At 35.1% G+C, this 59706-nt stretch overlaps 9 protein-coding genes across 15 annotated transcripts in view; 4 read left to right on the top strand and 5 right to left on the bottom strand.

Moving 5' to 3' along the window:
• Positions 1-4622: 4622 nt before the first annotated feature.
• LOC120252962 (probable receptor-like serine/threonine-protein kinase At5g57670) lies at positions 4623-7999 on the top strand. Its single transcript, XM_039261181.1, has 11 exons — positions 4623-5088; positions 5172-5272; positions 5359-5480; positions 5568-5692; positions 5776-6201; positions 6275-6523; positions 6612-6778; positions 6851-6930; positions 7016-7163; positions 7260-7409; positions 7508-7999. Exons 1-11 carry the CDS (start codon positions 4881-4883, stop codon positions 7769-7771), a joined length of 2040 nt encoding a protein of 679 aa, XP_039117115.1. The 5' UTR covers positions 4623-4880; the 3' UTR covers positions 7772-7999.
• Positions 8000-8086: 87 nt separating this feature from the next.
• LOC120252964 (psbP domain-containing protein 2, chloroplastic) lies at positions 8087-9136 on the bottom strand. Its single transcript, XM_039261182.1, has 2 exons — positions 8691-9136; positions 8087-8603 (listed from the first exon to the last, which is right to left on the bottom strand). The coding sequence occupies exons 1-2, from the start codon at positions 9099-9101 to the stop codon at positions 8349-8351; spliced, it is 666 nt and encodes a 221-aa protein (XP_039117116.1). The 5' UTR covers positions 9102-9136; the 3' UTR covers positions 8087-8348.
• Positions 9137-16125: 6989 nt separating this feature from the next.
• LOC120253010 (ERAD-associated E3 ubiquitin-protein ligase HRD1B-like) lies at positions 16126-18133 on the top strand. Its single transcript, XM_039261244.1, has 6 exons — positions 16126-16215; positions 16449-16529; positions 16987-17081; positions 17220-17369; positions 17450-17655; positions 17919-18133. Exons 1-6 carry the CDS (start codon positions 16126-16128, stop codon positions 18092-18094), a joined length of 798 nt encoding a protein of 265 aa, XP_039117178.1. The 3' UTR covers positions 18095-18133.
• A 59-nt stretch (positions 18134-18192) lies between these two features.
• LOC120252938 (NAD-dependent protein deacylase SRT2) lies at positions 18193-21194 on the bottom strand. Of its 3 annotated transcripts, XM_039261142.1 has the most exons (11): positions 21059-21189; positions 20556-20598; positions 20237-20468; positions 20065-20130; positions 19894-19939; positions 19345-19505; positions 19144-19273; positions 18895-19059; positions 18679-18806; positions 18506-18605; positions 18193-18423 (listed from the first exon to the last, which is right to left on the bottom strand). In XM_039261142.1, exons 1-11 carry the CDS (start codon positions 21092-21094, stop codon positions 18370-18372), a joined length of 1161 nt encoding a protein of 386 aa, XP_039117076.1. In that variant the 5' UTR covers positions 21095-21189; the 3' UTR covers positions 18193-18369. The 3 variants fall into 3 exon arrangements, with proteins under 3 accessions (XP_039117076.1, XP_039117077.1, XP_039117078.1); XM_039261143.1 differs by lacking the exon at positions 20556-20598 and having other exon boundaries at positions 21059-21184; XM_039261144.1 differs by lacking the exon at positions 18193-18423 and having other exon boundaries at positions 18679-18802; positions 21059-21194.
• Positions 21195-21978: 784 nt separating this feature from the next.
• LOC120252937 (probable anion transporter 6) lies at positions 21979-24032 on the top strand. The gene has a single exon (XM_039261141.1). It carries the CDS (start codon positions 22266-22268, stop codon positions 23616-23618), a length of 1353 nt encoding a protein of 450 aa, XP_039117075.1. The 5' UTR covers positions 21979-22265; the 3' UTR covers positions 23619-24032.
• Positions 24033-24109: 77 nt separating this feature from the next.
• Positions 24110-26011, bottom strand: LOC120252939 (1-aminocyclopropane-1-carboxylate oxidase-like). Its single transcript, XM_039261145.1, has 3 exons — positions 25876-26011; positions 25557-25786; positions 24110-25408 (listed from the first exon to the last, which is right to left on the bottom strand). Exons 1-3 carry the CDS (start codon positions 25975-25977, stop codon positions 24781-24783), a joined length of 960 nt encoding a protein of 319 aa, XP_039117079.1. The 5' UTR covers positions 25978-26011; the 3' UTR covers positions 24110-24780.
• A 3990-nt stretch (positions 26012-30001) lies between these two features.
• On the bottom strand, positions 30002-34759 carry LOC120252959 (probable NAD kinase 2, chloroplastic). 2 transcript variants are annotated; one of them, XM_039261176.1, is made up of 8 exons: positions 34434-34759; positions 32132-34087; positions 31891-32012; positions 31654-31795; positions 31346-31570; positions 30992-31066; positions 30668-30769; positions 30002-30479 (listed from the first exon to the last, which is right to left on the bottom strand). In XM_039261176.1, the coding sequence occupies exons 1-8, from the start codon at positions 34641-34643 to the stop codon at positions 30276-30278; spliced, it is 3036 nt and encodes a 1011-aa protein (XP_039117110.1). In that variant the 5' UTR covers positions 34644-34759; the 3' UTR covers positions 30002-30275. The 2 variants fall into 2 exon arrangements, with proteins under 2 accessions (XP_039117110.1, XP_039117111.1); XM_039261177.1 differs by having other exon boundaries at positions 32132-34004; positions 34434-34554.
• Positions 34760-35119: 360 nt separating this feature from the next.
• Positions 35120-42986, bottom strand: LOC120252995 (DNA topoisomerase 2-binding protein 1). 4 transcript variants are annotated; one of them, XR_005534193.1, is made up of 19 exons: positions 42688-42986; positions 42558-42600; positions 42116-42237; positions 41447-41554; positions 41185-41329; positions 40725-40816; positions 40521-40614; positions 39965-40400; positions 39697-39839; positions 39186-39547; positions 38690-38857; positions 37429-37719; positions 37166-37346; positions 36762-36940; positions 36643-36687; positions 36472-36557; positions 35996-36089; positions 35544-35917; positions 35120-35399 (listed from the first exon to the last, which is right to left on the bottom strand). XR_005534193.1 is itself a non-coding variant. In XM_039261222.1 (18 exons), exons 1-18 carry the CDS (start codon positions 42862-42864, stop codon positions 35816-35818), a joined length of 2868 nt encoding a protein of 955 aa, XP_039117156.1. In that variant the 5' UTR covers positions 42865-42986; the 3' UTR covers positions 35120-35815. The 4 variants fall into 4 exon arrangements, 3 of the variants coding, with proteins under 3 accessions (XP_039117156.1, XP_039117157.1, XP_039117158.1); XM_039261222.1 differs by having other exon boundaries at positions 35120-35917; XM_039261223.1 differs by having other exon boundaries at positions 35120-35917; positions 36762-36937.
• A 15615-nt stretch (positions 42987-58601) lies between these two features.
• LOC120252914 (DNA-directed RNA polymerase subunit 10-like protein) overlaps positions 58602-59706 on the top strand; it is a 2294-nt gene continuing 1189 nt past the window's right edge. Inside the window, exons 1-2 of the mRNA XM_039261109.1 lie at positions 58602-58738; positions 58847-58905. Coding sequence (XP_039117043.1) covers positions 58703-58738; positions 58847-58905 — 95 coding nt within the window. The 5' untranslated portion in view covers positions 58602-58702. The remainder of the gene's footprint in view (positions 58739-58846; positions 58906-59706) is intronic.

Here is a 59706-nt window from a genome sequence, read left to right as displayed (position 1 = left end):
GTCATTTATGGCAATAAATATTATAATGCAAAAAACCAAAGGAAAAAAATTATTTATCTAATAATTATAAATGAATGAAATTAATATTTAACAGTCAAAATAAAAAAATATTAAAAATAATGAAGAATTTAAAGGCAGAGATATTTCCATTTAAAAATTAAAAAAAGAAAGTTTGTCCTGTACCCCTTATAAAATTGCTAATATTCACAAGTGAAATACTATATTCGCTTGTGTGTGTATATATATATATATATATATATATTATACACTTTTATTTTTCGTCCAACTGATTTATATTACTATATATATAACAATAATTTATAAGGTACATAAGTAATTATAATATTTACAAAGATCTAATGGTAATTATTTATTTTATGAACTAACAATTAAAAAATTGTCATCAAAATCAAAGTACAGAATAATAATCAACCAATTTAGTTCCGATTAATATATATATATATATATATATATATAAGAAAGTTAATAAATGAGATGGAGGTATCATGTGAAAGTGCACAAAGAGACAAAAAGAAGAGCGTGAATGAATGAGTCCAAGTGTGACCGACCATATGAACCCTTCCAACATGATCTCATGACAAGACCCTCTTTGAACGATTCTCACACATGCCTTGACACCCAACCTCCCTCCTCTCATTTCAATCACATTTTAATCTCATATATTATCCACCATATATATATATATATATATAATTGCATATTAATATTTTTTTTATAAGTTAATATTCATTTATTACTGGTGTAATTACCTAAGCTTCAAAAACAAGTAATAATGTTATTTCATTCCGTATTGGGTATACACATTGCTAAAAATTGATTGTTTAGTTTATGTACACTCACTCAGTGAATTCTAAATAATGAAAGTATCCATAATACATTTTTTGCAATGGAACCAATATTATTATATTAAAAGCTCTTTAATTTTAGCATTAATCATTTATTATCTTGTTTTTTATATTTTTTTAAAAAAAAAGACTTTATCTACAAACTTATAAAAATTAACTTCGAGATGAACTAAAATTATATCATGATGTTAAAGCGTTATTTCATTGATTAAGTTGATATTAATATTATTCACACAACAACAAAAAAAATATTTTGTATTTTTGCAATAGAATGTATTTTTAATGATCCACAGCTAATTTGAGTCCTTTTTTAAGATTTAAAAAGAAAACAAATTTGAGTTCTTTTTTAAGATTTAAAAAGAAAACATTTATCTACACCCTTTTTATCATGTGATTCTCGTAATAAACATTTCCATTGAATAAATGGCATCATCATTCTTCATCTTGACAAGAATAATTTATAATGCATGATCTGAATCTATTTGTTGTAAATCATATGGCCTGAATTATGGTATGGGTGATTAAATAGTATGTGCTTTTTTTCTTTTTCTTTTTTTTTTGTTAATTGTTTTAATTAATTAGAATAAGAACAATTCGGAAGGCATGCAACAAAGTGAAGATAACAAAGAACATGCAGTCATGTTACTTCTCTAGACATAACACATGGTTGTGAGACTAACTTGATTTTGATAGGGTGGCCCCATGCTTTCATTAATACCATCTTTTTTTATTTTCCTAGAGTTAGTTTTTTTTTTTTTTAATTACTTTTCTATTATATATTTCATTATTTATACCATCATCTTGCATGACATGATATTTTAACTTATCTCCTCACTAAAAACATAAACACCAAGGCCTGATAGTGGCCGACTCAAGGGTAAGGCAAATGAAGCAATTGCTTTAGGCCCCCAATTTTTTTAAAGTCTCATCTTTAATTTAGATTTTTTTTAACAATAATTTTAACAACTCAAAATTTTGAAGGACTCCAAGTAATTATTGTAATATAAAAATATTTTAATTTATTATTTAATTAATGTTTTATAATCCTAGTTAACTTTTAAAATTTTCAATAATATCATAAAATATTAAATATTTTAATTTTAATGATTAATCAGTATCATATCTTCTTTAACTAATTATTAAAAATATTATTCTGATCCTCTAGATATTTTTTATGCATTTTTCCTCCAAAATTAATATAATATTTATTAATTTTAATTATAAATAAGAGCTTTTATAGTTTTTATATTGTTGCAATTTTCTTTTTTTGTTATATTTCCACTTTGTTGAGTTTTGCTTATAAATTTTAAATATATTCCTTCATCACAAGTTACATGTAAAAAATTAAATAAACATCTCAAATAGGTATGTATTAAAATTAAATTTTATTTAAATTTAATTATTATTAAAAAAAAAAAATTTATTCTTAAATTTTATTTTAGGCCTCTGGTTACCTTGAGCCGCCACTGGCAGATACTAAAAAATCAAAAAGTTGTTGATAATCATTATTTTTAAATTCATCAAATCGCATTTCTAATTTTACAAATTTTAACTATTAAATTTAAATTAAAATAAAATCATAAAATCAGCCGGCCCTACCACTACTGGTGCCCCGGGCCTATTCTTGTTATTCTATTAAAATCATGATAGCGCATGATGTATAAAAAATTTAAAATAATAATTAAAAATAATAATTAAAAAAAGGGAATATATTATCGGAACGAAACTATATTAGAAGCTTTTAGTAATTTTCTCTTATTATTATTATTATTATTATTATTATTATTATTATTATACATCACTTATTTTCTACTACTCAATCATCCTTGAGAGATACAGAAAATGACACATAGATTTTCCTTTTTTATGAATGACGAGATTAAAGACGGAATTTTCACTTGGTTAAATTTTATAAGGGGTTTTACCTGATACTCCCTGTTAAACCTCAAAATTACTCAAAATTTGTCAATTATACATACACACGTAATAAAAAACGTATAATATAAATAAATAAATAATATACTTTACTATTTACTATTACAGAGGGATCTAAGGGAAGTTGAAAGATTCTATCTCAACCATTAGGCGTAATCTGGAGTTTTTAGATCCTCAAGTGTTGGCATCTAGGGAGACTCCACCAACTGAGGATGTTCAAGGTCAGACCACGGATTAGATTTCTTTTGGATGGCCTTGAGGATGGTCTTTGTTCCTCATAATGTTTTTAGACTGTTATATCACAGTTAGTGGTATGGTGTTGTCTTCCTTTTTGTCTCTTTCACCTTTAGTTCGTGAAAATTGTTGTACTGGTTCTTGTTTTAATTGGAGTGGTTTATCTACATTTTAATAAATAAATAAATAAATAAAAACACTTATTCTCAACTATTCAATGGTCCTTATAGAAAATGACACCTATATTTTTATTTATATTTACATAAAAGATGCCGTTAAAGTTTAACTTCTTACCTTCAAACTTTATAAAAATACTAAATTATTTATTAAAATTAAAAAATATTAAAATATTAATGACTTTTTAATCTATTTGCATTAAATTTTTTGCTTTTATTATTTATATTCTTGTTAAAAAAAACTGGTATATTACTTGTGAATATGCCTTAGAATATAAAAAAAAATTAACAAAGTTGTGGTGGGAAAAATGTAAGTAATTTAAAAACTTTTATAGGGTATAGCCAATAAAAATATCAATCATAAACATGTCGATTGAGTGGGACCCAAAGTTTGTGTTTTACTGTTTTTCATGGCTATCATTATTTTAATTAAATATTTTTTTAATAAATTATATATTTTGCATATCCACCAATCATATCTCCATAATTAATTTTCAAATAAAAATAAAATAAAATAAAATAAAATAAACATTAAAAGTTTTGCAAGACAAATATGTTTGAATTTGCAAGTATTTTAAGATCAAATCTTCTCATAAATATCACAAGATTGTCTGATTTTTTTTTTTTCCAATTAATAAAGAATAAATTATTATTTTCCAAAATCATGTGATATGTATATATATAATCAAATCAAACACAAGAATCAAAGTGAAAGACACCAAACTCAAGGAATAGATTCTGAAAACCTAATTCAATCAACCAAATCAAAGATTGAAAGCAAATTAAATTTCTATATCAAAACCTAATTAAAGTGTATAATTATAAATATACCCCTATAAAACTCGCAAATTTGTGTTTACAACAAAACCATAATTTTAAATATTAGTCAAACATAAATTTTTTAATAAAAATTAATGGTATACAATTAAAACAAGAAACACTTATTAACTACTAACCACTAAATTATTTTTAACCTATAAATATGTATTTTATTGCATAAATGTACATATTTTCTGTGAGAGTAAAACAAAGCCTACATTGTTAAAACAAAAAATCTATCATAATTAAACACCACTAAGATTTTCCTGAACCAATAACAATCTTTTCATGAGACAGATTTGAATTTTAGTACACTCAAAATAAAGGTATAAGTGTGTTGTTGTAGTAATTCAACACATATGCACTCTTCGATAATTGGTTTTTCTATATTTTTGGAAAAAAAAATCTTATTAAACTAAGAATATGCATTTTTACAGGGTTATATATGCAAAATTCCCCACATAATTAAGCACTGTTAAAGCAAGAAATCTGTCCTAATTAAATACACACTAATTAGCATTTAATAACTAAAAATGGGAGGCAATTAAAGAGAAAAAGAGAGAGAGAGAGAGAGAGAGAGAGAGAGAGAGAGAGAGAGAGGAGGAGGAGGGGGAGATGAAATTCAAAAGCCAATAAATTTGGGAGGAATGAATCATTGAATCCATGAATCCAGTCATGGCCATTGACAAGGCACAAGAACAACCATAAGAGCAAAGCATGGAGACAAAGCACCCACCTTTAGCTTCGTTGCTTCTCCGAAGCATGGTATCCATCCATGTGATTTTGTTCCAATAAAGCCACAGAGAAGCAAAGAAGAAGAAGAAGAAGTAGGAGGAGGAGGAGGAGGAGGATGAAGATGGGGAAAGAGGACGAGGAGAAGCAGGGAATGGTAGCAGAGTTTGGGAAGAGAGCAGCTAAAGAAGAAGAAGGGAGAACAGTAATGGTGGGTGTTAGGATGGACTCACAGAGTAGAGAGCTTCTCACTTGGGCTCTTGTCAAGGTTGCTGCTCCTGGAGATCGAGTGATTGCTCTCCATGTTCTTCCTTCAAGCTCTATAGGTTCTGATTTTGTTTTCAAAATCTCATCTTTTGGTTCAAAAATAAAAAAAGTCTCATCTTTTTTCTTGTTGTTTTGATTTCAGAGGTTTCAGAAAAAAATGGCAAGTGTTCTTCTTTGATTTCGTTGGTGAAATCGTTTGATTCTGTTCTTGCAGTTTATGAAGGTTTCTGCAATTTAAAGCAGGTATTTTTTTGATATTTTTACAGATGAAGTTTGAAACTTTTTGGGGGAATTTCAGAAATTCCGATGGTTTACCAATTTTTCTGCAGATTGATTTGAAGCTGAAGATTTGTAGGGGATCATCAATCAGAAAAGCTTTGATTCGAGAAGCCAAAGCTTATTCTGCAACTAAACTGATTCTTGGAGTTGCCAAGAATCCCAGCATCCTTGGGTAGTTCATCTTTGAGTTCCTTTTTCCTCTTCTCTTATGATAAATCATCTTGAGTTCTAATGGCATCATGTTCAATAAATCAACCAGATCATCATGGATTTCGATTGCAAAACATTGTGCAAAAAAACTCCCTCTTGAATGCTCAGTGCTTGCAGTGAACAATGGGAAGGTTGTTTACCAAAGAGAAGCATTGCCGGCCTCTCAATGCCAAGGTTTTTGTTATCTTCTCAGTGTCGTTGTTCTATATCTCCTTTTAATCCATTATCTTGAAGTTCCCTGTTGTTTATATATCCAGAGAAAAACAAAGCTGACAATAAGAACAAATCTGGGAGAAACAGTAGTGCTCCAGAGAGAAAAGAGGAGCGCTCTTTGGCTTTAGTTCCGATGAAAAAGTCATTGGAGATGAGACCTGGATGGTCTCTGCTGAGAAGAGCCATCATGAATGATCGGAAAACTTCAACGGAGAAATCTAAGATATCAGTGTTTCAGTGGGCAATGTGGTTGCCTAGCCGGTGGTCATTCTCGTCGTCAATTCACCCTGATCGCAAGCCGACAAATCCAGAGTTAGATCCTTCAGTGAATTGCAATGAAGAGAACAATGTCGACGAAGACGAGGTGAAAATTCTCGAGGAATTACAATCTCTTCAAGTGAAGTATTCATCCATTTGTAGATTGTTCAGCTACCAGGATCTTATGGACGCAACATCAAACTTCTCAACAGGTTCGGCTTTGTATCTACTTGTTCTTTGAATCATGAAATGAATTTGAATCTAATTTTAGTCAGATATTTGCAGAGAACTTGGTAGGGAAGGGAGGCAGCAGCATGGTTTACAAGGGCTGTCTCTCAGATGGCAGAGAATTAGCAGTAAAAATCTTGAAGCCTTCTGAAGATGCATTGAAAGAATTCACTTCGGAGATTGAAATCATCACCTCACTGAATCATAAGAACATCATATCGCTTCTCGGTTTTTGCTTCGAGAACAACAATCTCGTATTGGTCTATGATTTCCTGTCCAGGGGTAGCTTAGAAGAATGCCTTCATGGTAAGCCATTTTATTATTTGGTTACTTCTCTTTCTTTCTATATATATGTATATCGTTCTTGTAGATCATTTAATGTAGCAAACTTCAGGTGAGCAAGAGAGCAAGATTGGCCTCAAATGGATCGATAGATATAAGGTGGCGGTTGGGATAGCCGAAGCACTAGATTATCTACATGGCAGTGGTAATGCTCAACCAGCAATCCATAGGGATGTTAAATCCTCAAACATCCTTCTTACTTCTGATTTTGAGCCACAGGTATGAAGTCCTAATGTCCTATACAATCTATTTGCCATGCTTACCGACAATTATCTTCTTTCCATCCTTCAGTTGTCGGATTTCGGTCTTGCAAAGTGGGCAACAGCATCAACATCTTCCATAGCATGTCGTGATGTTGCCGGAACATTCGGGTTTGTATCCTCATTGTGCTATCAAAGACCGGTTTTTAAAGTTTAGACTGTTTTCAAGAGGAAGTAAAAGAATTATGAATGGCAGGTACCTTGCTCCGGAATACTTCATGTATGGGAAAGTCACTGAAAAAATTGATGTCTATGCCTTTGGAGTTGTTCTTCTTGAGCTTCTTTCAGGAAAGAAGCCAATCAACACAGGATGTTCCAAGGACCAGGAGAGCCTTGTTATGTGGGTAAGTTCTCTCGCCTTTCTCAATTATCGATTGCCAATTTCTGATCATGAAATGAACACATTCACAGTAAATAATTTCATGTTATCTTGATTTCAGGCCAAGAAAATCCTACAAGAAGGAAAAGCAAAACAACTTGTGGATGGATCTTTGGGTGATGATTACGACAGTGATCAAATGGACAGGATGATTCTGGCTGCCACCCTTTGCATTCAACGAGCTCCTCATTCTCGGCCTCGAATATCAATTGTATGACGAAGTTTCCAATTCCTGAACCTATTCAAACTTTTTCTGTATTTATTGGTTTCTTATTTCTGGTGCATTGTGACACGGTATCGCGAAAACAGGTCTTGAAACTTCTTCAAGGAGATGATGATGTTCTCAAATGGGCGAGATCACAAGTCAGTGCCTCCGAATGTTCTGATGATTTAGATGAAGTAACAAATCCGACTCCAGATATTCAATCATATATAAACCTCGCATTACAAGATATAGATGAAGACTCGCATTCAGTTAGTAGCACAGAACCTTCTGTTGATTTTATAACGGGAAATACTTCACTAGAAGATTACTTGCAAGGGAGATGGAGCCGCTCATCAAGTTTCGATTGAAATCATTCGGGATTATTTATGAGGTGTTATGGAATGAGATGTGGTGTGCAAGAGCCCTCCTCCATGGCCTTCTTCTCATGAACATGGTGGTCTTTTGTGATGGTGTTTGCTTCTATTGAAGCGCCATTTTGATGACAAGTCTCATCTTGTTGTTTTTATTACAAGAGGGTGAATGTAAATAAAATGCATTCCAAGAATGAATATGACAACACATATTCATTGTTTCTATATAACAGCATCATCAAACTTCCAAATCTTTTGATATCATTGTGTCAAAAACCGAAAAAACTGCTTCATCAAACATCACAATGAATGTGCAGAGAATCAAATTTTGATACCATTGTTGCAAGAAAGGTAGATATAATGAACACCAATTCGTATTCACTGTCTCAGTCTAACAGAGAGAATCAAACTCTGATACCATTCTGTTCTTCAAACATTGTATCCATAAAAATATGATATTTACGGTCACATTCTGCAAGCCACATTCTTCGAAGATTGTATCCATAAAAACACTATTTTTATGGTCACACTCTGCAAACAAGCGAGAAAGAATCAAACTCTGATACCGTTGTTTTCAGTGAGCCGTGTCAAAAGAACGAAGAACTGATTCAAGTAAGAACCGAGTATGATCATCCAAAGGAGACTCCGGAGGATCAGAATGGGAAATGTTGAGAAGATAAAGCTTCTTAGAAGCCACAAATGCAGCTGAAAAAATCCTCTTAATTCCTCCCCTTGTGCTATCCAATACATACTCAAACTCATAAACTGGTATTCCATCTTCATTTGATCTCTCTCCCACTTTCACAATCTCTGCAGCTCTTGTGCTTTCCTGCAAAATCAACACCAATTTGTTTTCAATTTCAAATCTTTGAAATAATTCCGAATTCCAAACTTCAAATTCACTTGAAAATTTCACCTTTTTTCTCTCGGCCTGAATGAGCTTCTCGGCGACGAACTCCGGAGAGCCGAAGTCTCGCAGAGAAGAGAGCCGCACTGGGTTCACTACCACGCCGATGTTATTGCTCCCCTTCCCTTTCTCTTCGAACAATGCTGTCGCCCCGGCCTTCTCCACCTTCGTCCATGCCTCCGGCACCAGAAGCTCGAACCCTTCCGCACGATCGGCGTAGGGTTTCAGATCTTCAGGCGAGGGTTGAGCAGCGACGGGAATCAAGGTTGGGATGGGAGAGAGGGAGAGGAGGATTAGGGTTCTTCTTCTCCAGATATTGGGAATGATGGGAGGGTTCAAGCTGCGGCGGCGATCGGGACGGCGAACGCCGGCGATGGCCGGCGGAGCGCAGCAACGGCGGAGGAGAAGATGAGTGGTCATTGTTTCAAGCTTTTGGGTTATTTTGGATTTGATTTGAACTTGTGCTGGAGTTTTTATGATTAACACCCTTTGTTTTCTGATAATTATTATTAACTCTTTTGTTTTTGTTTTTTTAGCTAATAAGAACCAATGGAATTGTGACACGTGTAAGGTTGAGGTTAAGGAACTCGATCTTTTGGTTTAAAAACTCGCGGGTTTTCTCACACATTGACTCCAAATCCACACGTGAAGCTTTCGAAACCCTAATTCTCTGCAGCGTCTTCCGAAGTATAATTCTTGTGATCTTTGAGGTCATTGATCCCAAAATTTCTTGTGTTTTCATTTAATTTAATGGTTTATAGCTCTTAATCTGACTATTTCGGATGTTTTTTTTTTTTTCACTCTTGGATGTTTAGGGCAAAGAGTAAAGAGATTTTTCATTGTTCTTACTTCTTAAGCTGAAAAGCAGCAATTTTTTATATAGTATTTATTTCTTTGATTGTTGTTATTCGGTGGTTTGCTCATGTTCTAATAGTTGAAATAATCATCGTAAGTCGGTTGAGTGTTATGCTTGCTATTAAAAGTCTTACATATATATATATATATATATATATATATATATATATATATAAAATTCCATAGTTTCCAATGATGTTTTTTAAAATTGAGCTTTTTTAGTGAAAAAGAAGCGATTTTTCCATTGATTTTTCTTATTTATTTCTGCAACATTGTTGTTGCTTTTCAGTCGTTTGTTCATGGTTTAATATTGTCTTGAATTGTGCCTTTGTAATGGTTGTCTTTAGAATGAAACTTTAGTTTATTCTAACTTGAATGTCAATTCATGATTGGAATTGTGTTCTCATATGAATTAATTATTTCCTCTTTGTTTGACAACAGATTTTGTTGAAATGATTAGTCTCAGCAGATACTTCACCTGCAGTTTCTTGGCTTTTTTCGGTGCCATACTTCATGCATTTATCAGCAGAGAACAGTTATACCCTGCCACAGTGTATCTTTACAACTCCCGGATCTTCTTCTTCATAAGCCGAAACATGATATTTGCTCTTGTCTGCCTCCATCTATTTATATATATATATATATATATATATATATATATATATATAATAGTATAATATTAAAATATTTATAATATTAATATATTTAGGAAAATCATATTATAAAATTTATTAATATAAGTTTATTTTATATTAAAATAATATATATATATATATATATATATATATATATATATATATATATGATTTTTTATTTATGCTAATTTTATGTTAATTCATAAATGATATATTTTTAAAATTAATGTTTTAAATAACATTTATGATAGTTAAGGGACTTCCAAGACGACAATGTCTCATGGGAACTCATATTACTATTAAGGTTACTAAGGCTCGCACTCCAGGTGATTTTGCCTTCTCTTATTCAATACTGACACAATTTAAATTCATGAGATTATTTTTTTTTAACCTACGAATCGATTAACTTATTTGATGATATTCATTAAAATTAATTTATACATATATTTCAATTATTAATTCAATTTTGGATATTTATATATTTTTAAAGTAATTTTGTAAAACGTAGAGATGGGTTAATTTATTTACAAGTTACGGTATATTAAAATTAGGTTTTACCAATTATTTATCATTAGATTAAATCTAAAATTAATTTTTAAAAATAACTTTTTAAAATATGGGAAATATATTATCTTATTTCGTACTATATTATAATTAACTCTATTATTATTATTATTATTATTATTATTATTATTATTATTATTTCAAATTTAGTAAAATAAGTTTCCAAGCTATGAGGTAAGTTCTTTTATCTTATATTATATTAAAATATATTATTGTTCGTAAGCTATTTATATAAGAGGTTTAAATCCATAAAAGTTTTTTTTTAATATATTCAAAATTTGAGATTATTATTTAAAAAATAATAAAGTACAAAGGAAAAAAGTTGATTTTGTTAATTAAATGATCGTTAACAAGATATCGAGAATATTGAAAGTTAAATTGTGAGATTTTGTGAAAATAATATTTGGTAAATTTGATCACAAATTAATAAATCTGTATTATCTATATTCTATATTCTACACACACACAGATATATATATATATATATATATATATATATATATATATTAAAATTAGGAAAGTTTCATGCTATGCTATGTGGTCTCATTAAAATAATTTTCCACGAAATCATATAATATTATAACAATATTAAAATATTTATAATTATTTTTAATTTTCCACCAAAACTTTAAAAGCAAATTATAATTTTTAAAATATTTATAATTTTAAAAAGTATATTTTGATAATTTCAAATTTTAATAAAACTTTGATATAAAAATATCATTGAAATATAAATTTTAATTAATTGTAAATTATTATAGGGGTTGTATTACAACAACATGAAAATATTTATAATTTAGTTCTAAATTAATTACAAATTATCAAAGTGGCTGCCGTGCTAAACCATGAAAACATTTGTAATTTAGTCCTAAACTAATTATGATTTATTAAAGATACTAAATTATAAATAATATTTAGCATGAATCCATTCTTTATATATGATTTTATTATAACATTTTTTTATTAATTTACAAATGATAAATATTTTTTTATTATTTTAACTCCATTTGACTAAAAATGAAGCTAGAGGATTATTCATAATAATGAGAGAATTTATAAATAATTTTTAAAATTTTAGATTAAGTGTTTTGTTTCTAATATTATTATCAAAATTATAACAATTTTAGAGAATTCTTGGTTAATTCCCTTTTAATTTATAATATTTTAAAATTACAAATTAAAAATTATTGACTTTTTATAAAATTTATATTCAAATATACTTGTGTTACAACTAGTTATAAATTATAAAAACTCCATCTAAATTAATAAAATTTATTTATCGATATAAATAAATTATTCATTTATTGATAAATAAATAACATTTATAAATAATAATTTTTATCTGTTCCAACAGTATTATTTTATAGAGGTTAATTTTATTGTACACCCTAGCTAAAATAGTTAAACTAGTCTTATCCTATTATGTTAAATATTTATAGGTTTAAAATTTAAAATAATTCGATTTCATTAAAAAAAAAACACAGACTTAAAATAATTCTATAAGGGGACTATTGGATAGCCCAATGGTATGACACCAAAAATATAAGGGGGAGGTCATGGGTTCAAATCCTTCCCCCGACAGTACTGTTCATCGTATTGTTTATATACTGTTCACCCGAGATTCTTATACTATTCTCATACTGTACACATACTGTACACCCGGGTTCCAGTACTGTTTGGTACTGTTTGTATTCATATAAAAAGGCGCTTGTCGTCTATTATTCAAAATTCTATAAATTTAGAAAATACTATTTAGTGATAAGATTATGAATATTATCATTGCTATACATAGATTTCTATCTATCTATATATAGACATACAGATATCTATATATATATATATATATATGGATAGATAGATAGGTATCTATAAATATACATATATCTATATGTTTACACTTATCTATATATAACATAAAATACTATTTAGTGATAAGATTATGAATATTTTGAATATTATTATTACTATAATTATATCCCTCTCTCTCTCTCTATATATATATATATAGCAATATTCCTCCTCAATACTACAGTCACATCTAAAGTTGATAATTACCAAGAATCAAAACTCGTCAACATGTTACGTTTCCTCCATAAGATTTCGAAACTTGAAGAACCAGTCTCAGCTAACATTAAAAAAGCGTGTGAGAAATATGAGAAAAGCGCAGCAGCTGTAATAGTAAGAAGAGGGGAAATACAAATAATAGGCAGTGTAAAATTAGAAGAAAATCCAGAGAAAACAAGGACACATTTATCAATTGGACACGGGCCAAAGATATTGAAAGGCAATTTGATATTTGAAGGCTTTGCTCAAGATATTCAAGGTAAAATGATAGATGATTTTGAAAAAATTTTATTTGACACGAATGTTCAACAAGAACAGGTTGGATCAAAATAACATGGATGGATGGTTATTGCATCAAGAATATGGATGGAGGCAATATATTATATTATTTAGGTGTTTTGATTTATGGAATTTTGTTATTGCATTTTAGAAATTGATGTTTTGCTAAGTAGTTTCTTTTTATGAATTCTTGTTATTTAAAATAAGCAAAGATCAGAGCTTGATCAATTGGATCCATATATTTATTTAAATTTTGTTTCTTTTTTTTTATTATTTTTTTAGTTTATGCAATTTGTAAATAATTATTTCTTGAATTATCTTGAAGATGATTTATTTTTATATTAGCGAAGATCTTCATTATATTAGGTAACACGATCTAACATGCATATATTCTCTACTATATAGATACTCTTCTACCCTACATAGATCATTAAATCACATTATTACCTGTTAAATGACTAAACCAAAACCTTAGCATATACCTTTAAAAAGTTTTAGTGAACATTAAATTAATAATGTTTTTATATCTATATATATATCCCAAAAAAATATAACTACTTTTTATTCATTATTATATTGAAATAAAAATGAACCTTATATGGACAGTTTAGAAATTTAAATAATATTCTGTTTTATTATTGCATAATTTTTTAACATGATTTATAATATTTATTTTAATATTACTAAAAGAAAATCATATTTTTTGTTTGTGTCTTCTAAGAGAGAAATGTCTTATCCATATAATATAAAAAAATATAATATCATTATTAATTTTAGAATTTAATATTAATATCATAATTTAATAAGAAAAGACCTTAATTTATCATGAATTAAATTAATTTATTTTTATATTTTTTAAAATAAGAAGATTGTATCTATATTTTTAAAAGTTATAAATAAAAAATTTAATTCAATATATTATATTATCATTATTTTAAGAAGACCCATCATCTAGGGACGTCCCTAGATTTCAAATCTAGAGATGTCTAGCCATCGGATGGTAATCTGACGGCTCTTATCCTTATGAACAGTAAAAACCGCGTTCTACAGTGTTGTACAATGATCATAAACAGTAAAAAAAGTGTACAATGTCTATATAGACAATCAGCCATTGGATGATGATCCAATGGTTAAGATTTAAAACGTCCCTAGAATTCAAATCTAGGGACTTACCTAGATGATCTTTTTCCTTATTTTAATAGTATTATTATAATATGTTGTATATACAGTACATCTTAATTCTATCCCCTAAAATCACTAGGCCTTTAATTATGTTGATCCGCTGAGGTGTTTTGGCCACTGGTCCACGTTAACTCTCTTAACCCGCGAGTGAGCATACCATTGATCACCCTTTTCTATTTCTTCTCCAAGCTTGGGATTTCCAGGTGAGGAATTCCCACTCTGTAAGAGGTCGTTTGGTATGAAGGAAAGTAACAACTTTCCCTGAAAAGTTAAAGTTATGAAACGTTTTCATGTGTTTGGTTGAAAAATAAACTATGTAAAGTAACGGTCAATTTGCAATTGCTTCATGGAAAAGGATTCACAGGGAATAATGGTGTGAAACGGATTACATGAAAATATGAGACATGTAAAATTCCAATGTTACCCCTTTATAAAATAAAAATTCTTCTCTTCATCATGTCTTCTTTTTAAAAACCCTAACTATAGTGAAGAACTCCTCTACCGTTTTTTTCCTTTTCAAAACCCTAGGGCAAGGCAATCTCCATCGGTAAGTCCTATAATTTTTTATATATTTTTTTTAAGAATTCATTTGGGAAGCGTATTTCGTGAATTATCAAGTTCGGGTAATCAAATTTATCATAATAGAAAAGTATAAGTTAAATACCTACTTTTGCCTGGTATATAAGCAATTTTCTTAATTTATTTATATATAAACCATTGATTAATGTGAAAATTAAACAAAGTATGGTTTTCTTTTATTTTATTATTATTAAAAGGTAAAATTGAGAATAATCATAACTTTGCATGAAAAGCTTATTTATACCAAACAAATATTGAATTTGTTTTCCATGTATTTTAATTACAATATTCAAAATGCATACAAAACATTATATTGTTACTTTATAAGGAAAGTAAATGTAGAGAAAATTTTTACAAGAAAATACTTTACAAGGAAAGTGTTTCCTGTAAAAATACCAAATATGCCCTAAGAAGTGGGGATTGGGATAAAATCTCATTACCCACCCCACTTACATTTATAGATCTAATCCTACCCATCTATTTCTTTATATAACCAATGTAAATGTATCATTATTAGAAATTTCTAATGAATTGAATTCGTTCTTGGACCCTGTTTCATCATCGTCCTTTTTGAAAAAAAGGTGGATAAACTACTTCAATTAAAAGCAAAGAACGAAAAAACAACACGAGAACAGTGGAACATAACCCTACAAAAGTAGCCCCACACAAAACAACACGAGACCAGAAGTAATACAACACGAGGCAAGAACAACAGCCTCTACCCACCCCCCTAAGCTGAAAAAACAATCAACTAGCCAGTATGTGTATCAGGTCCAGCATCCTGATCAGACGCCCCACCATGCTCCTCCCCAATGGATGTAAGGAACTCCAGACTACACCTAATAGTAGAAGAGTGCTCCTCCATCTTGGCTCTCGATCTCTCAGGAGCTGTAGAAAACCAGGATAATAACATACGGTCAATCTTCAAACAAAGCTTGTGGACAATTTTTTTGTGTAATATGGCAACTAGTCAAGCATCTCTTTTTTGGTTCTCTCAGAGATTCCGAAATCGAAGCTGTGAAAGAGCAAGTACAGACAGAGTTCATGGAAGTCCTTTATATAGTGCTTATTTTTTATGCGGAAATTTTGGAGAGTGGTTTTTGGATGCTAACTACTTTTCTGTTTATCAAAACACTGCATTTGTTGGTTAAAGAGAGAGTTAATCACACAGGAACAATCTCATCAGTGCCGATGTCTTCTCATGTCCGCATTGTTTCACTTACAAGCTTACTAGTTATCTTAGATTTCATGTTTATATATAGCTTTATCATTTCGGTGGCACAGACATGGCCAGAGCCTGCTCCACTCATTTTTCTATTTCAGTAAGCCAACCGTACTCTGTTATCACACCAAATTTCTTCGATTTCTATTTGCATGTATGTATATCTTGAGGTTAATATGTTATTTTGCTACTGGAAAGGAGGCACATGAAACATTTTAATTTGATTCTTCATATGCAAAAGGATCTTTGTTAGACATGTATTGCATTAGGCTAGCTAAAACTTTAAGTTCATTTCTTTTATCCATAATGTAAATTTCAGCTTTTGCTTGATTCCTTTAATTTAATTGGTTTGATATCTAAATTAAGTTTCATGAACATGCATTGCAGGTACCTGTTTTTGGCAATATCAGTGGTGTCTGCATATGCTACATATGCATCCTATGCCATCAACATGTTTTTTGGAGGACAGTCTGTTATGCACACAAGTGAAGGATGCCCACCACACAAGGAGTCCATCTCATAGCCGATGTGGGACTAAAGGGGTTAGTTCATTTGCAATCATTACATTACCCCACCGATCAAGACACTGACGCCCTCGTCAGTCCGGTTAATCTGGGCGCCTGACCAACAGTACTTCACTCAGGGCACTTCACTCAGACCCCAGCGCGCAGCCAGCCAGCCTGGTCAGAACCCTTCCTGGTCAGAACCCTCTGTGGCCAGCGCACCCGACCAAACCTGACGAGTCGTGCCCCACATCGACTCTCAATGAAAGCACCAATGTTATGCACACAAGTGGTGAGGAGAGCGTGTCACCAAAAAACCGGCCTAGTGGTGAAGGATGCCCACCACTTATATGCACACAAGGAGTCCATCTCATAGCCGATGTGGGACTAAAGAGGCTAGTTCATTTGCAATCATTACACAGTCCAAGGGAAAGTCCATTTATGCATTCATCTTGGACATTGCTCGTGATCTGATTCACTTTTATATGAATGCCACCTTTCTGTATACTGCATTTGTGTAAGTAACTTTTCCTTATCATGTTTATTTCTGTTTATATATATATATATTCTGTTTTCCCTCCTCAGAAACTAATTTTATATTTTTTTGTCTAATATTGTTGTTTGATGGTTATAATTAACTAGAATTCACTTGCAGGACTCATCGCATGAGTCTTTCTGCGCTTTATCAGCTCAGAATTTCATACATCAAAGTTTTGAATCGTGTTACTGCTTGCATTCGGTATTGGAAAATCACAACCAATATGAACAGATATCTAAAAGAAGCCACACCTCAGGACTTTTATGAGTATTTACTTTGCCTGAATTTATATTGTGTTTCTGATTTTTATTGTTTCCTTCCATGATCTCATTCGCAATATTTTATAGGAATGACACAACATGCGTTATCTGTCGAGATGAGATGTTCAGAGCTAAAAAATTGCCTTGTGGGCATATTTTTCATGTGGAATGTCTGCTTTCATGGATGCAAGAAAATGATAGTTGTCCTACATGCAGAAGTTCAGTAGTTCGTCATGAGAAAAACTCAATAATTGTGCAGCAATGTCGAATTCCATCACAATCCTACCGAACTGGTTAGTTTTATACTCGACTGTATATGCCTGGATGTATATGTGAAACTCAGCAATTTTTATCTTCTTTTGTTGCCTTTAATCTGTAAAAGTCTTCAGTGTTATGTGTGATTACATCCTTGTTTTGTCTCTATTTATATCTGATCTTTGTCTGCAGAAAGCAATGGGTCTATCAGTGTCTTGCAATTTAACAATATATTATGCAATTTATCTTTAAATTTCAATGTCTAAAATATAAGTTTTCGATGTTTTCTCAATTGAAGCAGGACCTGCAGAGACTGCCACATCGAGGCATGAATCTGATGAATCTGAAAATGGTGTGATGGAGAGAGTAACTACAAATCAGCATCAGGCAAGGCTTCAAGCTGCAGTGAGAGCTGCTTCGATATATGGAAAATCATGTGTATCGATTCACATACAATCCTCGTCGCATGGTATTTAAGCTAGTAATTCAACTGAGTGAGAGATTTAATGCGAAGACCGATTTCTGACAGTTAGCTTTGTTGATGTACAGAAGCATGAAACAAAAAAAAGCAGTTCATATAAATTATCTGTTGATTTTAATCTTAAAATATGAATAGTCATCCTGTTCTACATATAGTGCTGAACTAACCCAACCACGGTTGGAGAACACTTGTTAAAAAATACAATCTTTTACATTGTGAAAAACACAAAATAATTTCTGATAAACATCTGTAATTTGTTATTCTTGTCTGTTCAGTGGAGATTTGGTACAGCAATGGATCCCATCTCCAGCAATCTTGGTAGTATCTGAAAGATGACAAGAAGAACAAGAAGGAACACATAAATCACTAACGGTGATGATTTTATTCTCTAGCATGAGTTTTCTTACCTCCCCGCATCGAGCATTTATTTTCAGAGATACAAAATCATCGGCTCTTGTTTCACCGATGTTTACAATTGCAACCGCAGCATTCGCTTCATACGCAGCTCTGGAGATATCAAAGAATATCAAAGGGCAGATTTTCAAACATTAGCACAAAACATATTTCATTTATAGCGTACCGGACAAGTCGAAAAGCAGACATGGTCATCAGAGATGAGCCTAGCACAAGAAATGCATCACAGTTTTTGGCAGCTTCCATTGCCTTAACAGCTCTCTCTTTAGGAACATTATCGCCAAAGAAGACTACCTTCATGGATTATAAACTGAAATGAAATCTTCAAGATATAGTTGGGCAATTATGTAGTACATAATAGCATGAGCTTTGAGATACTTACATCAGGTTTCAGCGTTCCTCCACACTGCTCACAATCAGGAATAATAAAATTTTCCTCCCAAAACTTTTCATCAATTTCAATGTCACCATCGGGCCGTTGCTGCATGCCGAAACTCTTGTCTGAGCCAGGATTTCCACTCTCCAAATTTTCAATTGCCACAGCCCACTGCACAAATAATATTCACTTTGTTTTTGACATATAATGTTAAACTAATCTTAGAAAATACCCACAACCAGTTGTCCAAGTTACCTTCGGATTGAAGGCCTTCACCTGTTCTTGAAATAAGTCGCGGCAAATTGAAGCTCCACAATCCAAACAAACCACAGAATAGACAGATCCATGTAATTCAAGAGGATCACTACCAGCACGATGATGCAACCTGAAATTTTTAACAATAATTTGACAGTAAAGTGCGGGCTTTCATCGCATTGAAGGGACAAAATTGCTCACCGATCCACATTCTGGGTAACCATGAAACTAATCTGGCCAACTTTTTCTAAAGAAGCTAGAGCATAATGAGCGGCACTTGGTTGTGCCGCGGAGAATCTTCGCCACCCAGCATAGCTTCTGGCCCAGTACCGCCTGCGTGCCTTACTAGAACGTACAAACACCTGTTTAATCAATGGCCTGTTAAGATAAAACAATTACTGGAATGCAGTATTACAACAAATCATTGACAAGAATATCCAGAATATGAACACTGAAGGCATTCCAACATTATCAGATTGGCTGGAGAAGACGAATCAAACACATATGATGCAATTATATATAATGTACCTAAGCATCCTTAGAGTTATTCAAATGCTTCTAAATTTCAGTGAGTGGTCAACAGCAAATTTAAGGCCAAACAAAGGATCAACTGCCAAATTAATCCAAATTGCCCATTGATCGTGCAGACAACTTCAGAGGGTTTAGACATACCACAAATGTCATTCTAGAACAAGTAAAAAGGGGGAAAAAGAAAAAGTTGAATGGATTCCAGCATATGATTCAGTTCACCTGATGAGTAATAGGCTTGAAACCTGAACTATAAGCTCCATTTGGGCTGCCATTAGACAGGATAACCGTTAGCACTCTCTAAATGGCCAAATAAGAGCAAAGTTTGCATCAGAAAATAAAAGTTCATGAAGGCGACACAAAAATCGAGGAAAAACATATGCATACATACACCTTCTATAATCAGGAATTCCTGATTCTGTGCTTATGCCTGCTCCTGTAAGCACCATGAGCTTGTGACTGCGAACAATAAATGAGAGGTAAATACCTCAGAGTGCTAATAAAATATTTTTCATCTGTTTGAACACTAAACTCATAAAAGAAGTAGCAAAAATCTGATAATTACCTCTGATCAAAAAATTGGAACAAAAGGTTCATATCTTTACTGCTTGGAGGATCTGCAACAGGAACTATCCTCTTATTCCTTAAATAGTCATCAGAAGCTTTATTTTGACGGCTCAATGCAATGGTCATGGCTTGCATTGCAACGCATTGAGATGATAAACCTATATATTTTCTTCTAATACAAAGTCTGTGTTTGTAAATAGACTGAAATGCTGCCATGTGAAAAAGCCTTCCTGGCAAATTAATTAGCCTTTATTAACAAGGCGCAAAACAAAGAATTTCTGAATGTACATTGTGACTTGCAACAAATTAAAATATACTTTTAGTAATTGTCTCAATAGCTTCTTTAACCCTTCCAAAGCGCTGCATTTTTTTCATAAGAACAACAGTCAATGGTTCAAATCTTGACATTTATATCACAAACCAACCAAGAGAAATGATTCAAATTGCAAAAATTTAACTCAATTCAACTCCATGAAAGTGCCAAATGATCTTCATTACGCATAAGATATTCCAACTAATTGTTAGGGTTTGTGAAATTCATGATGCTACTAACCATTAGCCTCATCTTCAATAATCCAATAAAATAATAAGGAAAAAAGGCATCTTTTTTTGTAAAATTAAGACCTAGAAAACCAAGCATCCTCCACGCCAACATCAAAATCTAACCTTTTAACCATATCATTCATAAGAAAGAAACCTAAACTCATATGCCAATCCAAAACAGGAGAGGAAACTTCAAGAAAAAGTGAAATCTTTCTTCAATTGCGAATACTTAAAAGGAAAATTTAAAGATCAAAGATTGGAAATTGATCAAGCTTACAGCGATTGAAGAAAGGGAGCCAGCCAACATCGCCATTGGAGGGGCGAGAGAGAGGGAGAGAGAGCTTAAAAAGAGAAGGATTTGAGGGCAAAGCCATGAGCTTTCTCTCGCCGGCGTGGACTCCGGAGAGCCTTAGTCTTGGCGGCTTGTGTTCTGCCTGACACGTGGCACTTCATCTGACCGCTTGATCTTTGATTCCAACTGCCTCCTTACCTTCACTCCCTGCATTAAAAAATTATTATTTTTAAATTTGAAGTTTAAATGTATTATGTTTTAAAAAAAAAGTAAAAATAAAATCCTCCCCTACCGTTTTTCCTTGTGCAAAATAAAGATCGATTTTTATTTTAAATTCTGGGTTTTCTAAATTTACAAAAAATAAAAAATTTATTGTTAAATTTTTTATTTTTAACGGTGGTAAAATGGTTCACTCATGTGACATAAAAAAATATTATTTTGTTTGATTTTTTAAATTAAAATTTTTATTTAGTCGAATTTTGGAATAGATTTACAAACTTAATATATATATATATATACCATATAAATTAATTTTTAAATAAAATAATTATTTTGTCCATATTACTTAACATATTTTTGTAATGTTTTATTTTTTTGGGTAAACCTATGAAATCACATATTATAAAAATTAATAAAAAAAACTAATATCTTTATTTTACAAAAAAAAATCATAATTTTTTTTTACTTTACTAAAGAAGTCATGGCTCAGTGACATTCACTTTATTAAAAAATCATAATTTTTAAGATACATTCACAAAGTTGATTTTTATTATTCTTTAAAAAAAATTAAATTAATAAAATGACAAAAACTGTCACATCAACAGGGATGTAATTATATTTTATTTTTCAAAAAAGTAATGCCAAAAATGCTGATGTGGAAAAGTTGTGTATCAATTCGGGTCGGATTCGGGTTTCGGACATCAAGATCCGACCCGTTAAGCACGCAGAGAGAGCAACGCTCGTCTCGCACGGGCGACGAGCCAACGCCATCGAGATCTCACTTCCCTCATAAACCCCCCCTTCACCAACCCCCATTGACCTCCATTTCTAGGGTTTCTTCTCCGATCTCTTCGCCTCCTGCTCGCCATTGCTGAGCTCCATCATCACCTGAAGGTCAGTCTCTTCTCAATCCACCATCCATCTTTCTAGGGTTTATGAATTGCATTTCTAGATGATGTAAATTAGTCCAAAAATGGCGAGAATTAGGTTTCCAAAACGCTATTTGATTGTGCTGTTGACCTTCATCTGCACCAATGTCTGCTATGTTGAGCGAATGGGGTTCTCCATTGCTTACACTTTCGTTGCGGACGCCATTGGCGTGGATCAATCGAGCAAGGGGGTTATACTCTCTGCGTTCTATTATGGCTATGTGATGTCGCAAGTGCCTGGTGGATGGGCGGCGCAGCGGTTGGGTGGGAGGCGCGTCTTGCTCTTGTCCTTTGTCTTGTGGTCCTTGACCTGTGCTTTGGTCCCTGTTGACCCTTCTAGGGTTGTGTTGCTTGTGATTGCTCGTTTGCTTGTTGGAGTGGCGCAAGGCTTCATCTTTCCTTCAATTCATACTGTTTTGGCACAATGGGTGCCTCCTCATGAGCGTTCTCGCTCCGTGTCATTGACGATGTCTGGGATGTACCTCGGCGCGGCTGCAGGCATGCTTTTGTTGCCAAGTTTGGTTAAGTTTAATGGTCCCCGGTCTGTGTTCCTCGTCGAAGCGGCATTAGGTGCTTTCTGGTCTGTTCTCTGGTATAAGTATGCTAGTGATCCACCTCGTTCTGATCATCCCAAGGCCGCTGCTGCTGGTTTTGGAGACACCTATTTACCGGTATCATCGGTGTTCAAAGATAGCAAAGGGGTTGTTCAAAAGATCAAAGCACAAAATGGAGTTAGTTCTGTACATGCTCCTAAAATTCCATGGAAGAAGATAGTATTCAGTTTGCCAATTTGGGCAATTGTGGTGAATAACTTCACATTTCATTATGCGTTGTATGTATTGATGAATTGGTTGCCGACCTATTTTGAGCTCGGCTTGAAGCTCAGTCTGCAGGATATGGGGTCTTCGAAGATGTTACCTTACTTGAACATGGTCATATTTTCGAATGTAGGTGGGGTGGCTGCTGATCATCTCATAACAAAAAGGATCTTATCAGTGACTAAGACTCGCAAGCTTTTGAACACTGTTGGATTCCTTATTGCTGCAATGGCTCTAATGGCAGTCCCATTGTTCCAAACTTCTGGTGGAACTGTTCTCTGTTCTTCAATATCTCTCGGGTTCTTGGCTCTAGGGAGAGCTGGATTTGCCGTGAATCACATGGATGTTGCTCCAAGATATGCAGGCATTGTGATGGGAGTTTCAAACACTGCAGGAACTTTAGCTGGTATTGTCGGTGTTGGGCTCACCGGAAGGATTCTGGACCATGCTAAAGCAGCAAACATGGATCTCGCCGGCACCGAGAGTTGGAAACCTGTATTCTTTATCCCTGGATACCTTTGCATATTTAGTTCTGTCATTTTCTTATTGTTTTCCACAGGAGAAAGGATTCTTGATTGATGATTGATCAAAGATTTCAATTGGAATTATTTAATGAACAACTTTACTCATTCAAAGTTGATCTTCCACCAAATTGGGTGCATTCGTGAGACAATCTGCATCTTTCTTTCATTCAAAAGTTTTACTTGACACTCGCAGGTATGTTATTCTTATGTGATATTGAGATGCCATTTTATAGCTTGGCAGAAGTACAATTTACTTGAACTTGAGTATTCTTTGATGCATTTGTTTGCATAGAGACATGATGCTGCTTTTCAAGTCTGTATTTTTATCAGTTCGGAAACAACACTGTTATGCATGCCCCTTACTTTTTTTTTAATTTTTTTTTATTTATGTATCAAAATAAAAGTGATATGTATGATGTGTACAATTTGTAATGACTTGATAGTTATTGTATCATTTGGAATTGTATTATGCCATGGAATTATTCTCTTAATTGGAAATCTAAACCTTTTAATGGCTTTTAGAATGCATACTTCTTTTTATTTTATCTTGCCTTCTTTCTTACTTATTGAATAAATCTCATTTGGTATCAAGTTCATAGGGTTGGTTCAAGTGGTAGAGGTTTAGGCTGTTCATGTGCAGGTTTCGAATTTGAATCCTTTCGTATATAAATCACACCTGTTGGAAGATGTCGACTTTACTATAGTGCTTTCAATATGTTGTTCCAAAAAATGGATCCGTCAAAAACAAATAAGTAAAAAATAAAATTCAAAATTTTGAAAATTTTATTGAGTTAAATAAAAAATAGTCCATTTTAGAGATTGAATTAAATTTTTGTAAAGTTTTATCTAGTTCAATGACTGTTTATAAGATCAAAGTGAGCCATTATTTTTATTCTACTGTCATCTAAATTATATTAATAGCAGAACTCTCAAAAGATAAAATGTAAATACAACTATGATAATCTGTACTAGCAAAACCAGAGAAAAGTGAAATGTTTAATAATTACCATAACTTGTAAACACATCATAATTTAATTAACAAGCAATAGTGATACATTGACTCAACCACACACTTGAACATCAGAAAGGATGCTGATTTATTACAAACAAGCATCTCTTTTCAATCAAACACAAACACAAACACATCAACCTAAAATCACACACCACAAACCTCACACATGCATTCCCAAACATTCATCTTCATCATCTCCGCATTACTACCTTGCACCAACAGCCTGAAACCTTGGTTCCTTAGCCAAGAATTTCTGCTGAGTATACACAGTCATATAATCCCGGAAAAGAAACTTAGGGTAAGCGAGACGAGCAGCTTCCTCCTCCCCCTTCATCTCTCTGGTGATCAGTTTCGGTGCTGGAGCAATGGTGGCATTGAAAGACGGATTATAGAATGAAGCAATTGATCGGCGATTACCGTCAGGTCTCGCCAGCACCCTGTGCCATGCACTCTTGTACCTGCCATTGCTGAGCACTTCTATCTGATCTCCGGTGTTAATGACAATGGCATTGGTTAATGGCTGGACATCGATCCACCGGCCGTCTTTCAGTACTTGCAGGCCACCAACCTTGTCATCCTGGAAAAGAAGGATGACTCCTCCGGCATCGGTGTGAGCTCGAAGACCATTGACCATGTCGGGGTTAGGACACGGAGGGTAATGGCTCACCTTCGTCCCAAAGAAGGGACGGTGAAGCTCAACACCATCGTCGTCCACCCCGCCGGAGAATGCTTTCTTTATGTAGCCTTTCTCGAGGCCAAGGTTCTCATCCATCACCTCCATTATCTTCTCCGCGAGCTTCTTGAGCTCTGCTCGGTATTCCTTCATTGTTTCCCTGCAAGTTTCCGAAGATCATAAACTTTGTATATAAATACTCAAATTGAAGTATGACATTTCTATGTTTATTTGGCATTAATGATCAAGCTCTCAAGTAAGAAATATTGAAGATATATATATCTATATAATGAAGGATGAAAACTTACTTGAATTGAGGAGGATTGGAAGGCCATTGATTATTATCTTGAAGGATGAAAACATCCTCCCAATCAACATCATCCAGCCTTGTTTTTTGGTCTTCATTATCAACTAACTTGTTTAGCAACTTCACTGTGCTTGAATCCTTGAATCTCTCCTCTCTTTCTAACTTAAAGCACTCTGAAGACACCTTCTTCACTCTCTCTAATAACTCCACTGATATCCCATGGTTCACCAACTGCTCACAAATTTAAATTTTCTCAAACTCATTAATATTAATTCCATTGAAGATAGTAAAAATTAAACACTAATTAATTAATTAATTACCTGAAAGAAACCCCATTGTTCACATCCATTGGCAATTTCAGCTAAAGTTTTCTCCCTGTCATTTCCATCAAGCTTTGAGAAATCAATCACTGGAACCACCATTTTTAATTGAAGTGGTTGAAAATATTGAAGGTTGGAATCAATGAATGAACGGATGAAGGAAAGAAGGAAAATGAGAGATGTTTTGGAGATGGAGAAAGAGATTGGTATTTATAGTGCAAATTTGGGTTGAATGTCAAAGCATAGTTATTAATATATATTAATGATGAAGTATTAAACTATCATGTTTGGGCGGTGTCCTTGCTGTGATTATAAGACTAAGTGGTAATATAAACTTAAACTATATTAATTATATATATAAGTTACAAGGTCAACTTAAGCATGGCATGCACGGATGCCCACACCTCACGCATTGTCTTTAATTAGGTTTTTTTTTTTAAAAAAAATTTATTTACAATTGTTATTCTCCCCTATAGTGAAATTATGGGTATAATAACTAAAAACAGTCATTTAAAAATTTAAAAATATATATTTGTGAAGCTTTAATTATTATATATAAAGATATATGTATTGAATATAAGAAACTTAAAATTGAAACAAAATATTTCAACAAAAAAAAAATATATATATATATTATAAATGTGAGCATCAGTCTGTGAGCATTAGTCATTTAGAAACATCCTATATTATAAATAATTAAAAACAGTAATTTAAAAATTATAATAGTAATTCAATCATTTTGAACAGTTCAATCCTATTTCTACTAGATTTATAAAAATAAAATCAAAAAAAATTGAAAAAAATAAACTCAATCAATCTTTTAATCAGTCTGTCTTTTTTCATGATGTTTACAGTCTGTCTCTCTATGGTTTACTGTACCCAACTGTGAACGTGTATATATATATATATATATATATATATATATATATATATTTTATGTTTTTCAAATAATAATAATGATTATAAGATTAACCATGTATATTATATACCTCTCAATTATGTATATATTTAATAATATGCGGGCAGTCCAGGTCTCAGATGCTTGCACGTGGATCGAAAATCAATCACCGAACCCATGAACCTTCAGCCGTTGAGAATAATGGATTTAGACTACGACCCCATACCCACAATTGAGGACATATTACTATCATTGTTTCTATCAAATCTTGTTCTCAGTGATTTTTTTTTAATGTCTCACACTCTAATTATTTCTATTCCGATAGATTCGAAATTTTAAACAACCTTTTATTTTAGTTTTAAAGCAATTGTTTAAAAAATTTTAAGTGATATATATCACCAATATTATGAGGTTGTATGAGTGCATATATATATATATATATATATATATATATATATATATATATATATATATATATATATATATATATATATATAATTAACAAACATAATATTATTTCTAAGTAGATAACAAACACAAGATCAAACAATCAATATGATTAGTACAACTAAACTCTATTTACTATCAAGAGGACCAACGTATTATTTATCCATCTATTAATAATAAAAAAATATATAGCTGAGCATTATATTAATAATTTAAATTAATACAATGGTACAAACTTATATTAAGTTATAAACATATTATAAATAACAAGATGGTGTAACATCTTAATACATCTAAATTTAATTAATTAAGGATAATGATCTCTAAACTAATTAATGTTAGGAGTTAGTCCGGCATCGGTTCTGCCGACGTCCCGCCCATGCAGTTGGCGTGCCGGCATTACACCTCATTTATAGAAACTATGTTTTTGAATCATACCCAATGTAACATGGTCCATATTAAGAAATTAATTAAGAAATAATACTATTTTTATAAGTTCTAACTTCAAACCTCTAATCTGAGATTTACTTAATTAATTAACCAAATGCTGACTAAAACCTATCTTTTAGGTCACACTTTAGGTTAATAAAATATCAGTGTTTAAGACTGTTTGGTCTTGAGTCATGACTTATAATTAGTACTTGTTTTTAGGGTTTTGGTTAAATTAGATAACATTAAGCATGGTCAAAGCTGTCTTTATTTTTTTTTTATCTATGAACATGGGGGGATTAATTAGTTTAATGGTGGATTGAATTTATAGTTAACATGCACACGTGGCTAGGGGTTTTGCATGCATGGTGGGGCCCATCTTCATGAGATTCCAAGATTCCATTCCATGAGATGCAAGGACTAAAAATATCAATGACTTATATTATTAAGTTAATTAACTAGTGAATTGTTATATTTACATTTAATTTATAGATTACAAATTAATTATTTATATGTATGTTTTCAGATTAGAAATAATTAATTATATATTATTCTTTAAAATTGTTTTTTAAAGAAAAAGAAGTGAAATTGATCCAGTGATTTGCACTCTTAATATGAGTTGGATATGCTCAGAAGCAATGAATATGAAGCTAAATCAAGGAACATGAATCATATATATAAATGGTATTAAAAAGCAAGCATATACTTAAATATATATATATATATATATATATATATATACTTCTCTAGTTCTTCAGTCTCATTCATTGATAACAAATTCCCAAACATGCCAGACTTTCAATTTTATTTTGGTTGGCATTTTGAGCATCTCCAGCTTTATTTTTAATTTAATTATCATATATATATATATACATACATATATATATACATATAAAGTACTAGTTATAATGAACAATGTTGACTTCATAACAACACATCAAAGTTTTCTGGAGATGAGAATGATCAAAGATATTCATGAGATTGCTTGTCTCCAATGATAGACTTAGTTTATATTTTTAATTATATTCATTTTCATAAAAATCAGAGATTTGCATGCATGCATATATAATTAAAACTGTTGAAAATTATATACATATATATATATATATATATATATATATATATATATATATATATATATATATATATATATATATATATATAATAGCATGATTGAACTGTGAAATTAAAGCTCCATCATTTATTCATATATATGGAACACTAGTCCCTCCTTTAGACTCAAAAGTAAATATTATATTAGACTAGTATCTATATTAATTAATCATATTGTTATATGTGTGTGTGTGTGTGTGGAGAAATGGTGGAAGAGATAAACAGAAACATGAAAACAGTAATCCAGTAAAGTTGGAAGGATGCAGATAAAAGAATTAATGAGTAAAAAGCAGCAAAAACACAAATACAATGCATGGAAATTATTATATATCATCAACATGCAAAACCATGTGATTTCTGTTTGAGAAAAGAAAAAGAAAAAAGAAGAAGGTTTATCCCTGCATGTTAACGTTAAGATCTAGCAGAAAACTTTACTAGATTGATTACATCTATCAAGACCTTATAGTTACACTCAATTAAATTAAGTATAATATATATATATATATGTGCATGCATGTATGTTAATTTGTATAGGTGTCAACAAATTAAGAAGAGAAGAAGTAGTAGGAGAATAAAGAAAAAGGTTGTGATATTGTTAGAAGTTGAAAGTGGTTGGAAGTGTTGTTAGATTCATTCCCCCATGAACGAAATTAATTATGTTATATATATATATATATATATATATCATGAGTTAGTGTGTTAGATTCATTGTTTCTCCGGCTTTTACTCCCAAACTCTCTTATCTGTGTCTCTGGATTTTGCCTTCAATTCCACATGGACTTGCTGTCTCATTTATATCTCAAACTCCATGCATGTAATGTATTTGAGTTTTTAAGTATTAGGTATAATAGATATTTGTAATATATATAATTTGAGTGGGTTTGTATGATAATTTTAATCATAATATCAGACTCATAATTATGTACACTACACTGCTAAATGTGTATGTGTGTGTGTGATTTTGTCTCCCTTTTAAATACGTTGAAATGAGTATCTCATGCATCTTTGTTAGGTGTATATATATATATAATATGTAATTAGTATTTTCAACATATAATTCCATATATTTTATAAATTTATTATCAATCAAGATATAAAAATAAATACACAAACATTTCTTACTATATCTCAAAATACACTCTTACCAATAAGCAATTTTTGGTTGATAAGAACTCATGCAGTCTCATGCACACCTAATTCTCTATCAATAATTCAATTGAATAAATTACCACCCAAAAAAAAAAAAAATACAATGAAATAATTTCACAGTGCCTCATATGTAAAAGTTTATACAGAAAAAGAAAAAAAATTGTTCAAGGGGCACAAAATTTTTAAGCTTTTTAAATACACTTTGCATAGCAAGGAGAGCTCAAGTATAATTACAAGTTTTTACAGGGGTATATATGCACAAAGATTAATAATCTTGCCTTCCTCTCTTTGTATATTCTACACAGATATGTACAACATCTTGAACTTTCTTCTCTTGGAAAACTTCATCAAATTACATTTTTATTCACAAAGCTTTCTGGTCCAACCTCTCATTCCAGTTCAAACACCGAACCAAGCTAAGGAGCCAATCACCAGTTTGATCAGATTTATTCACAGTTGGTAGAGGGTGTTCACTCATCGATATTCTAACCGAATCACCTTTCGACAGTTGCTGCCTTCTCTTGCCGTCAAATGAAACCCAAGCATTGCTTCTTGCATCTTCAGGAATCTGTTTTATTAATATATCGATCATATTCAAATAATATTGCATTGGTTAGAGAACTACATTCACATTCAATTCACTTTGTGATGTTTTAAATCCATAAAGAAAAAGGCAGATAAATTCCGGCTATTTCTACACAAGAACGTCAGATGAAACATCGGCGATAAGAATGACTGACAATGAAGTAAGTTTACCTTTAACTCAAGCTGAGCAGAATCCGGTAGAATGACGGGTCTGAATGATAAGGAATGTGGGCAAATTGGTGTAAACAAGACGCATGGAACATTCGGATGCACCTGTGAGTTTGTAACACAAGTTTGTTTTAATCAGCACTGCATATATATTCTGAATGCATAGCAGAAACAAATTAGGAAACAAATTAGGAAACAAATTAGGAAAAGATAAACGTATTATTTAGTCGTACGTTTTAAATTACTTGCAAGCTTTTACAATCAATTCTGAAGCTTAACTCTAGTGCTTAAAACAAGTATAGAGATATTTAGTTTGTTGATTCCTACCATTGACCCCCCTGCAGATGTTGAGTAAGCTGTGCTGCCAGTAGGAGTTGCAATTATAACTCCATCTCCTTGAACCTGAAAGACTTTGATCATTAAAAACAAAAGTATGCTAAAGTTGATTTTGAAGGCAAAGAATTCAAGAATGCAATAACACATGCTGCTAGAATGTAGCAGTAAAAAGAATATTATGGAAAAGAGAGCTCAAGAGCACACATATGAGACATGCTCATGGAGCATTCCCAAATAGAGGATAAAAATACACAACATTAAGCGAAAATTAAAAAAATAAAAAATAAAGACATGGAGTGACCGTTAACATACCACTGCTTGCAAATAGGAGATATTTAATCTTACCTTAGTTATCAGCCGATTATGTTCATAACATTCGATTTTGGAAAGGTAGGGATTAGAACCACGGTCAACAACCACTTCATTCAGGACATCAAATATTTTTCCAGGCATCGCATTTCCATTCCGAAGAATTTCACATCTTAGGCGCATTCTAAGAGTTATATAAACTCCATCCAGCATGTTGTTCCCATGGATGATCGCCCCCAAGTCTTTTCTATATTCATCAAACTAAAGCAAAAGAATTGAACAAGAACTCTTAAGTAGTAAAACTACTAACCAAGTTAGTTAGACAAGTAGAGAGTTGAACATACAGTATGTGATGTGAGAAATCCGAGAGATCCCAGGTTAAAGGAGACCACTGGAGGAACTGCTCCTCGAAACAAATTTGATGCATGCAAAATTACACCATCACCTCCCAAACATGCTACAAAATCAACTCTCTCATGAAGGTCACTGCATAAAAAAAAAATCACCATTGACAATTAAAACGAACATGTAAACACAAAATATAAGGTTCGACCTTTGTCTTTAGGTCCATGGAAATATACCTGGTATCCTGACAATAAAAGGTTTGGACAAAGCCGAAACCAGGAATCCTTGCGAGTGTGTCGTGGACATCAGGTTCTACAAGAACATTCATTTTCTCTTGGCTGTGCAGGAAGGATGCAACCTACAGGTTCAAAAGCACCAGCTTCACTAGATGCCTAAATGCATATGCAGGAAGACAAAGAAACAGAAAAGGAAAGCTGACAGAAACCACCACAAAAACAAAATATTTCAATGGTATACCTCTTTTGTTTCTTCCATGAGTTCATCCCCTAACTTCTTCAATAGTAACACAGTCTTTGGTGTAGATTTCCACATGAGCATCTGCTGCTGGGTGGTTGGATGTGTAAAAGCCAAAGAAGACTCTGTCACCTTCTCCCGTATACAAGAAAACCCATCAGTGCGGACTAAAAACATCTCAGCTTTCTTTCTAGATTGAACTCTGACAACACCAGTTGTAGAGGCGCACATATTTCCTTGGACAAGATCCAATCCATCTGCCATTGAATCTATAGAGCCATTCACAGTCTTCCTTTTTTCTCCTATGGGGGGAGATAGAGTTTCGGTGGAGTTATTGCTGGAATTACTTGAAGCTACAGGTTCAGTAGCAAGCTTGGACAATCCCACTGGAGGGAAACCGTTCAAACTTGCACCTAAAGACGGAGAGCTTTGATTCCTCATTTGTTTTGCATTGCTAATATTAGGCGCATTTGTCCTGAGACAGATAACTCCATCAGTAGATGTCCCATTTGATGTTTGGGGCTTGATCAAATCTGATAGGGTAGTACCTAAAGGAACAACGTTCCCCTGAGCCGGATAATTCTGTTTCTTTCTTGAATCAGGTATTATTTCAACCTTCTTCCTCTGAGAATTAAGATATGTCAGAGGTGAGATTTTTCTCTGTTTAAAAAATTGGGTCATTTCTTTTCTGGAGAAAACACCACAGGTAGGAAACTGTGCCTTCAGTGGATTGCTCACTATTGAGACACTTGAAAAAGATTCTTCCTTCACAATGTATGCACCATTAGCATTACCATTTGGTGTAGTATTTTGCATGGAGTCATTTTTATCACCAGCCTCACAATCCTGCTGTTCATATTGAATTGCTGATATGCCTTCCTTGCTGAATCTCGGATTAGGAAATTCTGAAAAAAATTTATCTTCAGAAAGATTGTCCCCTTGTAAGTTCGAACAGATAATGTTCTGGAAATCTAAGTCACTTTCTTCATCCATGGTGTTCTTTGAAGGCTTGCCATTAAGTGAATTGTAGGTTTCAATATGCCTTGCATTGCGTGTAACATACTGCTTCCATCTTGAAACCATCGCAGAGGTCCTGCCAACTCCTTCTTGACTGTGGAGATAAATAGGCCTTCTGCTGGAATCTGATACCAATGATGCAAATTGCTCAACCTGCTCCACTGAAGGAGATGTCCCAACTTCAACAGGCAAATTTATGACCTCTATTTTTCCTAATGCAACAGCCTGGTCAATAGCAGACTGGTAGTAGACATCTTGTTCGGCCTCATCTCTAAGATCTACTATTGTCTTGAATCCCTTCTCTACTAACCAAGACAATCCTTCATCTGTAACCTGACCACCCCTCCAAAATGCCACTTCAGAATCTTCCAATGACTCATCATCCTTTGAAATGGAAAAATAAACCGGTCCGCAGTTTGCCAACACTGCAGGGCAAGGATAGCCATCCCCACGAGAAAACCCAGCATCATAGCAAACGTTCTTTAACCGATGCAATCGCCTCCAAATAGTTGCCCCACGATCATCATCCAACATCAAATAATTTGCAAGTGCAACATGCAGACTCTCACAACATCTTTTCATCTCACCTCTAAAAATAGCCAAAGGTGGAAGCTTACCATCTGGAATGCTCGTGTCTGCCATTTCAAATGAATTCTTGAACGAGGATCTTCCAGAAAGAACATCTTCTCTTCCTCTGTTCAGAAGCACTAGCATACAGCCAAGCACCGCAACAACCTTCTGTTCCAATAACGGCAGATCCTCTGAAGGCCTGTCATACAAAACATTACATTCTCCAGTCTCCGGATTACATAAAGTCCCCATCACAGCAGTATGAAGTTGTTCGGCAGCTCTAAAAATCCTGCAGTATGCCTCAAGTTCAGCAATGTCACCAGGGACAGGACCAACCCATAACATCTTAGATGAATCTTGAGATTGGAAATTCTACAAATTCCAAAATAAAAACTTCTCAGTTCTAGTTCAAAGTGAGTCATCTGTCTTCTACTCACCATATCACATTAAACTAGCAATTGTTAAAATATTTTTCATCATGAAGCACTAATTAATCACACTACTCATTTATTGTGCTAAAATCCTACAATAAAGTAATAAGCAAAAACAAAAAGACATGGTTTAAGCATGTTGCTCAAAAGCACCACACAGACACAAACAAGATGCGAGAGTTCTTCATTTTCACTGTGTTCATGAACTACAGAAAACTACACAGTAAAACTAACAGATTTTTCATCTAACAACTGTTTAATAAACCAGAGAAGAGAGAAGAGAGGACCTGAGAGTCTAAACCGATGCGTGAGGAGGGGAAACCCGAAAGCTGAGCTCGAGCTCCGACGTACCGCAGCTGCGGTGGTGGCACCTCCAAACTCCATGCTCGCCACCACCAGTTGTTTTTCAGCAAGAAACCACAGCCACGCTGCACTCTCTCAGCACCACAAGGAAGCCATAGATTCACAGCGCCATAGCCACTATAGAAAGCCAACATCTGACCGAAATCCAAGCACTCCTTTTGTGATCCCTTCTTAAAATACCAGTGCCAGCAGCTTAGCTAAAACTAAAAGATGGAGAGCTATTCATGGCAGGATTTGGGCGGGGACACCATTGTTCAGGTCCACTGGTTTTTGGAGGGTTCACAGACACTACAAATGGATTTGGCTTATTTTGCATTTTACTCCTAAACTTTTGCAATAATTGCAAACGAATAACAGTAAATTCTCATTATAAATACAAGTGTTCATAATGACAAAAAAAGATGACAGAACAATGAGATTCGTGAAGATTTGAATGAGTAATCTGCAAATAAATCCATTAATTTGGGAATTTCACTTGTTATTCAAGTGTCAAACCCCGAAATTAGATTAAAAAAAAAAGAATCTGAAAAGTGGATAAACATTATAAATATGCTACATTCGAAAGTAAAAGGGTACAAAGAAACAAATTGCAAATGAACCAAAGGGACAGTAAAAATAAAATTAGCCGCCATTACTCATTCAAAACAGCTTGTAGGTTTCAGTGTTACAGAAAAAAATGACATAGTGGTGGAAATCACTCATCTAATAGGCTTTCCCTGATCTGGAAAGTCCATAGTCATTATATCTATAATTGTTTGGATCATTAAATCCGCAGATCCAAATGTTACAACAAATCAAGCATTAAGGGAAAACATTTGGTACATGTATGGATTTATAAATCAGTACCGATGTGGTCTCCTCATCGATTGCATGCATCATACGGACCTGACCTGTAGATTTAGTGATCCATTTAGTTGGTACAGGGACGATAGCCATGGAAACTCTAGATCATGTGATCTCATCAAAATGAGAGTTTCGATTGCTTCCATTGCTCGACATTGGGATACATGAGATATACAAACAAGGAAGTTTACCTTTGGCTGAACATTCATGAATCATGGGTGCTGGTATTACTACAGAGAACAGAAGCAAGGTTGACCCATCAGCAGTTTGCAGATTTCATGAAAATATCAGTTGTCTAAGTTGTTTCTCTGCATCTATTCTGGTGGCCAATTACTGAATGAGGTGTTGATTTAGCATTGCCATTGTTGCGTGAGTTCACAAAATTTCCACTGCATTAGCAAGGCAAAAGCAAGAGAGTAAATTTAATAAAATTCACTCTCACTGGCAGCTCCACTCACGCATTCTAAGGTTCAGTGTATTTATCAGGAGTCATAGTCATGCTCTGTGATCGAACTCTATCAATTATCTTTTGTCTGCCTGACAAATCTTCTTCATAACCAACCACCTAAATCAACCAAAAACTTCATAAGGTGTTAAATTGTACTGTATAAAAAAGAGCACTGAAAAGAATCCAATCAGATACCTGAGATTCAGTTTGAGTCTCACTGAAAGTATCATAAGATCCTAAGTTCCTGTTATGACCAGAAGGATTATGTTGATTTTCTTGCTTCGAATCCCTGAATAGGAAATGTGGAAGGTGATTATTAACTAATAATATACAGGCACCATTCCAGGATTTACTCTAGGATTTACAAACCATGTTGATGCAAACCAAAACAAAAATATTATCCAGGCACCATTCCACCCAAAATCTTGAGCTAATAGGATGAAAGCCCCGTTTTGATATATTCACATAATTGCCAAGTCAACCAATGTGTGACTATTACTTAGTCTAATTCTATACACCATTATCATGGCTATGGCAATCCAGTTAAAGTATAACAACCTCATTACCTCCAGCTAAATCTATTTACATTAACTAGACATCATAGACAAAATTATGCAATAGAAAACAAACTTTTTTAAACTTTGATGATATCAATATTATAAGAACTTCACCTGCTTAACCATGGTCTTCCAATCTCAAAATTGGAGTGTGGAACAGCATTGTTCTGACTAATAATAGGATGTTGAGGTGAGAAAGTCTGCAGCTTTGAGGTCAAAGAAAATTTTCTGGTATGCAGTTGAAATGCAATGTACACAAACAAAAGTACAAGTAAAAAAGGATACACTTCGATCACAACCAGAACCTCCAGGTGACTTCATGTCGTGTATCTAATATCAAAACCATAATGAAATGAGATGGATCAATCATTCATATTTCTAAGGAATTTCTTTTCCAATAATACCTTATTTGACTGGGCTAATAGGTCCTCAATGGCATCTGCAACATCAGGTACAGCATTAGATACTTCCTTGACATCTTCAGTCGTCCTATCTTTACCAGATGCGACATTCATACTATTATTTTCTGATAATCTTGGCCTTTTTACCAAAGTCATAGAGTGTCTCTGATCTGCAACCCCTGCTAATCAGCATGTTTATCTTAGCTTGATGTTTTTTTGCTAATCTTGATATGCTTTATCTTAATTTGTTTCTAGTTGAGATCTTAAGATCTCATCTCATCCTACATATCCCAGTGAAGTTGGAGGAATAATATTCAGGGTTTTTGTATTTTATCATCATATTTAAATAAGATCAATCAGAATTAAAATGTAGAACAAAGCCATTTGTCACATTATTATGACCTTACCAGCATCTGCAATTTGGCATTCTATGGGAACTTGGGAATCACTCGTTCGCTGGGACGGGACACTTGCAATAACCATGCGAGCTGCCTGTGTAGGATATTGGCTCACTGTGCATAAGCCTGCTTCTCTATCCTGAGCAGTAGCTGCCTTAGGCCAAAAAGGTTCAAGAGAAACCATTGCATCCTGAAAAATCATTCAGATGAAATCAATCTGTCATACAGACAGGTAAATTCTTGAGCTGCAATCAGAAAGAGAGATACATCACCTGTTTGATACATTCAGTGATCCAGTCAGCTGTAACGGAATGAATCCCCCACTTACATGCTGCTTCATACTTTGGGCCACTGGTGAACTTACATAACAAATGTGTGACCTTTTTAGTAAGTTTCTCTGTGAATTTAGCTCCAAGAGTATGACATAAATTTCTTAAAAGTAGCCTATCTTTCTCTTCATACTGGGAGACACAAAAGCGGAGTTGTTCAAACCCAGGAAATGGAACTTTACAGCACAAAGGTGAGAAAAGAACATGATTTCCAACGTCTTGTATGCGGCCATCCTAAAGCAAAATGAAAAGCGTGCTCCTTACAAGTATCCCAAAAAAAAAAAAAAGGACAACAACAACAACAAAGAAAGAAGAAGAAGCAAATGTAGTGTTTCATGAGGGAAAGCGGGAATCAGATTATTCAGCATAGTAGCAAAATCAAATAAATGGGCACTACAATCTATCCAGCATATAATGAGTTCCCTAATATACACATACGATAGTGCTATTTCATTGATTTGGATGACTTAACAGATGCCTGAATATGATGAAACTAAATCCAGAAAATTCTTACCATGATAATTGACACTGTTCTAAAATATGGTGTAGATGTTGTAGCATTAATTTACAGATAACAGTCACATCTAGGAGAAACAGTGCTGAAAGTTCTTGGAAAAAAGCAAACACATGATTAGAGCTCAATTAGTGAGAGTAGGAAGGCGATCTCAGATAATCAAATAACAAAACAATCATATCATCAATGCTTCATTAGAAAACCTATAAAATTTAACATGAATTTGGATAAGAATTTTCTCTGGTATCAGAATAAAATTTCTCCTTTAAATTGATTTCAGAGATCAACATGAAACCAAATACTCCCATTTGAAGAGAAATGAACTATAACTAACTTTCAAGGATAAGAACAGTTGGTGGTGATAAGTTTCCACTGATCAAGATACCACATTAGATTATATCAGTACCATTAGACCTAAAAGGTAAACAAGCATTAGAATTCTCGCATGTGCGGTTCAAAAATTCATCCATATAAGAAAAATGCATGAGCAAAGATCATGGTGATCCTCCAAGGGCAACTATCAGCTGAACTCAATCGAGTTCTCTGACAACAATTTTTGTCAAAGGGAACTTTAATGCTGAAAAAAAGGGGGCAAAAACCAATAGAAGATGCTATCGTGACAGGGGAAAAAGAACCAAAAGAAAAAATAGTGACTAGCTGAAAGCATAGCAGAATCAACATTTTATGTACCTCTAAGCAGAAGCGTATCCAGTGAGGGGAAACCGCAATTGACTGTGATGCTACCGGAGAACCCTGAAAAGAACCATGAGTCTCGATGATGAAATTTGCATTCATCATCTGGTAGTGATCAATTATCTGTCCTCCCCCTTCCCTGACCCATTCAATAATTTCAGGTCTCTGCTATGAAGCATTATTACACTGAATTAGAATACAAAAATCATAATATATTAAAATGGATGAAATATGAATTTGATCAAATACAAACTTGAGGTAGAAGGCATGACTACAGCAAAATCAACTGTTCCACAAGCGAAATTGAATGAATGGCAATAGAGTAAAGAATGTGATAAATCTATTGTGGCTGTCGATTAGAACCAAGATGACGAACAGGAGTCCCAGTATTTTAACAAATATATATATATATATATATATATCAAATAAATAATCATGGGACATGATGCACATGTATGGAGAGGTCAAGAGGAAAAGGGAAACAAAGACTAACCCGATCTTCTGGGAATGAGCTTGAAAAGCAGAAGGATTGCCCCTGGAACATATTTGATGATTTTCTACTGGAACCCATGGTGCTAGAATGAAATAGCCTTTTAAGATTATCATTACGAGCACTCTTCAATGAATAAACCCTGTTTGACTGCTCAGAGCTAGTTGCTAACTCAGCATGGCCACTCCTACTTAAACCTTTTTCAGAATTTTCTCTCACTTTTTCCTTTTCCGCCAGTGATCCACGTTCAAAGGTCCTATCCTCAGAGACTGTATTCATTGGCATGTGAGAAGTTCCAGAGAAGCTTTTACACTTCTTGCCGGAGCAAAAGTCAGCTGCTGTCTCCCAAGTGGAGCATGTAGAAGCTTAGGAGTTGAGACAACAAAGTGAACAAGAAAATTACAAGTTAATAATATTTGAATCCATAAACAAGACAAAATGTTATTACAATGCCAACTTATTAGCAAGGATAAGCAGAAATGAAGTTTAAGGTAAAGAAGTCATCACTGCATACCTTTGGGCGGTAACATATCAGAAACAACATGCCTCAATGACACAGGAAGCTCTCTCTTTGCTAGATCACATTCCTCCAACCAAGTAGCTTTCACAACATTAATGACACCCCACGCAGCCAAGCGTCTCACCTCTTTCTTTTCCCTAAAAAAATGCAGTTAAATTCTAAATCTGGATGTGCTATCTTCTATACTGGTAATTTTAACTGGGGAATGGGGATAAAAAATTAAGGGATTCAGGAAGGAGCTATCTAAAAAGAGGCAATATACATTTCTGAAGGGTTGCCAATGATAATGTGAGTGAGTTTTTCATTCAGTAACATGTGGCGTGAACCCCCACCTCTGCGTATCATAGTCACTGATTTAGATAGTTGCTTTTCATCCAAACCCAGAAGTAAAATCCTACAATTTGACAAATAAAGGTCATTGTCTTCTGTTTCAGAGTCCTCAGCAACAGATCGATCAATTTTTTCTTCCACTTTCTTCTGTATAACAGGTACATCTGTGTTCTCACTGTTAGTCTTGGTAGCATCTGACAAGGTAGCTGACATATTCTGTGACAAAGTAGTTTCTAGATCCCCAAACTCTGTTGGCGGTATAGGCTCTGATGTTTGAAGTTGGTTGCCCAGTTCCTTCTGAGAAGTTTTCACATTATTAGAGGAAACTGGAGCTTCGACAACAGGGTAGAATCCCTCATCTAGACAAGCTACATGTATGACAAAATATGATGAGTCAAATATGATTAAAAAAACTGCAGGGAATAAAGATTTGCAAATCCTCAATTGAGTCAACTTAAAATCCAAATAACAGCATGTGATGGTATTACCTTTCCTAGCAATAGACTGATGAACCCACCTCCTAGTAACAATATGAATATGCCCCCACCTTTTCGCAACCATGTATTTATCCCCTCCAGGAGCGTGCAGAATGTCAAGGGTATGACTTTATATTCATTTTAAGCTTTTGCAAAGAATGAAAACAAGTATAAGAATTATCTGCAAATATCACTACTTTAAACTTTAAAGGATATATCAGAAACTAAATGGGTGCACTTCTTGGTTAGATCAGCAGAATAATGGCCGCCATTTTCCACAATGAACTTTTCCATCTCCTTCCGTTCGTCTGAGAAAATGAACACTACATCAATTTGGCAAAAGAAAAAAACAAGAGCCAGCATCTACCAGTGAAAGGTAAGACCTGAGTCATCATTCTAAAAAACAGCAGCAAACAGCACAAACATAGGATTCTGATGTTTTCAGTGGAAAGTGAAACAAAATCTAATACCAGATTAGTTAATTAAAAGTAAAAAACCACTGTTAGGCATGTAGAAGACAATCCTGCAGCAATACTCAGCTTACCAACTGTCCATATCTTTTCAACCTTTTGATCAAGTTATGGACCCCTATTACCATCTCCTATTGATCACACCCACTGAATAAGTGATAAGAAAGAAAGCATGTGTTTCGACCATATAACCCAGTATCAGTTACCTGCAGGTATTTTAGTGACGCAAACTGTTAGACCACTAAAAGGAGGAACTTTAAATGGCTCTTGAGGCACAATGCGATGCTCAGTCCAACATTGATATACCCAGGTCACGTTGACAATAGGTTTCTTAAGAACGTTTAAAGCCCACTGCACCATGTAAAAAGCAAATCAATTATGAAATTTGAATTTGAAAGCAACATCAAGTAAAGCACTGACAATTTCCAAAACAATGAAGGAAATTTGGAAGAAATTTTTCAACAATACCTTGTATTTGGTAGCCAAAACATTTTTTGCAACGACAAAGTCAATATCTAGAGATGGTTTCGTGTGTAATTCTCCTCCCATAGCAGTCACCAGCAGTTCAATCTTAACCTGCAAAACAATTTAAATGAAAAATGAAACAAACAAAACAATTTGGAAAACTTTCCTTCAGTCACTCGAGCTAACATCATAAGTCATCTAAAAGGAAAAACAAAGGGAAGTGATGGGACTATTCTTTTCTCTATGATTACTTGCATGCCACTGGATTCAAAAACATTTCTTTCAAGCCACATCCAATGCATGTCAATAGCAGCAATCAATCCGACATATATTGGAAATATGAAGATTTTTAACTCTGTGAATGGAAAACAAGGTCGTTATCTTGTGTGTGTCAGATCATGCTAACTGCAGCCATCAATATTTATCCAGCATAACCAGTAAATCCTAAATCCCCTAACCAAACTCCAATATGCCATGCAAGATTAAAAAAAATCCTAAATGTACAAGAAAATATGGTAGGTTCGAATAGTTGCCTAGTTTATCCAAAACAACCAACTCAAAATGTTCACAAAAATAGAGTAGGTTTTAAGATAACAAGTGTCCTGAGAAACATTGAAACAAACTCTTTGGTCACCAATTGACATAAATTGACATTATAAAATAGCAAAATACCTTCTCATCCTTCTCAAATCCAGAGGCAAGAACTTTCACTCCATCCATTGCGAGGCAACAGGTGTAACCCTGGTTAGGTAAAGTTCTGCACTCCTTGGCACAAGAAAGTACACATTGTGGTCCTGAAATACATCATGAATGTACAAGAAATCAAGTGATGAAGTATACAAACAAGGGACCTTATCAGCACAAATTTCAACTGGGAGCAATAAAAATCAATCAGATATTCATATCATAAAGAACGCTGAAACTACCACATAAAAGCACATCAATAGCACACCCGCGGACTGCCATATTTCAGAATGCAATTCTAACAATTTCAATAGCTTGATCAGGTTAAACTAACTCTAAATTTCAGTTTTTACAACATGATTTCAACTTGTTCAGATAATATTCTTTCAAACAAACAGTAATGAATAAATATCGCAGGAAACCAACATACCTACCAATTTGCAACCCTTAGACCTGAGATATTCGAACTTCTCCTGAAAATCCAAAGTGGGCAACAATCAAACAAGTTCCAGATCACAGTAACAATCAAAGAAATCGAAAAATGGGCAAGGGATTCGAACATGATCGATGGACGAAATAACATGGAATTCAGAAGGAGCGCTGCGAGAGGGATCACAGCAGAGGAAGACTTGGGCACCGTTGAGGCGGAGAGCGTCATGGACGGCGTCAAAGGCCTCTGGCGGCACCAAGCTCCGGGATAACAACACGCTGGCGCCTTCGAACACCGCCGGCCTCATCGATGCTTTGACGATCTTCTCTGATCGCTGAGAGGAAATGGCGCTCCTTTGCGCTGGCGCCTTCGATTTTGGGCGGGAGGGAAAACCAAGAACGAGTTTGCCGCCGCGCCGGGATGGAAATGTGCTAGCGTTAGGGTGAAGTTTGAAATTATTACTCTCCCTGTTACTTTTTATCGGTTGTGTTAACCCAATCTCATGTACCAATAAATTTAGTTATTTCATAAATTTTTATAAAAAATTTGTTATCTATCCAAAATTACCTTTAATTTATATTTTTACATTTCTCTCTCATATTTAATTCTAATAAAAAAAATCGGTATTAGGGTAGTTTTAGAAAAAAAAATAATAAATGATTTTTGATATTAGAAAATGACAGATAAAAAGGAACATGAATTTATGATAAATAAAAAGGAACGGAAGGAGTATTAACTATAATTCCAAGTTATAATTAAGGGAAAATTATTTTTAGTACCTGAAAATTTCAAAACTTCCCGGAAAAGTCCCTCTGACATTTGAATTTGACAGACAGTCCCTCCTTTTTTATTTTGCTGACAGTTTGATCCCTGGGTGTAACTCCGTCAGTTAACTTCATGCAATATTCCATTTTATATGTTTCTTTAACCCAAACTGTCTTCTTCTTCTTCTTCCATCATCCTTTTTGTTGGTTTTTTTTTTGTTTCCATCTACGCAGGATAGATAGATTTGTCTCTTCCCCGTTGTTTTGGTTTTATTTTGCACTTTTGTACTTTGAATATTTTTTCACTCGGAAGACAATTCATGTGAGCTTCTCCATACTTGTTCTGATTTTATTTTTTGTGGTCATGCAATTGTTAACCATGCTTTCTTCATGCAGGCAGCCAATAGATACCTTTTGCGCAGTTGCTAGGTATAGGGGGGAGGGTCGAGTCCTCCAGTTCACAGTGTTGACTCATTGGGAGTCAATTCTAGATGAGATATGTCAAAGATAGGGGCTTGGCATTGGCACTATGAAAGTGAAGTTTGTCACACCCGATGCAAACCGAACTATTTGTCCCATTGATTCTGAAATTGACTTCAAGCGTATGTGCCAAATATATCAAATACTAAACAGCGCTGCCGTTGACCTTATTGTTGATGCAGATGCAAATGCTGTAGACATGCCATTGTGTTATTCACTCCCGTCGTAAATATCCTTTCTTTTCTTGATGTGTAGTCATTTTATTTCACTCTTCTACATTATGTCCTCATTCATAAATAATATTTCTCGTATAGTATATAGAGTGGTCACTTATTGTATGCACTTTCCGGTTAATTTCTGGAGATATCATTTACCATTATCTATTTCAACTTATATTTGTCTGTTTCAACTTAAAAAATTTTGTTTTCGCTTAACATTAACCGATATCGCTTAAACTCTGTTTAAATGGAAGAGCGCTCGCTTTAGATGCGAGAGTCACGGGGTTCGGTCCCCCTCATATCCAATCATTATTTTATTTTATTTATTATTATTTTTAATTTTTAATTCAACAAACCCTTCTTTTTTGTGAACATTATATATTTCCGCTTAAATTTCCCCGTTTACGCGTAATAATTTATGTTTTCACTTAATCTTATCCGATATCGCTTAAACTATTTTCATCATCCGCTTAAGAGTATACTATTTTGCTTAAACTTATCCGATTTCGCTTAAAATTTTTCGAGTTTGCTTCAACTTCTTTGATTTTCGCGTAAAATTTTCTGATTTCGCTTAAACTTGTCCGATTTAACTTAAATTTATCCGATTTCGTTTAAAGTTGTTTGATTGCGTATAAAAGTGTCATGATTTCACTTATACTTATCCGATTTGTACACTATAGCGATTCATTTTCGGAGAGTATGTCGCTCAACAGGGGCACATTTCCACTCCATCAACAACCTGCGGGGGTTCTATCCATCCGGCCTTCGTCAGAAGATCATGAGATTGTTTCAATGGAAGTCGGTGATCAGTTTTCTGACAGTGAACATTTTAAGGATGCACTTAGGAATTTTGCTATCAAACGCAATTTTAACTTTGCATTCATCAAGAACGACAAGCAAAGAGTGATTGTGAAGTGTGTTGTGAAGGTTGTGAATGGCGTGTCCACGCGTCCATGAAAGGTAACCACGAGACGTTTAGGATCAAGACGATGTATCCCACACATACATGTGGTGGCGGTATTGGCACGCCCTCACATCCCAAGGCATCAAAAAAGTGGGTGAGTGCACGTGTCATACAAAAGCTGAAGGGCCGTCCCCTGTATAGGGCTATTGACATTCTGCATGATATGTTGCGAGACCACGATGCCTATTTATCCTATAAACAAGCTTGGCTAGGGAAAGAGGTCGCTAAGGATGTTCTCCATGGGAGTGAGGTGGTGAGCTATGATTTATTGATGTGGTACGCAAAGAAGGTGTTAGTGACAAACCCTGGTAGCGTTGCTATCGTAGAGAATGATGGTCCCCGTTTCAAACATGCGTTTTTTGCCTTCAAAGCATGTGTCATTGGTTTCAAGACAAGATGTAGGCCATTGTTGTACCTGGATGGAACTCACTTGCTCGGTAAATACGGGGCACTTTGTTAGGTGCAACGGGAAAAGATGGGAATGATGGTTTCTTTCATGTGGCATTTGCAATCGTAGATAATGAAACGGATGCGAACTGGACGTGGTTCTTGTCAAAGCTTGGAGATACTATATACGATAATGACGAATATGTGAAACTTATTACATTTATATCTAATAGGTCCAAGGGTGTTGTCAATGCTGTCGTGAAGGTATTCCCTTCCTCACCGCATGCATATTGTTTGCGCCACTTGGAAGCAAATTTCATGAAAGCAAATGTCAGACTTGGCAAGTCATTGAAAGAAATATGCTGGTCTATATTATCGAGAATTGCGTTTTCATGGGATGAAAAAGAAATTCGATGACGTTGTTGCCAATCTGTTAAACACATCGCCGGATGCACACCAATGGTTGATGCAGAAATCCGATCTGGTGCACTGGGCGAACTACATGTTCAAAGGTGAGAGATGGGGGGAGATGTACTCAAATGTGGCGGAGTCGTTTAATGCATGTATAAAAGAGACACGCCATCTCCCTATCACAAACATGGTAGACTCGATAAGGTGCGCACGATTTTGCTTAAATTTATTTGTTCCAGCTTAAATTTCTTTGTTCCCGATTAAGTTTCAATGATTTTGCTTAATCTTAATTTTTTTCCTCTTAATCTTAATAGTTTACGATTAAATTATAATTTTTCCAATTAAGTTTTAATGTTTTCTCTTAAGTTTAATTGTTATCGCTTAATATTAAGCTTTCTCGCTTAAGTTACATCGTTTACGATTAAATTATAATGTTTCCGATTAAGTTTCAATGATTTCGCTTAAGTTTAATTGTTACCACTTAAGTTACATCATTTACGATTAAATTATAGTGTTTCTGATTAAGTTTTAATGTTTCCGCTTATTATTCCTTTACTTGTCTTTTGTACAAAGGTTTAAGCTGATGGGCATGTTGTGTCATCGACGTGAACAATCTCACAGATGGGAGAGACATCTATGTCCTGTCACATACATTGAAAGATTGAGGAACTTGTTGAAGAGTCTCGCAACCTACTGGTCGGCCGTTCCGACAGTGACCATTTTGAAATGGTTAACCAGAAGAACTACTGCATCAGTTTGAACGCTCGGACATGCTCATGTCGTAGGTGGCAGGTATATGGCATTCCATGCAAACATACATGTGCGGTAATACTGCAGACAAACACAAATATTCATCGATATGTTGATGACTACTTCACAGTGGACTCTTACCGACAAGCATATGCAGAAGCCATATTCCCAGTACCAGATAATGACAAACCAGATGATATCAACCGCGAACTACCTGTGCTCCCTCCAATCACCAAGAAGCCAGTTAGTCGGCCAAGACGGAAGCGTCTAGAGTCACAAGCATCAATCGTTCGCGAATTACAATGCAGTCGTTGCCATGATGCTGGTCATAACCGTAGATCCTGTAATGCATCGATAGCTGACTGACTACATGATGTTATTTACATGTAGCTTGCCATAACAAAAGCGGTATGTTTTAATTTTAAGTGAAAACAACTAATTTTAACAAGTATGAACTAATTTTAACTAAGAACGATTCGTTTTAAGTAGACAAGCATATATGTGCATGACAAACAACTCTTGTTCAAAGCATCATAGTGATATGCAAATAAGTACATGTCCAGAACTCAAAATAGAAGAAACGTCAAGTTAATGAGAATGTATTGTATGACATATCCTAACAGTTCTTTGATTCTCCAGAAGTTTGACGACCACGGGCGATGCCATCCATCAGTATGCGAGCCTGGACAATCGACAATACCCGGCTTTTGCCGCGGGCAATTCCGTTCGTGTCTGAGAGGGTAAGCTTCAACAAAACATGCATCGGTCAAGCCAAATGGCGATAAAAATAGAAACAGTTTAAACGAATGAAAACATTGTTTACCATGTGGATGGCATCTTGATCATATCTCAGACTGATAGAAGAGGAATAATGAATATATTCCTTCTTCACTTTATCGAGTACAAGGAGATGGAAGTGACCATGAAGTATAATAGGCATCAAGATGACGTCGACATCTGCAAACCGGCGTACGACATCCGCCATCATGAGCAACGACTCTTCTCCTATGTACTCTGATGAGGACATCAAAAGAGCAAGTGGTCGGGTGATTGCTGCGCGTACCCTGTAAGGATACGGTTCGTTATTCATCTATTCTATGATTATCAATACATATACGTCAATCACATCATCAGTGACTATTTCCTTCCCTTCCAACAGAGAGTAAACACGCGCCCCGAGTGGTGTATGACACACATTCTTCCAAACATAAGTCATACCGGATCAAAGCACGCAAAATTGAGCATAAACATTGTAAAGTAAGCGGAAATTTTGTAACTTAAGTGGAAACATTTATAGTTAAGAGGAAAATATTGAAACTTAAGTGGAAACATTAAAACTTATGCGGAAACATGTTAGTTTAATTGGAAAAGTTTAAAGTTAAGAGGAAAATTTGAAACTTAAGTGGAAACATTAAAACTTATGCGGAAAAATGTAAGTTTAATTGGAATAACTAAAACGTAAGCGTAAAACATTAAAATTAAGTGTAAACATTAAAACTTAAGTGAAGACAGTAAAAGTAAAAACAGGATGCTTACATGTCTATCGGACAGTTTAGAAAGTGGCTGATTGTCAGTTCTTCGACTTTATTTAATCTCATGAATCCGGCAGGACATTTGTTCCGTGGTACCCTAAAAGTCTGAGTAACTTGTTTGGTCGGTACCACTGCCTGTTCGTCAATTGATGACGTCTCCGGTATTAGTTTTGGGATGACAACTGACGCTTCATCATTAGTGTCAGTTGATGGTTTCGCGCCTGTCGACGGAGACAGTTTTGGACTAGGGGAGTCAGTGTGGATGTCCTCCACGTTCGGTACCTCATGACCAATTGGTGAGTCAGTGTGGATGTCCTCCACGTTTCCTAACTTCTCATCTGAAGAAGGGGGCAGATCATTTCTCAAGGATGTTAGTGATTCGATTATAGACTCGACGTCGACATTTTTGGCGTCGTCGACTGGTGGTATCGCGGGTGGAGATGGCTTTGTCGGTTCGGAGAATGAAGGAAGTGGACAAGATGGTGCCGGTCCGGAGTGGGAAGGGATGGGGGAAGGTGGCGCGGGTCCGGAGGGGGAGAGGATTGGGGAAGATGGCGCGGGTCCGGAGGGTGAAGGGAGTGGGAATAACGGATAGGGTGTGAACGGGGAAGCGGGTGGGGATAGCGGCTTGGTTGCGGAGGAGAGAGGGAGTGGGGATTGCGGATCGAGTACGGAGGGGGAAGCGGGTGGGTATGATGAGACGAGTCCGGAGGTGGAAGCGGGTGGGGATGGCGCTGCAGGTGCCGATGGGGAAGCGGGTGGGGATTGCTTGGCTGGTGTAGAGAAGGAAATGCATGGGGATGGTGTCGTGGGTCCAGAAGACGAAGTCGGTGAAGATGGAGTTGAGTTTGTCTTGACTTTGCCCTTTCGGGCAATTTTTGGAGGCTGTTCTTTTGGTCGGCAATCGGCTTGCGAAATCGCAGACCTTGTAGATCGCCTTGTAACTGGCTTGAGAGGAGCATCCTCAGAATCAATAGATGCGGAAAAAGGCAATGTTGTCTTCGCCTACTGACAACCTTCTTCCCTCGACTTCTCTTGGTGGGCGCTTGTTTCGGCGGTAAATCCTTGGTGTCGTCAGCTCTCGGTGCGAGACATTAGAAGGGCCACAACCCTCAATTACTTCAACTCTGGTTTGAAGCCCACCAACAGTTTCGAACAACTTCTCAAAACCTTTCAGTAACCGTAACCCAATGTCTTCATCAACTACCCCCCTCGGTGGATTAACAGAAACAAAACCACGTCGACCCCGATGTGGTGGGCTCCTCGGTGGTAAGGGAGACCGTCCACGTTTCCCTGAGGATTTCTCCCCAGATTTTGCGCCAAGACGTATTGTGCTAGCCATTTGTTCTCCGCGGTGGCTTGTCCTGACGAAAGCTTCTTCTTCGGCGTTAGCAGGGGCGAGGGTGGAAAACTGTAATGTGGAAATGACATACAATCAAGGTAAACAATGATACTCAAACGAAAACTTAAAACAACAATCAAAAATTAATTCTTAAGCGGAACCTTAACAAATAAAGTCTAAACTACATATTTTAACCGTAAACACTAATTTATTAAGCGAAAAAATATATATATTAAGTGTAAAACCTAAAAGTTAACTGAAAACATTTATTTGCAAGTGAAAAATGGAAAAAAAATAAGCGGAAACTAAATATTTTAAGTGTAAACTAAACATTTAAACATGAAAAAAAAAATTATTAAGCGGACACTAAATAAGTTAAGTGTAAACTAAATACATCTTTCCCCTCGATTGATGATAGTAATGAACCGATGGATGGTTGCTTCTCGAAACTGTTCACCCCGTAACACAGGATTCGAGGAGTCTTACCAAATCGCACCTTCTTGCAGGTGCCAGTTACTTCGTAGAACCAAATATTTAGAGCGATAGCACATCCTTGCAAGTAGCCAGTGTTTGTCTTCTCACCAAAGCATCTTGCTTGAACTCTAGCGGTCGTTTGCAGGACGTCATCCATAAGCCACTTATGTGTGGCTTACGCCCATGCATAGCGCCGCATTGCGGGAAGATCGTCTACATAGTTTACAAGCCAATTGGGAACAGAACATGATGAGTTCGGGAACAGCATGGTCCCCATGATGAATACCAACAATATCTTCACAAAGTTTTCTTCTTCTCCCCTCTTCCGGACTAGTGTGCTAAGAGTTTTTTTAATAGCTTCCCTATGTCTTTCATAGGTTTTCGAGAAATATTTTTCTTCAAAGTCTAAATGTGGCTTTCTGTTTTTGAAAACCACTGCGTCCCCATCGCATATGAGACCAAGAATAATGGATACATCTTTGGGCCTAAACATCAACAAGCTCTCACTAATTTTAAATTTTTGGGAGCACTCATCGTATCTCTGCAACAGAGCATCGAGCAATCCCCTCTCTTGTAGTACAGGTTCAATTTCCATTAACGATGCGAAAGGAGTACTCCGGATGATTTCCAAATGTCTAGAACTCATGTTTTGTCTTAACTCAGTAATTATTTCCGCTATGGAGACCAAATAATACCTGCCGTTTACAAGGTTTGTTGCCATATGTCCAATATCTTCACCAAGACGAAAGCATTAACGAACTATCAATAAGTTTTAAGCGGAAACTAGAAATTATAAGTGGAAACACATTTATTTAAATGAAAACCGATTAATTTAAGGGGTAAACAACATAGGCAAAAAAAGACAAAGCTAAAACTAAAACCAAACGTTTATAAACATCATATTCCATTCGAGATAGAACGACAACTTTTCAAATTTAAGCCTGGATCATACACAACAAACAAAAATTAAAAAACCTTCAATTACAAAACCCTAGAAACCTAAAACAGCGATGTAAACAACCCTACAACCTTCCATTAATACCTTCAGGTTCGCTGATTCAAGAGTATGGAGATGGTGTCAAGTAAACAATAATGAAGACCCGGGAAAGCTCTAGCAAACTTCTTCTCAATACCTTCAGTTGAACACAGGGCTTCAATGTATGTAAGTCTCAACATCTGAAGGGGCAAGTCTCAGAATGTGAAGGGGCAACTGAGAGAAGGCGCGCATAGGAACCAACACTCCCCTCTCGAGATTCGTGGCCGCTTAACCTGCCACTTCCCAACGTAGAGAGAGAACACATCATTGATGTAACTGGCGGGGCATTTCGGTCTTTTCTCCTCAAAAATCACGGAGTTAGCAACCGCAAGGATCAAATATTCATATATACGGAAAAAGGATGGATGATCTGTGAATATTCAAACTAGAAGGGTCTTTCTGTGAATACCTGAACTTTGGAGGGACTTTTTGTTCATTTTCAGTATTTAAAATAATTGAAAATAAATAATATTACTCCCTTCCTTCTATACTAATCATCGCATTTAAACTTTACACAAATATTAAAACTGTTATTAAGACTTCTAAAATCTAAAAAAATTGTAATAAAATATTTTTTACTTTTATTTGAGTTATTTATCCTCACATTTCTCTTTAAATGAGAGAAGAGTAAAATAAAAAAGAAAAAAAAAGAAAGAGAATTAATGTTTATAGAACTTCTAAAGTTTTACAAAATAATTAAAAAAAATAAAATTTAAATATAACAATTTGTAGAGGGGGGCACGGGATGACTTTTGGCCCGGCCCGTACAAACACGCCGGTTCAGCTGAACCGGCAAGCCGGTAACCCGTAACCGGCCCACACTATAGCGGCTTGGTTATGGGTTAATGAATTTCAAACCCACCGGGTCAGTCAACCCGCCGAGATTGACCCGGTCAACTCAGCTGGTTAATTCACTTTTTAAAATTTCAAACTTTTTATTTTTATTAAAAAATTGTTGGTTGGTGTGTTATTCATGGGATTTGAACTATAACTTGAGCTATAACTTAATTTGGTACTTTTAAAGGAAAAAGTACATATATATATATATATATATAGGTAGAATGTTGACTTTATTTGCACACTTTCCATTTGTTTAACATAGAGAAAATATTCATCATTCAATATTAAAATCTATTGTTTTTATATTTATTAATCATCTCCATTATTGAAATTATTTAAACAAAATATAATTTATATCAAATTATTAATAAAAAATATAATTATATAAAACGACATAATTTCATTGATGTGATGTACTATAAAATGATCCCAGAAGAAATTAAAATTTAGTTCCATATCAAATAATGTTGGTTTTAAAAATATTGCCAACAACATGATTGAACTTGAGACACAAGCATTGTTTTGAATTTTAAAACAACTACTTTGGCCAACCCACCTATAAATAATTTATGAGAATTGCTTCTTTACAAAAATATATAATTAATATATAAATCTTAAGTTATTGACATTTAGTCCCACATCGACTATTTTATGAAAAACAATCTAATAATTGCCTATAAAAGGAGTGATGGTCATCCTAACCATTCGATTTGAGTTTTATTTATTTTAAATTATTTTTAAATTATATTTCATAATTTATTTTTTTTTAAAATAAAAAATAAAACAAAACTCGGCGGGCCGACCCGGAACCGGCGGGTTTCGGCCCGGAGGGTTCGCCGAGTCAACTCGGCCTGTCGGTCCGGCATTGTTGGGCGGGCCTATTCTGGGTTGGGCCCGGTTAACCGGCTGGTGCCCCCCTCTAACAGTTAGTATGAAATGAAGGGAGTATATGATAGAAATAATTTATTTAGCTTCACCTGTGGTGCTTCACCTTTCCGCAGGTGAAGCACCGGATGGGGCTAATTCACGATGGATTTTTTAGGGTTGCTCTAATATTAAATTATTTTTTAATACTAATTATTATTATTTAATTTTAAAAAATGTTTTTTTTAATTTAGGACTACAATCTACATTGAAAAAAAACAAAAAAAACAAAGAAAAATGCATATTTATATAAAACAAAACATTAACATTAACTTTAAAAAAAAAGCATTAACATTCATTGCGGAAAAGTAAAATAAACGAGGAATTATATTAAATCCAAAAAACTAATGCCTCCGTTGCTGTTGCCGGCGCCGCCGTTGCCATTTCCGTTGCCTTTGCCGCCGCTTTTCCCGCCATTGCCTCCATTATCATCGTCCTTTTTTTTCTTCTTCTCTTCGAAAGTTGATTTAGGTTCTGTTTGGATAGCTAGAAATTATGGCATAATCTGTACAATACGGCATAATTTAACATTTTCTAAGAATTATGCCATATTGGATGTTTGTGTGCTTATTTTAGAGTATAAAATTATGGCATAATATAGGTATTATGGCATAAAAACATATTCCACTAAGAGTGGAATATTTTCTCATTGCAAAAAGTCTTTCTTTCCTTTTTAATCCAGCCACTAGCTATCAGTCTACTAACAGTCCGGCTAACCTCCAGCGACTGACCATCTCTCTGGCCAGTCTCTGGCGACCAGCCATCGGCGGTCCGACCGGCCTCCATCGACCTGCCACTGGCGATGTGGCCGGCCTTCAGTGACCGGCCACCGGTTCGGCAGACCTCTGGTGACAAGCCAGCTGTCCACTGGTGGTCCGGCCAACCTCCGGCGGCCGGCCACCAGTCCACGGCGGTCCAGTCGCGTACCGGCTAGCCTCCAACGATCATCCACCGGTGGTTCGACCATCGACCGGTGGTCTACCAGTTGTCCGGCTGACCTCCGGCAATCAGCCACCGGTCCACTGATTATCCAGTGGTCGATCGCTCAGTCTCCGTAATTTTTTTTTTGTTAACCAAACACTCATTCTATAAGAATAAAATATGTCACAATTTCTGTAATAATCACTTGCACTTCCTACATAATAAAATTATGCCATATTTTTTTTATTTTGCAGCCAAACAGACCCTTAGCTTTGGCCCCCCAGCTTTAAGCACTTCCATGGTTTTCTCCAAGACTACATTGGCATTCATGGTTAAATGGAACTTCGCCAGAAATGAGAGTGGATTTGGGGGGTTGGCGCCGCCACAGGTGCGGCCGAGATGATGAATAGTGGTGTGGGTGGTGCCGCACCTGCAGGGGTGGCTGCCGCCGAGATGAAGAACAGTACCTGATGACTCGGGGGTGGGTTCGGTCGCAGGTGACACCGAGACAACGATCAGTACCTGACTCGGTGGAGTGGGTGCCGCAGCAGGAAGAGGTTCTGGATGTTGAGTGCTGGGAGCTGCCACCGGGCTGGGGTTATCCAATATGAGTTTTTGGGGAGCATTGGCCCTCATGGCCAGGGGATTGATGAAGGTCTTCAACGCAAGCATGACTGGCCGGCGGAGCAGAGAGCTAGAGAGAGTTGCTGAGAATCTCGCTATTGAGGTTATAGGGAAAAGGTTAGTGTAGTGGAGATGAGACGATGTTGACGATGGAACTGATATTTACAATCTCGTCTTTTCGAGAAGATTCGATCCAACCGTAGATTAATATTAGGGTTAATCCGATGGTCAATATTTTTTGATCCCATGCAACAATAATGGCATTTTTGTAATTTTAATTCAAATAGGATGGTACATGACCTTCGTCTCTGACAAAGGGACGCGTCTCTGACAAGCCGCCAGCCCCAACGCTAATAAACTTTTTAAGATTTTTTTAATTATTATTTTTGTAAATTTATATAATTAGCGACGTTGAAGTTTTTTTATTCACCATGTTATGTACTTGAATGAAATTTGAAAATTTTGAAAAATTTTACTAAATTTTAATATTATTTAGGGCAAACAACACAAATGGTCACCCATCTATGCGGTTGTTTCTGTTTTAGTCACTCACCTAAAAAAAGTTACGATTCGATCACTTACATTTGTTATTGTGTTTTTTTTAGTCACCGAGCCTTACATCGTTAACGGAGAGCCAACGTGGCTTGCATCCACGTGTGAACTTGTTTACCTGAGCGTGTGCGACGTGGCAAGCCACGTTGGCTCTCTGTTAACGCCGTAAGGCTCGATGACTAAAAAAAACACAATAACAAATGTAAGTGACCGAATCGTAACTTTTTTAAAGTGAGTGACTAAAACAGAAACAACCGCATAAGTGGGTGGCCATTTGTGTTGTTTACCCTATTATTTAATATTGATTCAGATTTTATAACGAAAAACCTAATCACAGTTAGGATAAGTGACCAACTTTTTCTAAAATGCATGATAAAGATACCTCATGCGGACAAAAAAATATTAAGAGAATGAAGGAGGTATTTTGACTAGGGCAATTCTAAATATTATACAATGTTTAAAAATGCACGGATAAATAAACACAAGACATAAAAAAAAGGTAGTAAGTTTCCATAAAAACCATGACCTACTAAAGCACGTTAACTCTGCAAGTCTAAGTTGTTATAGACTATTATAGCTTAAACAAATGGAAAACCTCGATACATCACCTCCAAGTGAGATTCTTTTATTGATATTTGACTTATTAAAAATAAATGTCTAAAAGCTCATAACAAAATTACTATACAATATTTCTCTTCTAGTATTATGAGGAGAAAGAACAGCGAATCCATTTACCTTTTTTTTTAAAAAAAAAAATACAAATACAAATTTCAAAGAAAGAGAACTTTAGGCTCATTTCAGATTTTTGAGGATTTCACAATCAATCAACGGATATCAATATCATGCTCAATTATAAAAAACATAATTGTAAAAATTACTAAAGAATTCAGCTTTGCAAGAATAATTATATATAGTCTGTAGCACTTGAAAGTGCCTAGAAGTTCAAATATTAATTCTGTCAGATATTTCACTCTCATAAGACACAAATAAAAAAAATAAAGGGACTAATATGGTTCAGATCACTTTTAAAATAATAATAATAAAAAAAACATTGACTACAATAATACGAGGTTAATATCTTATTTAATTTTGAGGCAAGGACTGACATTTTCTAAATGTGAAAATAAAGGGACTGACAGCGGATAAAGTTTGTTTGTTTGTTTGTTTTTTTGTTTTTTTTGTCAAATTAAGTCCTAAACTCAATATATATATATATATATATATTAAACATTTTAAAAAAATAAATAATAATTATTATTATTATAAATTAATTATTGACATTATTAATATAATTATAATTTATCCATTGTCAGTCACTTTATTTTCACGTTTGAAATATATCAGTCCCTCTCTCAGATGATCTGATGATCTCATTTCTTTTCCTATCCAAAGTGCTGATGTGGTTCAGATCACTTCTAAAATAATAATTAAAAAAACATTGACTATAATAATATGAGGTTAATATCTTATTTAATTCTGAGGCAAGGACTGGCATTTTCCGCCTCCTGTTCGTCGTCTCGGCGGCACCTGCGACGGCATCCACCACTAAGCAACCAGCAGCTATGGCGACACTCACCCCTTGTTCGTCGTCTCTGCAGCACCTGCGGCGGAAGCCACCATTGAGCATCCGGCAGTTGCGGCGGCACCCAACCCCCTGTTCGTCTTCTCGGCGACACCTGCGGCAGCACCCACCACTCAACACCCGAGACTGCAGGGCGTCACCCACCATCGAGCATCCCGAAGCAAGCTGCAGGCACCCAACCCCTGCTCAGTATTAATTCCGAGGCAAGGACTGGTATTTTCCAAATGTGAAAATAAAGGGACTGACAGCGGATAAAGTTTGTTTGTTTTTTTGTTTTTTTGTTTTTTTGTTTTGTCAAATTTAGTCCTAAACTCAATATATATATATATATATATATATATAACATTTAAAAAAATAAATAATAATAATTATTATTATTATAAATTAATTATTGACATTATTAATATGATTATAATTTATCCATTATCAGTCACTTTATTTTACCGTTTTAAAAATATCAGTCCCACTCTCAGATGGTCTGATAATCTCATTTCTTTTACTGTCCAAAGTGTTGATGTGGTTTAGATCACTTCTAAAATAATAATAATAAACACATTGACTATAATAATACGAGGTTAATATCTTATTTAATTCTGAGACAATGACTGACATTTTCCACCTCCTATTCGCTGTCTCAGTGGCACATGCGGCGACAGCCACTACTGAGCATTCGGCAGCTGCGGCGATCCCTTGTTCGTCGTCTCGGCGGTACCTGCGGCGGCACCCACCACTCAACATCCAGCACCTACGGCGTCACCCACCACTGAGCATCCGGCAACTGCGGCGGCACCCAACCCCTTGTTCGTATTAATTCTAAGGCAAGGACTGGTATTTTACAAATGTGAAAATAAAGGGACTGACAGCGGATAAAGTTTGTTTGTTTTTGTTTTTGTTTTTTTTTTTTTCAAATTTAGTCCTAAACTCAATATATATATAGAGAATATTTAAAAAAAATAAATAATAATAATTATTATTATTATAAATTAATTATTGACATTATTAATATAATTATAATTTATCCATTATCAGTCACTTTATTTTACCGTTTGAAAAATATCAGTCCCACTCTCAGATGGTCTGATGATCTCATTTCTTTTCCTGTCCAAAGTGTTGATGTGGTTCAGATCACTTCTAAAATAATAATAAAAAACCCATTGACTATAATAATACGAGGTTAATATCTTATTTAATTCTGAGGCAAGGACTGGCATTTTCCACCTCCTGTTCGTCGTCTCGGTGGCACCTGCGGCGGCAGCCACCACTGAGCATCCAGCAGCGGCGGCGACACCCACCCCTCTTCTCGGCGGCACCTGCGACGACAGTCACCACTGAGCATCCAGCAGCTGTGACGACACTCACCCCCTGTTCGTCATCTCGGCGGCACCTGCGGCGGTAGCCACCACTTCTCATCCGGCAGCTACGGTGGCACCCAACCCCTGTTTGTCGTCTCGGCGGCACCTGCGGCGGCATCCACCACTGAGCATCCGGCAACTGCGGCAGCACCTAACCCCCTGTTCGTCGTCCCGGTGGCACCCACCACTTAGCACCCGACAGCTGCGGCGGCACCCACCCCTTGTTCGTCGTCTCGACGGCACCTGCGGCGGTAGCCACCATTGAGCATTCGCTAGCTGCGACGGCACCCACCCTTGTTCGTCGTCTCGGCGGCAGCCACCACTGAGCATCTGGCAGCTGCAGTGGCACCCACCCCCTTGTTTGTCGTCTCGGCGGCATCCACCCCCCAAACCAGGCCTCCACACTCTCATTTTCTCAGGAGGTTGTATTTAACTAGGAATGTCAAGTTTGTCATGGAGAAAACTCTGGAGATGATTAAAGCAAGGGGAGCCTATTATGCACACAAGTGTGGAGAACATGTCACCAAAAGACAGATCTAGTGGTAAAGGATACCCATAACTTATATGCATATAAGGAGTCCATCTCATAGCCAATGTGAGACTAAAGGGGTTCATTACAATAACCCACCGATCAAGACTGATGCCTTAGTCAGTCCGGGTTAATCAGGGCGATGGACTTTGGGACCCACCAGGGTTTTCACCCGATCCGCGCACCCGCCCAGAATGTTAATGCTTTGTTTTCATTGTAATACTTTTCCATAAGGTTAAATAAATACGCATTTGTTTCTTTGTTTTTGTTTTTTTTTCAAGGCAGACCTTAACTTAAAAAAAGAAAAAAGAAAAAGAATATATAATATTTTTAAAAATTAAATAATAATAATTATTATTAAAAAATAATTTAATATTAGAGCAACCCTAACCATCCTGAATTCCTGATATTCCACGGAGACGAATCTCTGAGCTTACCCGGCGGCGATCGAAGGCAAGCGAAGATGATCATCCCCGTACGGTGCTTCACCTGCGGAAAGGTATCAATTGATGTCGCATTCTCCTCTCTAGGGTTTGGATTTCTATTCCTTTTTTTTCTAGGGTTTTGGAGATTTGCGAGCTTTCTGTTTATCTGGTTTTTTTCGCAGGTGATTGGTAACAAGTGGGACACGTATCTGGATCTTCTCCAGGCGGACTACTCCGAGGGGTGAGAAAATTGATGATTTTATTGTATTGATGTAATTTTTAGGTTTTTGATTTGATCAATGGCTTCAAATTTTGTTCTTTACCGTTGTTTATCCAGAAATTAAATTACTGTTTAAATTACTAAATCCTGGCTTTGATTTGGTTGATTGAGATTTTTTTTGTGAACAAAGTATTGTTCTCATGGCGTCTGCTGAAGTTCTGTGGAGATAATCATGTTAGCATTGATGAATTGAAAAATTCATAGAAATTCATATGTGTAATTGTCGCTGCACAACTATCATGATTCGTTCTTGATAGTTCTAGTTTTTTTTTTTTTAGCATCTAAAGTATTGCAAAAAAATGTTATGGCACTTAGGGTTTGGGCTTATCTAGTTAATGCATCAAATTGTATATGTACATTGTGATTTTTTATGAGCATGCAAAATAAATTGCGGACTGTGTGCCATTACTTTGATGTTATCATGGTTGATGCAAGAGAAATTGTGGCTTTGATTGTATATTGTCCTTTTATTGTGTTTATTGTTATTAAATGTAGAGATTTGTGGCAAAAGGTGTGTTTTTTTTTTGCTAAGTTTTTCAGGTTATGGGGAAAAAGACATAAATTAAGAGGAGTTACTACAGCGTTAGTTTGGCATTAGATGAGTGACTACTAAGTTTCTCCTATATAAGGCTTCTTCAGATCTAATCAAGGGGGGCATAGATAGCCAGTTTTAGAATGACTTGAGTGGTTGAGCCTTTCTGTACTGTCTTACTCCTTATAATTTAATAATGCACTATATTCGAGGTCTGTTAGATCAAAAGT

Source organism: Dioscorea cayenensis, chromosome 25 (assembly GCF_009730915.1).
Source record: "Dioscorea cayenensis subsp. rotundata cultivar TDr96_F1 chromosome 25, TDr96_F1_v2_PseudoChromosome.rev07_lg8_w22 25.fasta, whole genome shotgun sequence".
NCBI classification, from domain to species: domain Eukaryota; kingdom Viridiplantae; phylum Streptophyta; class Magnoliopsida; order Dioscoreales; family Dioscoreaceae; genus Dioscorea; species Dioscorea cayenensis.
This window is presented reverse-complemented; position numbering and strand designations above follow the sequence as displayed.

Excerpts from the sequence above, each read along its gene's own strand:
- LOC120252937 (XM_039261141.1), top strand. The coding sequence starts at position 22,266 with ATGGCGAGAATTAGGTTTCCAAAACGCTATTTGATTGTGCTGTTGACC.
- LOC120252939 (XM_039261145.1), bottom strand. The coding sequence starts at position 25,977 with ATGGTGGTTCCAGTGATTGATTTCTCAAAGCTTGATGGAAATGACAGG. Across the intron at positions 25,787-25,875 it reads AACAATGGGGTTTCTTTCAG|TTGGTGAACCATGGGATATC; the intron begins GTAATTAATTAA and ends ATTTGTGAGCAG. Across the intron at positions 25,409-25,556 it reads TCCAATCCTCCTCAATTCAA|GGAAACAATGAAGGAATACC; the intron begins GTAAGTTTTCAT and ends GGAAACTTGCAG.
- LOC120252964 (XM_039261182.1), bottom strand. The coding sequence starts at position 9,101 with ATGACCACTCATCTTCTCCTCCGCCGTTGCTGCGCTCCGCCGGCCATC. Across the intron at positions 8,604-8,690 it reads TTCAGGCCGAGAGAAAAAAG|GAAAGCACAAGAGCTGCAGA; the intron begins GTGAAATTTTCA and ends TTGATTTTGCAG.
- LOC120252938 (XM_039261142.1), bottom strand. The coding sequence starts at position 21,094 with ATGGCGATGTTGGCTGGCTCCCTTTCTTCAATCGCT. Across the intron at positions 20,131-20,236 it reads TTCCAATTTTTTGATCAGAG|TCACAAGCTCATGGTGCTTA; the intron begins GTAATTATCAGA and ends TATTGTTCGCAG. Across the intron at positions 19,506-19,893 it reads TCAAGCCTATTACTCATCAG|GTGTTTGTACGTTCTAGTAA; the intron begins GTGAACTGAATC and ends TTGATTAAACAG.
- LOC120252995 (XM_039261222.1), bottom strand. The coding sequence starts at position 42,864 with ATGAGGCCGGCGGTGTTCGAAGGCGCCAGCGTGTTGTTATCCCGGAGC. Across the intron at positions 42,238-42,557 it reads TAAGGGTTGCAAATTGGTAG|GACCACAATGTGTACTTTCT; the intron begins GTATGTTGGTTT and ends GATGTATTTCAG. Across the intron at positions 36,941-37,165 it reads ATGCCAAATTGCAGATGCTG|CAGGGGTTGCAGATCAGAGA; the intron begins GTAAGGTCATAA and ends CATGCTGATTAG.
- LOC120253010 (XM_039261244.1), top strand. The coding sequence starts at position 16,126 with ATGGCCAGAGCCTGCTCCACTCATTTTTCTATTTCAGTAAGCCAACCG. Across the intron at positions 17,082-17,219 it reads TTTCTGTATACTGCATTTGT|GACTCATCGCATGAGTCTTT; the intron begins GTAAGTAACTTT and ends ATTCACTTGCAG. Across the intron at positions 17,656-17,918 it reads ATCACAATCCTACCGAACTG|GACCTGCAGAGACTGCCACA; the intron begins GTTAGTTTTATA and ends CAATTGAAGCAG.
- LOC120252962 (XM_039261181.1), top strand. The coding sequence starts at position 4,881 with ATGAAGATGGGGAAAGAGGACGAGGAGAAGCAGGGAATGGTAGCAGAG. Across the intron at positions 5,273-5,358 it reads GTTTCTGCAATTTAAAGCAG|ATTGATTTGAAGCTGAAGAT; the intron begins GTATTTTTTTGA and ends ATTTTTCTGCAG. Across the intron at positions 5,481-5,567 it reads AAGAATCCCAGCATCCTTGG|ATCATCATGGATTTCGATTG; the intron begins GTAGTTCATCTT and ends TAAATCAACCAG.
- LOC120252959 (XM_039261176.1), bottom strand. The coding sequence starts at position 34,643 with ATGTTGGCTTTCTATAGTGGCTATGGCGCTGTGAATCTATGGCTTCCT. Across the intron at positions 30,770-30,991 it reads CATCTGCAGGGGGGTCAATG|GTGCATCCGAATGTTCCATG; the intron begins GTAGGAATCAAC and ends ACAAACTCACAG. Across the intron at positions 30,480-30,667 it reads CTGCTCAGCTTGAGTTAAAG|ATTCCTGAAGATGCAAGAAG; the intron begins GTAAACTTACTT and ends TTAATAAAACAG.